Genomic DNA, 72,089 nt, shown 5'->3' with positions numbered 1-72,089 from the left:
GACCTGTTACTATCTGTAGCTGGTATAATACAGAAACTCTGGTGTGCCCAGCTGACTACTTTACCCAAGTTTAGCTGGATACCGGTTAGAGCTGAGTTGGCTCAGACAAGAATTTCACGAAAAAAATATTAGTCTGTCTCAAGCTCGTCAACAAACTCGAGACTTTTGGACTAGCAGACGTAGACTCTACCCCTCGATCACACCATCACACACCCCTCTAAGTAATACGGTCGTGTTCTTAATAACTCATTCTCTTAACAAAATGTATATTTTCTATACACAATTCGCGTTTATCTTGCCTATAAATATACTGATCAATAACTGCCTATTAATATCGATTATAAGCTTAAACTGATATGCAGGCAACACTTGTACCATAAATATATCGATACCTTTACATCGATATTTTAGTCTCACTAACAATTGTATCGATGAGAGCAGCTTTGCTAACTATATCCGGAATCGATACCGCCCGCCACACAACTCAAGGGAGATTAATCATCCAATTACCAAGTACAATACAACAAAGCAATATATTGACACGGGCGGTGTGGATGAGAATCGAAACCACAAAGACGTGACGATTACGGTGCAAAACAATGGCGACTCGGCGCCCCCTTTCTCAGCTCTTAATTGTCTTCGCCAGGGGGGCGAAAAGTGCGTTTTATCAAGTGCGTATCAAGGGCAGTGCACCCGTGTGTGCAGTGCACTCAAGGGAAGTAACGCATGTGTTTTTATCCATTGGCAAAGCCACAGGGGAAATAACCTAGTTTAATTCATGACACTAAAAAAATTCCGAAAAATATATTAATTCTTAAACTGCGCAAACACTTCATGAAATTTTTTTCGATAAGTATAATAATTCTTAAAATGCGCAAACACTCTAATTTGACGATGAAGTATTTACATGTTGTGGAGGAATGTTTTTTAAAAAGGTTGAAGTACCCATCACTTCAGTTGAAGTACCTCAGACGTTAATTGATTACAAATTTCTACGTTGCTAATTGACACACTCATGCATTACCTGATCAGTGAATCGGTTTTTCGAAAATAAAACAAAAATTGTTGAAAATGTTCAAGAAGTTTGAACTGTCTTTAGAACAACCAAGAAATTATTGTATTTCATTCGAACGAATAAGGGTACATTATCGCCAAGTATGAGAAGAGTAAACGATTGTATAGCGAACTGCCGTGGGACTATTATTGTCTGCCGTTTAAAGTAGGCTTACACCGTGTGTTGATGGGAACGGTATGTAGACAGCATGTGTTATGAAAACATGTTTTTTTTTTGTTTACAACTCATATCCATGATCACAGCTCATATGATATATAGAACCAACAATTTAAAATATTGAGCAACAAAAGAATTAAAAAAAAACAACAAAAATACCCCAAGAATTAACAACAAACTCAACAGATAAAGTATAGACCTTATTTCTTCGTCTTGGTTGTATGATATGGAAGTATAAATGAAAATTGTATTTAATTTAAATTATTAAATAATTAATTTATTATTTCGTTGAATACATGGGGATCGGACAAGCACCTCTATGTATATTACGTTTTTTTTTTATAAATAATACAATGATAGGCCTACGTTGTTGTAGGTTTTAAGGGGCGATACTTGCGTTTTAATTAATAAATATTTAATCAACTTCTTGACGCTTGGGGGTTATATTAGGTGCGTTCAAAGTTATATTTTATCAGTTGGTATATATAACTATATTTCTGCTATTTGTGCGTTTAATTTATTTTTGTTGTTTCGATTCTTGTAATCGCCTAGTTTAAGCGGTGGATAAAAATGCAGAGAAAGAAGACACTGATAAGAATTTTAGGCAAATAGGTCAAATCTATTCCACTTAAAGTAGATAAATATTAGCCGAATTAATTACTTGTATAAGAATGTAATAATAAATAAAGTGTGTTCGTTATGGCAAAATAATAAGAAGTAAAGGCAAAGGCAATACATTAATCTACTCATCTACCACAAATGCAAGTCTAATACACAACTTAATAAAACAAATATTACAAGTCTAAGACGTAGATATGAGGGTTCCATGGTGTAATGGTTAGCACTCTGGACTTTGAATCCAGCGATCCGAGTTCAAATCTCGGTGGAACCTGAAGTAAATTTTTAGCAAATTTTGTAAATGTATAAGTCCGACATTTAAGTAATGCTACTGACAGCTGACAGATCATGTTAGCTATCGTATTACTTCAGATCTTGAATGATTGTTTTGTTGCGTAGTGCAATGATTAGCACTCTTTAACCGGCCATTTACATTCACATCCTAGTGCAATCTAACGCATATTCGTGTTTACACTTCTAAAACAGCTCTTCGAAAGTGAAAAACAGAATTTTTATTTTTTAAGGAATCTTTACGCTTCAAACCAAAAATATCTGATCACGTGCTCTCAATCAGCAATCGAAAAGTACAAAGGTCAAGCTAATCACATGTCTCATTCACTCATTTAATCATCACTAATAATTAATTCATCGGGCGGGTTGGGTGATTTGTGGTAGTTCAACATCAAATCTCGCCGAATCTCGTCCATCGTCAAGATCTCGCGATACTAGTTAGTCGTTGATCAATACTTGCCCCGGTCACAGCGTGTGTGAGGGGAAAGCACTCAGGTGTAGCGTCATGGTAGCGCCATTAAATATTAATTTGAAATCCATACGGCAATATGGTCATATCAGTTACACTTTGAATATTTCAGCTGCTGTAATGTAATCTAATTTAAATGGTATACCGGACATTAGTATGTATTCAATAATAGTTCTAATATCAATTTGAGTCTAAATATTTAGTTACTTTGATGTCATCTATATTTTTTTAAATTTTAATGACACCGTAGGGACAATCAAACAGAAATTTACTAGAAAAGAAAAAATAAATATGTGTAGAAATATCGCCAGTCATTAACCCCCCCCCCCCCCCACCCCACCCCCACCCCCCCAACAGTCGTCTTCTGTGACCAATGCCATGTTTTTCCGACCATCCAAAGACAAAGACAATGTAAACTAGGTCGGATTAGTTACACCCAACCACATCACACCGAACCCCATTCCACATACAAAGAATACTAATTAATTTATATTTATTTCAAATATATTAATTAAGACACCTAAATGATTTTTCTGGTACAATGTGTCGTTGCATTATAACATTGATAGTGGAAATTCTGTAACAGCAGTGGGCATGACCATATATATATATATATATATATATATATATATATATATATATATATATATATATATATATATATATATATATATATATATATATATATACATATATATATATATATATATATATATATATATATATATATATATATATATATATATATATATATATATATATATATATATCTTGCCTTTATTATTACAACTACTGAAGTATTAGCGTTGCCGATTATTTTTATTTAAGACAAATTTGACCGAGCTTGAAAAAGGTTATCAGATTCACTACAAGACTTCTTCATTAAATAAACATTGAACATTTGAGACAATTAAAACCACATCAGCTTAGACAATATATAATGACAATTAGATTTTAAAAACCAATAATTAGCTTCGATTAGATTTAATCAGGTCCCAGCGAGCACACGGCCACGTAAGATCATTAGTCTATGGCCCAATTCCGTGTCGTGAGATATTGACGACACTAAGGGGATCAGCCGATCTGGCTAGGGCTCCCGATCGACGTGATCGAAACGTGAAACCCGCTAAGATGGGCCAAATAAGGCTCCTGACAAAGCCAAATAAAGAGCAACGTTTGGCCAAAGAGGATTATCATTTGGCCGCTCGAACTTGTTATAAGGGGATTGATTATCATTTTGGCAAACACAATTTGGCATCTGGTTACCGGCGGGCTCAGATTTGAGACAAGAAATCTGGCCAAATGGCAAACATGAGGGCTTTTAATGGGAGGGATGGGGTGTGGGAGGGAGGGATGGGGTGTGGGAGGGATGGGGGGGGGAGCTTTTATTTCTTAGAAGAAAATAGGATTGATAAAATTTTAATTCACGCAGATTTGCCACCTCTTATAAGATAAAATGAAAATATAATTGAATTTAGATGGTTTAAAAAATGTGGTGTGTGTTTCAGACACAAAGAAAATGTGTAGAGAACTAACTCTCATATACTCTGTTACACAAATCTGAAAGCAGTTGAACTGACTATATTGAAGATGTCTCTGTGTAGCTGATTTTTAAAAAAAAAAACGGTGTTATTTGGCTTGCGAGATTTTTATATAATAGTCTTACAAAGAGGTGGTTAACAGATTTTCATACTTTCAAAACATTTTAAAAACACAGTTAAAATATTTGTCTCAAGAATGTAAGTACATTTCTTTAAGTCCAAACTTGATTGCAAAATATTCATATATTTTCTTCATTAAAGTAAATATTCCTTAATTAATTATTTTTTTTTTGCATTATTACATCAATAACCTGCTGATATCTGTGTTGTATTTGTTTGTTATCAATGCTTTATACAATACGTTGTTTGAACTTCATTTTATAAACATGTTTGTGGTTATCCCAGTTTTTATTGTATAAAATGTGAGACTAATTTCACAGGTTTCGGTAGTTATCTTACACTTATAACACAACAGTATAGCAGTTTTGACTCACCATGCCTTATGCAAAGTAATATATATTTTCAGTCATTCATATTGTGTAACACTTTTTATCTACTTCTTTCTTGTAAATCACAATACAGTTTGGTAATTCTCATATTTTATAATTTTCTGACACAAATCATCCGAATAACCGCTTAGAAACTAGCCGTTTTGAAATGTAATCATTTTAAAGCTGTTTAGTTGCAATTAAAAGCAAATCAGTTGTGCCAGTGTACTAATCCAAACATTCATTATCATCAACATAATCATCGTCATCATCATCATCATCACATCATCACCATCGCAATCACCATTACCATTACCATCACCATAATCAGTATCATCATTAGCATCATCATCATCATCATCATCAGTGTCATCATCATCATAATCATCATCACAACCATCACCATCATCATCACCAACAACATCACCATCATCATCATCACCACCATCTCTCAAACCTCATTAGTACAAGAAGCATCTACAACTGAGCACCATTTCATCCTGTTTCTACCTATAACCTTTGCCTGTTGGAAAATTAGACCTCATGCCTTCAACTCTTTTTTCCATTGATCTGCTCCATGTTTGTTATGCCAAAAGTAAAAATAACTAAAGCCAAAATTACAACACTAATTTCCTCCAGCCCAACTCCACATACCTCAATATAACTTCTAACCATCCCCAGCAGTTTTGTTATATAATACATCAAAATTCTCATATGTTTCACGACGTAAAAGCGCTACGCTAAAACCCCTAAGAAAGCTCCCTATTCCGCCAATCTTCGTGTGTCTACACGTAATTGGTTGGGAGTTGGCCTACAGATATCTTGTATTTCTCTTCAAACATGTCACTGTGCGGACCTCAACAAGTGAATGGAAACCGTGTGAATAGTTCACTTAAAGTAATAAGTAACTCAATATTGACAAAGTAATATCGTGTTACTTTTCACAGCACCGACTAACCCCTGGTACGTCATGGTTTCTTACTTAGGCTGGGTAAATACAGTTTTAGAGTACTGCCCTACACCCCTACCCTTTTTTTCGGAGAGTGCGTCGGTGCAGAATTTACGCGAAGACAAATTTTGACTGCTGGACAAAAGGTCGCTTTAATGTCAAACCTTCGTCTGCCGAGTACGTCTGTTTAACGCCGTTTCGTCTCGTTTTTTTTTTTTTTTTTTTTTTTTTGCTTTTTTTTTTGTTATTTTAATATCATAAATTTTTTTTTAAAATTAGGTCTGGCTAATTTCTTTTCATTAATTAATCACAGATGCGTGTTTGATGAAGCATATGACTGGCTTTGGTAAATACGGCTGGATTTTTGTTTATTTTGTCACCTATGAAAAAATTATTAACTCTTCTTTATCTGCCAAACCGACATTCAGATATATTTTTACTGTAACGGTGCAACGGCGTGGTATGGAAGTAAAGCGCAGGGTTGTTAACCTCAAAGATTAGAGTTCAGATCCAGGAGAGCCACAGAGAGTCACGCAATCCATCTAGTTCTGGGAGATAACTAAATGAAGTTAGGAAAAGTAAAAACTGCTGGACATAGTGCTGACCACATTACCCCTCATATTTTAAGGTCACTAAGGTTGCTCGAGCTATCTGTCAGGGATCAGCTGTTAAATTATTCTGAAAAATGATGTGGATTATTTAGTAATTATTCGCTCAATGTTTCTAATACAATATTTCAATAGGAACTAAGTTGAACTGACTTTTTAATATCCCCAGCATAAGAATACAGCAACGTTTATTCATAATTATACAGCTGTTCAGGTTAGTGTAAGGGTAGGGGTCAGGGTTTAGTTCAGTATTAGAATATTAGAATTGGGATTAGGATAAGATGAAATCTAGAGTTTGTATCGGGGTTAGATATTAGACCAGGGCTAGGCTTATTCTAGGGACACTAGCGGGGAATAAATACAATAATTATATTATAATTATATTATAAAAAAGATTCCTCCTTAGACCTAGCGATCAAATGGGCAGATGAAGTAGGATCCATATATTTCTTGACCTCGGCATATGAAGGATAATGTGGTCAGCAGTAACCCCAGTCGTCTTTACTCTCCCTAAATTGAGTTAGGTACCCATCAGAGCTGGATGGACTCAGAAACGTTCTACAGTCACAAGACCGAACCAAGATCCGAACCCCAGACCATCGAGCTAGCAGCCAAACAATTATCTTTAACCATGTATTAAAAGTACCAAAATTATAGATAAGTACTGTAGTTAAATCGTATACACAATTAGCGGTGATTCAAAGAGTCGATGAAATGGGCTTATAAAGATGAAATAGGCTTATAAAGCCACATCAACGCCCCCGAGTGACTGGAGCGTACACATTCCGAAACGGAATGTCCGCTGCTAAATGTCACTGAACGATGACATAGCAGTTTATCCGAGTACATCCCCCCCTCCTCTTCACCCCTCTAATAAGAACAATGCTCACAATTATTCTTTAAGCCAAAACAAATCACATCGGGCAAATTAAAATTCCGTCACAAATTAACGCCGCAGCCTCGCAAGGGGAGTGAACTACAACGTCTTGTTGCCGTGGTATTTTTTTTTTCCGGGGGGGCAGGAATGTTCACTGTTTGTCATTCATTTTACATGCATACATTTCCTCGTTGCCTAGTTAATTGGCTCACAACAATTGTCTTTGCCTTCAATTTGTTCTCCCTGGGGTTGATTTCGCCGTGGCGCCGAGGGATATTCAGCGGTGTAATGTGAAGTGAATTAAAGGAGACGGTCCCCGAAAGGTCATTGCGATGTTATGCGGGATTTGATTGGCCGAGACGGGGTTCACATTTCGTGTTGTGGGAATGGATTGGTCCACGCGTGGTTCACATTTCGAGGTGAGAAACTTGTTGTCATAAACCACAGCTACACGTACTTAACCCCCCCCCCCCACTGTCGTCATCAACCCCCCCCCCCCCCCCACACACACCCCAAGACAGCTAGACCATAGTTAGATGACGCCTGTGGCGACACTTAGAATATTGGAATGTCATCACCACAAACACACCCCAACCCACCCTTTCCTACGTAAGAAAACGACAAACACTTTAAACATTTAACCTGTTGAGAATCTCAATCAACGAATTAATTTCATTGCCGTCTGGTCTATCGGCCGACACGCTGGATAGCCTTCCCTACACTTTTTTGAAACATCGAAACCTTCCCGATACTTTGCTAAAGTCCTTTTGAGATGTTCTGAAGATTTCACTGAGATCTTCCCGATACTTTACTAAAAATCTTCTAGAGAAGTCCTGAAGATCTCACTGAGATCTCCTAAAGACTTTCCAAAGAGACATTCCTTCGACTTTTAAGCGACATTTCTCAGATCATACTTTTCTGACACCTCCCATAGGTCTTACTGAGATCTTCTTATTAGAGCCCTCTCTATGATCTCTTTAAAACATTTTGGAGACCTTCCTGAAACATTTCGGAGACCTTCCTGAAACACCCTGAAGACCTTCCGGAAAAATTTAGGAGATCTTCATGAGAGCTTTGATGTGTATCGTCGAACTGATTGATTTTTTTTTTTCGCACAATGCCTTTGTGTTGGGGTTGGAATGGTCGAGTCGGTAAAGCTAATGGTTGCTAAACCGAAAGTCCCGAGTTCCAACCGCTGCGCAGAAGAGGCTCAATAGCTGAGGGACAGCCACTCTTCTAGGGGGGAGACAACTCCAAAATTAAACAACTGCTGCCTTGTAGTTTGTTCTTGGTTGGGCAAAGGCTATGAAAGCAAATCCAAAAAGAAAAAAAGAAAAAATCAGGCTGAATTTGGACTCAACTACCTATATGGCGCATAACAAGTTGACACGTAAAACATAACGTGTTTAAAGAAATCCCTTCTAATTTAACAATTGAGAACGAAGAAGAAGAAGTCTGACATACATATAAGAGAGTGTTGCTTTTGCACGATAAAATATATAAGATTCATAGGTGGCTCTAGTCTTTAGTCTGGGGGCGGGGATGCTAAAATTGAGTTGTTAAATACCAGTTTCCCCAAGCTGTTTGTGAAAACCAATCAGCAATTTCACAAATGTATAATCAAATTAATTAACTTTTTTAAAAACCCATCTAACACTTAAGTGGTAAATTATTTCAAGATTTGTTTGATTTAAAGTTTTTCGTAATTTACATTTTAAAAATCCATAGCTAAAATTATTTTAGTGATATTATGAAGATTTGTTTGATAAAATTCTGAAATAGATAAATATAAAATTAACGTTTTCTATTTACTGAATTATTTGGATAATTTCAGAAAAATGGAGAATGATACTTCGTACGTGTACATTATGCACATTCAACCCATTAATTCTAATACGATTCTACCTTTTAAATTGCTCATTTGTTGAGCTACAAACATGTATCCAGCATGCGCGATTTGCCAGTTTACCGATGGTAAAAAAATATTTTCCATTTAATTGTGAACTTTAAAAGGAAAACATTTCAAAATAGTTTTTATTTTAGCTGTAAGACAAAATAAGTGTAATATGTTATTATAACACTCTGTGTTGTTGTCCTACTCTGTATTATTGGACCCGAGAATAGGTTAAGTGGGTAACTAAGATGTGTGTTAAATGTGTAGTGGCCTGAAATAGATGACCTGTGTCATTTACTAAATGTCCTATGTCCTAAAATATGTTATTTGTCGTTAGAAACATGCCCTGTGTCCTAAGATAGATTTCCTTAGAAAGATGCATTTATCCCTAGATTCAGTGTCCTTAAATAGATTTCCTATGTCCTTAAAAAGATTCCCCAAGTCCTTAAAAAGAGGCCCTATGTCCTAAAAAGATGTCCAAAGTTCACAACTTACAAATAATTGTATTATTGCTTTCTATTCTTTGCTACAATAGTCAAATAAATTGTTCAAATGTGTTAAAGAACATATTTTATTTATACTAAAAAAAAACACTGTGTCAATAATCCCCCTTACTTATCTTTTGACCTCTATTTAACGAACATCCTTGACCCTTATAACACGTGACCAAATCGTGTTGTCTCATTAGTCCCTCGTCTCGTCGTGGGTCAGCCGGGGTCAGCCGGGGTCAACCGGGTACGTTCGTTTGTCTGGATGACATTGTCAGCGTCAGTAATGAAAGGTAAATGTCATCCAATGCCACCGCGTGTGTTTTATAATTAGCTGTTAGTAACTGGCTACCCTAGACCGCGGGGGAGAAGTTAGTATGGCTATGGCTGTGGCTGTGGCTGTGGCTGTTTCTGTGGCTGTGGCTGTGGATATGGCTATGGCTATGGCTATGGCTATGGCTATGGCTATGGCTATGGCTATGGCTATGGCTATGGCTATGGCTATGGCTATGGCTATGGCTATGGCTATGGCTATGGCTATGGCTATGGCTATGGCTATGGCTATGGCTATGGCTATGGCTATGGCTATGGCTATGGCTATGGCTATGGCTATGGCTATGGCTGGGCCTGGGGCTGTGGCCGGCTGAAGCTGGGACTAGGTGTAGTGATAGATATAAACATATTTTTTATACGCCCTTGAAGGAAAAAAAACTATGGTCAGAAGTTCCCAATCTATCACCAGGTTAAAATGTTCAAACCAAAGACATTGTTTTGGCGTACGAACCATAGTTGTACCACTTGCACGTATTGTTTCAGCGTACGAACCATTTGCTATACGAATTGCACGCATTGTTTCTGCGTACGAACGATTAGCTATACTAAATGCAAGCATTGTTTCGGCGTACGAACCATAAGTCACACCACACGTCTACAACATAGGATGAGTTAATATGTAAAGAGAATAAAATATTCTTTTTTGATTTAGAGAAAAAATATTTTGTCATGCATTTCATTGAATGGGCCTCGTTGCTGTTGTATTATATATACATTTCGTTAGTCATATTCATGTAACTAAAATAATTAATCAATCTTTATAGTTTTTTAGCAGCTTTGAGACGTTACATAAAAAAAATGAGTGTTTTCTATAATTAAAAAACAACAACATGTTAATGTTAAATTTTAGTTTTAAATTTGTGTTTTACAATGGAAGTGTAAAACCTGTATTTTACAGTGGAAGTGTAAAACTTGTATTTTACAATGGAAGTGTAGACTAACATTTTGAGTTAAAAAGAGAATGTGCCTGCTATTATTATATTGCTTCATGTCCTTTTGACACAGAAAATATTTTTTTGCCCGTTATGTTTTATTTTCCTGACGGTGTAGGCCTACACAGTTTTATCTTAATCGCTCAAATGTTTTGTAATTTATGCCATGAGTACTAGCCTCAAGTTTTTAAATTTAATTTCCTGAAATGTTTACTTTATTTTTAAAATTTCCTATACTTTTTAACATATTACAACACTGTATTTTTTTAAGGTTACCTCTATTATAATCATATATACATTTAATGTAATTTACTTTTTTTTTTCAAAAATTATTTTATCGCATAATGGTTTAACAAGACAAGTTGATTCACTGCTACGTTATAAATATAGCAATTATTTAGAATGTATGACAAATACGTAGGATAATTAAAAATTGGCGTAAATAGTACGATCACATTTAATACTTAAAACTAAGCAAACGTGTTATATTGGTAGATTAATACAAACCTCTATTATCAATTTCTTAATGGGCTTCTTTAGAAAAATTAACAAATTATATTAGAAAAAAATATTACAAAAAACATTAAAATATTGAAAAATCGACCTTATTGGCTAATTATTTTAAACAGATTAGATAAACGTATTCAACAGTAATAAAATATTTCTAAAACACGAACTAGTTGTTGTTGTTTTTTTTTTTTTAAATTAGGCTAACAGAACTAATTAGACCTATTTAAAAATAAGAAAGATAAGCACAGCCTTAGCAAGCAGGTGTATTTTAAATTTAAATATCCGACAATAAAACTAAAAACCAACAATAAAACTAAATATCCGACAATAAAACTAAATATCCGACAATAAAACTAAATATCCGACAATAAAACTAAATATCCGACTATAAATAAAAATATCCGACAATAAAACTGAATACCAACAACAAAACTAAATACCAACAACAAAACTAAATACCGACAACAAAACTAAATATCCGACAACAATACTAAAATATTTAAGAGAAAGGTATATTATTTGAGAAAAAAAATGAATAAGCAGTTTAAACAATCGCTAACATTTGAACAAACTATATAAATAAATCAAATAATTCTTTTAAAAATCAAAACTTACCATTGTCCTCGGGTGTGACACCTTCCTGTCCACTGAACGAAATTTTGAACTTAGTTTTACTGCTGTCATCGTACAGTAGACTCTCGATATCGTAACCGGTCCGTTTTCTGACCGTTAGGTCCATGTTGCGATATAGTCACAAGTCACAGTTGATTCGATTTCAAGGAAACCTTTTTTTAATTAGGCGTTGAATTCTGAGACACCAAACTGATCAACTAACTCCTAAGACCATTGTCAATTAATTTAAAGTTAAAACTTTTTGAAATAAGGTACCGAAATAAATATTAAAATCATAATAAATTTCTATTTAATTGATGAAAGTATTGTCCAAAACACATTTGAAAAATTTGTATTTTAAATAAATTCTTAAATAATTAAATAAACTAACACATTATAGTTTTACAGATGTATCTCCAAAAAATGTAGTCTATAAATCGCATCAAACACTAGTTGAAGTCCACAAAATAAAGTTTGTAAAAAAAAATTGTATTTCCTGTCAGCTCCTGATTCGAACTCTCGCCCGTAGAGAGAGTGATTCCTCCTTATGTAGTACCAGACCGCGGGGAACGAGGCCTAATTAGATTCATTATAATATTCTTTTTTTAAAGCGGCAACATCACTGCATCTTGGGCCGTTAAACTCACTGCCCCATCCTATTTCACCCCCCTGTAATCGTTCCCTCCCTCCTCTTTATTTTCGTTCAACGCATAAGACAAGAAAGGCTTAAGCGAGGAGGGTGTGGGAGGGAGGGGGGATCAGGATAATGACAATACTAAGCCCAAATGGAGATGGTCGGACCAAGGGGCCGCGATCGGTGGAGTGTTGACACTAGAGTTTACGCGAATAACGGTTTTTCTCTCTCGGCCCGTCTCGCATTGCACGTCTTTCTCACGAGAACTTCTAACGAGGGGGGCGGGGCCAAGGTCTTGAGATCAATGCTGCACGAGCGAAGGCCAATCAGCGGCTTCGCCTTCAAGGAATCCCCTGTCAATTGGCTCCGCCCACCGATTAACGAATAGTTCAAGGTGGCGTGCGAAATAATTCTTCGAGAAACGACACGATACCAGTCGTGTATGATGTCACGGGAGTATTTTTTTTTTGGGGTGGGGGGTGGGGGGGGGGGGGGGATTTTTTCGCACATTTTTTCGTAATCCAGTCAAAGCTGCGATTTCTCGTCCAAGCAAGCAGACGTAATTTGAACAAAAAAAAAAAAAAAAAAAAAACAACAAAAAAAACAAAACAACATTGCAATAAACTTCAAAGCGCGGGAATCGCAAAATAAATGAAAACAGTGGGAGATATGCGAGAAACCGCAGACATTTCAGATTTATAAACATGAAAAAAAAAAGAGATTTGGAGAAAGCTCTTTTTTATTTCCAACCGAATCGTCATAATTTTGTCAGTCTCTTTAAAGGTGATCAGGATAAGGATAATTCGTGAAATCCTTCAAACTAAGCAGGATCATTGCTTTGAGGGGATAGCGTGGTGGGGCGGGAAAGTGCATGATTGTTAACCACAATTTCTTGAGTTCAAACCCCAAGGCAGATGAGGCTTGTTAGCAGGGAACAGCAACCCATCTTAAGGGGGGGGGGGGGGGACGGACTCCGAAATCAAACAACTGCTGGCTTGTAGTTTGTTCTTGGTTGGACAAAAGCTATGGAAGCTAATCCAGAAAGAACAACAGTCTCCGGATAATATGGCGCTTAACACGTTACTCGTGATACTTAACTGTGTTGGAGAGAATTTTCTACAAAATTAATTTAAAAAAAAACAACCCATGTTTTTTTAGGATACAGCGAAATAACAGAAAATATAAAGTTGTGAATTCAAATCCCAATGAAGCGTCTGTCTGATAATTCTATTATTATGAAGAGGCAGACATTATATTCGAAGCTAGAAAGGGTTTATATGTAGTAATATTGATATGTCATAGAGTCTTTTGACATATATCGAGCAGAGTTTCTTCCAGGCATCTCTCCCAGGCACCGCCCCCCGCCCCCCAGCGAAAAAAGTCTACCGCCCCCCCCCCCCGAACGAAATGGAATTTATATAGAAAATATATACGTTTGACAGTGTCCGCCCCCACCCCCGGAAATTGTTGTCGCCCCCCCCCCCCCGACCACCCCCTCCCCCGAAAATTTCAAGTGCGCCCCCGGCGAAAAAAGTCTGGAAGAATCACTGATATCGAGGAGGCGGATTAAGCTTGAGCGGGGTCCCGAATAGTATATTTTATATAGATTTAGCCTATATATATTATATATATATATATATATATATATATATATATATATATATATATATATATATATATATATATATATATATATATATATATACATGCCGATATATGTAGATAAATTATAAAGTACATATATACGTACTAGAAAGTATTTTTAACATATGTAATTATATTCATCAAACGTCTTCCCTCTTGTGAAGTAATATCTATGAAAACATTTACGATGAAAAAGAATCTCTCGTTTGAACTTCCTGTTACAACCTCCTCAGCAAATCTCTCCACATCTACAGAAGAAACGAGGATTGAATAGGCAAAGGGCCACCTATGTATTCCCCACAGCTCGAGATAATGAAAACTATAAGGGGAGGCCACTCCAATAAAGATGCGACGGGGCAAGATTAAAGGGCGATTATCCGAGCGTTTAATCGATGCTTGAGCAATCGTCTGCTGCGATTGGATTTTCTCCATCAGTGCCAAATTGAGTGCCGGCGTTCTGCTGATGTTTGATGGCAAGTTCAATGAGATAATCTAAATAAATTTGAATAAAATATTGAATTTAAAACATAAGAATGTTTTATTTAGAAAAGGTAAGTTAGAGAAGATAAATTAGAAAAGATAAATTAAAAAGATAAATTTTAACATTTGCTGGTTTTCACGTATGTATTTTACATTAATTAATAGGGGCATAGCATAAATATCGATTGAGCTTTACCATAATTTATGGAAGGGCGAGGTCGAATGGTAGAGCGACGGTTAACCCGAACTTTTCGAGTTCAGATCGCTAGTTCGAGTCTGTAAGTTGTCATTGAGTCCACCCAGCTTTGATGGGTACCTGGCTACCGTTTGTGAAAGTAAAGTCGGACGAGCATAATGTTGACCATACTATCCCTTTAGTTGAGGTGACAGAACTAGATGAATTCTACTGTATCTGTCTCCTGCACAATATAACCCTATCCTGAATTTTTAATCCTAACTGTAACTCAATCAAATTGTTTCGCTTTACATAAATATATAACCATATATAACCGATAACCCAAATATGAACCAAACAGGAAAACAACCAAATAGTGGTTCAAACTCGGTTAATGGCTATGAACCACAAACGTTCGAGTCTACTGCCAACCAGGAATCACAGGAACAAAATAGTTCAGACCCCCCCCCCCCCCACGTAGGACCCACACTCCCCTCACGTAGGACCCACAATCCCTTCACGTAGGACCCACACTCCCCTGACCATGAGGGTAGGACCCACACTCCCCTCACGTAGGACCCACACTCCCCTGACCATGAGGGTAGGACCCACACTCCCCTCACGTAGGACCCACACTCCCCTCACGTAAGACCCACACTCCCCTGACGGTGAAGGTAGGACCCACACTCCCCTGACGGTGAAGGTAGGACCCACACTCCCCTGACGGTGAAGGTAGGACCCACACTCCCCTGCACCTATCATTCAAATTCCAGATGGGCGGATAACTCTTAATTCATTTTCCTCTTCAGTAGCTGACATGGGATGAATCCACCGCCTCTAAATTTTCGAGATTGCGCATGCGCCGTAGATAAACAAAGCATGCTCTGAACAAAGATGGCTGACCATCGGTCAAGAGCGCACGGGCGCTGTCCGTTTACCATCAGCGCTCAGATCCACGAGGCACCGCAGATATCAGACGAGATAGGCAGACAGCACGGAGCACGAGGAACCTCCAAGACACGCGCCACGGCATCAAACGATGTAAAAGGAACACTTTGGTCTTAATTGTGTGAGCCGAGCGGCAATATTTAAACGCGGACTCCCAAGAAACCGACGCTGGAGGAAGGTATCGCTCGGCTCAGGTTGGGGGGCTCGAGGGCTTTATGAAAACTATGAGTTGAAGTTTAAATGGAGGGGGAGAGTAATTGGACCCTCGACTTCCGTTGCTTATGAATAGTTGTTGTGTGTACGGAGCAAGGTTGGGTTACTAAGGGTTAATCTAATGATATTGATGGGACTGAAATGGAGTGAAGTATGGAAGACCATTTGGGTTATGAAATTTAAAAAGTGATTTCATGTAGTTAAAAAAGATAATCTTTGTAGTTTTATTATGAAGCATCGTTGTGGCTATATTTGTTGAAAAGCACATTAAATAAGCTGTCTCTTAGGAAATACGAAACATTGGATTGGGGTTTTCTGTTCTATTCCTTAAAACAAAATTTGTTAATTGGTAAGAGGTAAAACAATTCTATTTCACATAACGTGGCTTTATTGAAATCATAAGTGAGCATTGTTTTTATTTAATTAGTTTTTCGTGTAGTTTAAGTGGAATCTACCGTTCGAAATCACAGCCCTACCCCCCCCCCCCCCTCCTTTTATTTTTTACTTTCTCGTATAGAGAAAGTATAAGTATTGCACAAAAATCACATGACATTTTGACAGTTTTCATCGTTTTACACCTCAGTACTTCGTCATAAACAGAGTATAGGGGATTATTTTAATCGGGCAAAAATAAGAAATGCAGATTTATCCAAATTGCAGCGCAATCGAGTCCCAAAATCTGGGCTTTGCAATTCTGTCCGTATGTCTGTGTGTGTGCATGTGTGTCTGTGAATTCGTATGTCTCGTAAAACAGAAATATGAAATTTGAAGTTACCTCTGTGTATTCCGGAAGCTAGAATCAGCCAACATAGAAGGCAATGTGAGATGCCAATAATGTGCAGTCATTCTTTGATTTTATAATGAAAACCTGAAGCTTCAGGATACTTACCAACAAATTTCCCAGAAAAAGACGCAAACGGAAAACTGCGCAAACGGAAAACTGCGTAAACAGAAATATGTGCAAGTTAAAGATCTACTAAAACATTTTTTTTTTTGCAAATGTGTGATGAAAATACTCGTTACTGTTATATTTAAAACTATTACATTCGATGCTGTAGGATTTGAAAATGTTTAGTTGGAAATCATATTATAAAAATTGTTACATTTTATGAAATTTTCACAGTTGAACTTATATAGAAGCCTTTATATTTAAAATTTTACATTTCAAGTTGCTACAATTGAAACTGTTAGATTTGCAATTACTAAAGTTGAAATTGTTTATTTGTGACTGTTACAATGGAAATTGTTACATTGTAGACTTCTACATTGTGGAAGTATTATATTGATAACTGTTACATTGTGAATTGTTACATTGTGAACTGCTACATTGTGGACTGGTACAATGGAAACTGTTACATTGGAAACTGTTACATTGGAGACTGTTATATTTGAAACAGTTACACTTGAAACAGTTACATTGTGAACTGTTACATTGGAAACGGTTACATTGGAAACTGTTACATTTGAAACAGTTTCTACAGCCTGTATCCACTGACCATTAAACGTCCGTGCGAGAATCTAATACCCACCCCGCCCACTCAATTAACGGCTATTAAATGGGGAATTAATAAAGTACACAATTAACCCCTCGTGTTTGTCAAGCGGGCGACGGACACTGGCCAGACGAGCCTGCCACTCCCCCCCTCCCCACTGATGAATGCACGTGCCAGGTGCCCGGGTCTGTGGAGCCATAGAGGCTGACCAGATTGGCCTGCGTGTGTACTCACCCCCAATACATGTCGCCGCTGATAAATACTCATTTCCTCGACTAGCTGGGGCGCACCAAGCTTCAGGGGGTGGGGGTGGTGGGGGGGGGGGGGGTACCAAGTGGCGTGTGGGTAGGGTGTATTAGAACATTTGGAATAGTTTAAGTGGTGAAGACACAGTCAAGGCGATATGAACACAAGTTCAATGGAAACATCGATCTTGGACAGGAAGTTATTATTTAGCTATAACCATATCTAACGCATATATATATATATATATATATATATATATATATATATATATATATATATATATATATATATATATATATATATATATATATATATATATATATATATATATATGGTTTTTGAAGCAAGTTAGCTTATTCATTATTTGATGGACCATGATTATAATTCGGTGGGTTCCATCATCCGCATATCCACCAAATGTTGGGTACTCAATGAAGCTAAATTGACCCAAATTTACGTTTAAATCTAAATAATAACATACTACATCACACAGCAATATTCTAATACCGATTTTTAAAAGTCTAATTTTCCATTTCATAAAAAGAAATAATAATTCTGAAACTTGCTTTCAAAGACTATGTTGGTGTCTTCATCTGTTTTCATACCCGCCGAGCTCCCTAATCTTCGCGTTAAAACAGTCGCAGCCCTCACTTTCCCAGCTTTCGTTAACAACAAAATATTTAAAACCCAGCTTGAAAAATCCATGGGTTCCAATATTAAAGGGACACCACTGAAGAAAAGTCTTGAAATTTAAAAGAAACAAGCCCCAAAGAACCAGAGACTTTTGATCCAGACCTCCAATTAGTATCCCCACCCACCCGACTGGCAAGTTTCATGTGAATAAAAACATCCCAAAACACGACGGTACACGAAATTCAAATTAAAAAAAATAAAATTCCCAATCCGTCCACTTCTCTCCCTTTATGCTGAAAACGCAAAGACGTGACGTTTTTGTTTTAATTATAGCGTTGTCTCCCCTGGTGCATGTTAGGAAAGGGAGATAATTGGCCCTTGATTTTGTCACATCGCTACTCTGTGGCCTACAGTTCGCGACGTCGGTCCTCTCGTGGCTTTTGTCCAGCAAACACAGGCGGGACAGAGAAGGATGTTCGAGTTTTTTCCCCTCGTATTGGGGGGGGGGGGGGGGGGGGAAAGGAAAAAGTAGGGGGGGGGGAGCTAGCAGTAAAGAAACGTGGGACGACAAAAAAAAAGTCACTTGGCGTTTTGATTTGTGGCAGCGTTGTTCGATAATGATAAGTCAGACACATTTATTTGGTCACCCCCCCCCCCCCCTTTTTTTTTTGTAAAGATTTCCAGTTACACCCTCCACACAGATAAATGTGAAAAAAATATTAAAAAATAAAAATACCAACAGCGGGATGTTTGTCGCTTGATTATATTTTTACTAAATTACAGGTGTAATAATCGAAATATCCATAATTATCACCCTTTATTCAACCTTCCTTTATCTTCCAAACCTTAAAAAGTTTGAACACTTGAACTTATTCGTTAAAGCATGCTCCGTAATTTCCTAACAATCACGGTGATAGTTTTCCTAATTGCTTGCTTTTAAAGTGCCAAGACAATGAATTAATTGGAAGATTGTCTAATTATAATGACAGGGTGACGTATTGTGTTGATCACGTGACGCTCGTTGATAGTGACCCCCGGGACTCCCCCCCCCCCCCCTCATGGGTTTGGGAGTTGCCGAGAGTTGGGACAGTTAAGCTCAGGATGAGCTGAGAGAATGTCTTTGAGACGGCACAAAAGATAAACAGGCACACAATGATTGCGTGGAACAGATGGCAACGACTCCGCCCTAGTTCTCGGGTCGCTAGGAGCTGATGCTAGTTCGCAGTTTACCAAGCTGTGACAAGTTCGCAGTTAACCAAGCTGTGGCAGGTCGCAGTTTACCACGCTGTGGCGAGTTCGCAGTTTATCAAGCTGTAGCAAATTCTTATTTTACCAAATTGTGGCAAGTTCGCAGTTTCAAGCACAATCACAATGATATACTCCAGTTCAAGTAAAATAGCTAGAAAATATGAAATAAAGTTAGCGTAAATATAGAAAAGTAAAAAAATTATCAAATTAAAATGTTACAATTTTGTCGGACGTTATTGGAATGCATTATGTAAAATAGATTGCAATATTATTAGAGTTGATTTTTTAGTGTGAAAGTCTCAAGTTCGTTTTTTGGAACTGAATAGCGAGACGAGACACCGCTGCATCTCACAGTGACCAGTAATTTAACCCAGTTGTCAAATATACACATAAGCATACATGTGCTGCATTTGGCACGCAAGCGCACATACACTCAAGATGTAGACATGCTGAATGACATTTCATACACATACATTTTAAAATATAAAAATTAGATACCTAAAAAGGTATTTAAAAAAGTATTTATGTTTTGTAAGACTCTAGGTTATTTAGTGCGAATTGGTGGTAGTTATATGATATATATATATATATATATATATATATATATATATATATATATATATATATATATATATATATATACGTGTGTCAATATCTGTGAATTTCTATGTCATCTCTCTCTATGTGTCTCTCTGTGTATGATAGAGAATGTGTTTGTACGAGTGTCTTTCTTTCTGTGTGTGTGTGTTTGTGTGGGTCACTGGGTGTGTATCTTAGTCTATGTTAGTATGTGAGTGTGTGCCTGCATGGGTTACTTGGGCGGGGTGGGGGAGGGGGAATCGGTCGGATGGTCAGGTAATTCTAACAGAAACAACTTAATTTGACCGGAAATTGTTTTCATTGGCTAGCCCATTAGAGCCACCCCGAGAGAGCGATCAAGATGAATATTTCATTGGATGTTTCTCTCCTAATGGCGGGAATTAATGAGACAAATAAGACCAACACCGTAGTGCGCGTGGGCATGCGCAGAACGACTAAAACTTTGGAAAACGGATGTCCTTTAACCAGAGGAAAAAACATCATCTTAATTTAGCTATTACCAACTAAAATTCTTTGATATAATAAACTTTGAGAGATGAAATTAATTAAGTTACTGAACTGTATTAAAGAGTGTCACATATTTCACTAGGTTTTATCGTTTGTGTGTGTGTGTTGTGTGTGTGTGTGTGTAGAGTGCTACTTTGTTATTGTTTGTATTTGTTTTGCTCTGTCTTGAGTTCTGTTCTTCTCTCCCTGAAATATAAATTTTTACTCAGGTGATATATATATATATATATATATATATATATATATATATATATATATATATATATATATATATATATATATATATATATATATATATATGTATATTACTCAGGTGCTATATATATATATATATATATATATATATATATATATATATATATATATATATATATATATATATCCCTGAGAAAGCACGACAATGAAGCAAATGTCTTGTGATCAGTGCTTGCCCTGATCGCTTTTAAAATGTAGAATGGGGCATAACTGTTACAATAAAACATAATTTAAAACGTTGGTTTGTTATTAATAATGAAATAAATAATCATGTAAGCAATAATCAATGTAACTATTTTTTTTACATCATTGTCTAATAATTAAACACATTTTAAAGTTAAAATATAGAGTGATTGCCTTTTGCAAGATAAGTATTAAAACTGTATTTGCATATGCACCCCCCTCCCCCAATTCAAAATACAAAAAACAAATAGTAGGGGAAATAACCTAAAAATACCTTGTCAAAACACGTTAAAATAAAGATAAATTTAACTTTCAATAAATAAGATAAAAAAACATATTTTGAAACAGAATAAAATTTTAATAATCTAATTGTTGTATAACAATTATACAATATTTATGTTTAATTGAATTTAAAATTATATTTTTACAATATTTTTAAAACCACACAGTTAACTAAGTTACATAAATATTTTATACTAATAAGAAAGAAAATAATTCAATGATGTTACCGTACTGAACACAACCGGAGTGAATCATGCCTGTTCTGGTCATCTTGTCAAAGGAAAAAAAAAATGTTGTGTTTATGAAGGGCACAACTGAAGCTCCTCGATGCGGATTTAGTAATGCTGTTTGTCAAATATTAAAATTTCATGGTGTCAATAAATTTGAATCTTTTGACGTTTTCTCTCTGCTGATGAATTACGAGAAGGAATAAAGAAATTCACCAATTGGCCTACAATTCCTCAAGTTTTCTTCAATGGTGAATTTGTTGGAGGGTGTGACATTATGCTTGATATGCACAAAAATGGAGACCTCATTGAAGAGCTAAAAAAAAGTAGGAATTCGATCTGTACTTTTGGATTCTGATGATGACAGTAGCAATAAAAAGTCATGAAACACTGTTTCAAGATTTATTTTTTCATACCTGTATATATTTTTGGCAACAGATCAACATATGCCCTTAAAAAGTATAGCTTAAATAAAAGTGAGCTGTGTTCCACACAGATGCTATAAATATTTTTTTCTACTAAATTTTAAGAACACTGAAGTTACTAAAATAGATATTTAAAGTTATGGTATACTATTACTTGCATTCAAAAAGGATGCTTTAAAATACTGTTTCAACTGCTGTGTGACTATGATATACCTTCTATTTTCACACTAATTAGCAGTGGTGAATTCAGCTGCATTAGTGTGACTAATAGAGCACTGCAGAGTTACAAATATTTCTATTTAGATGTAACAGAAGAATTAATCATACTCTTTTTCTTATGATATTTGTGTTCCTCATACTTTAAATTTAGTTGCACTTTGTTAATTGTAATTTATTACCAGTTTGTGACGCTTGTTTCTGGAGAATAAATTATCAGCTGAAGTGAAAAAAAAAAAAAAAAAAAAAAAAAAAATCTTGTTCTAAACCTGCCTGTTCTGGTCATCTTGTCCAAAACCTGCCTGTTCTGGTCATCTTGTCCAAAACCTGCCTGTTACGGTCATCTTGTCCAAAACCTGACTGTTCTGGTCATCTTGTCCAAAACCTGACTGTTCTGGTCATCTTGTCCAAAACCTGCCTGTTCTGGTCCTCTTGTCCAAAACCTGCCTGTTCTGGTCATCTTGTCCAAAACCTGCCTGTTCTGGTCATCTTGTCCAAAACCTGCCTGTTCTGGTCATCTTGTCCAAAACCTGCCTGTTCTGGTCATCTTGTTCTAAACCTGCCTGTTCTGGTCATCTTGTCCAAAACCTGACTGTTCTGGTCATCTTGTCCAAAACCTGCCTGTTACGGTCATCTTGTCCAAAACCTGACTGTTCTGGTCATCTTGTTCTAAAACTGCCTGTTCTGGTCATCTTGTCCAAAACCTGACTGTTCTGGTCATCTTGTCCAAAACCTGCCTGTTACGGTCATCTTGTCCCCTGTTCTGGTCATCTTGTACCCTGTTCTGGTCATCTTGTCCAAAACCTGCCTGTTCTGGTCATCTTGTCCAAAACCTGCCTGTTCTGGTCATCTTGTCCCCTGTTCTGGTCATCTTGTACCCTGTTCTGGTCATCTTGTCCAAAACCTTCCTGTTACGGTCATCTTGTCCAAAACCTGCCTGTTCTGGTCATCTTGTTCTAAACCTGACTGTTCTGGTCATCTTGTTCTAAACCTACCTGTTCTGGTCATCTTGTCCAAAACCTGCCTGTTCTGGTCATCTTGTCCAAAACCTGCCTGTTACGGTCATCTTGTCCCCTGTTCTGGTCATCTTGTACCCTGTTCTGGTCATCTTGTCCAAAACCTGCCTGTTCTGGTCATCTTGTCCAAAACCTGCCTGTTCTGGTCATCTTGTCCCCTGTTCTGGTCATCATGTACCCTTTTCTGGTCATCTTGTCCAAAACCTGCCTGTTCTGGTCATCTTGTCCAAAACCTACCTGTTCTGGTCATCTTGTACCCTGTTCTGGTCATCTTGTCCAAAACCTGACTGTTCTGGTCATCTTGTCCAAAACCTGCCTGTTCTGGTCATCTTTTTCTAAACCTGCCTGTTCTGGTCATCTTGTCCAAAACCTGACTGTTCTGGTCATCTTGTCCAAAACCTGCCTGTTACGGTCATCTTGTCCAAAACCTGCCTGTTCTGGTCTTCTTGTCCAAAACCTGACTGTTCTGGTCATCTTGTCCAAAACCTGCCTGTTCTGGTCATCTTGTCCAAAACCTGCCTGTTCTGGTCATCTTGTCCAAAAATTGCCTGTTCTGGTCATCTTGTCCAAAAACCTTCCTGTTACGGTCATCTTGTCCAAAACCTGCCTGTTCTGGTCATCTTGTTCTAAACCTGCCTGTTCTGGTCATCTTGTCCAATACCTGACTGTTCTGGTCATCTTGTCCAAAACCTGCCTGTTCTGGTCATCTTGTCGCCTGTTCTGGTCATCTTGTCCCCAGTTCTGGTCATCTTGTTCTAAACCTGCCTGTTCTTGTCCTCTTGTCCAAAACCTGCCTGTTCTGGTCATATTGTCCCCTGTTCTTGTCCTCTTGTCCAAAACCTGCCTGTTCTGGTCATCTTGTCCAAAACCTGCCTGTTCATGTCCTCTTGTCCAAAACCTGCCTGTTCTGGTCATCTTGTCCAAAACCTGCCTGTTCTGGTCATCTTGTCCCCTGTTCTGGTCATCTTGTCCCCTGTTCTGGTCATCTTGTCCAAAACCTGCCTGTTCTGGTCATCTTGTCCAAAACCTGCCTGTTCTGGTCATCTTGTCCCCTGTTCTGGCCATCTTGTCCAAAACCTGCCTGTTCAGGTCATCTTGTCCAAAACCTGACTATTCTGGTCATCTTGTCCAAAACCTACCTGTTCTGGTCATCTTGTCCAAAACCTACCTGTTCTGGTCATCTTGTCCAAAACCTGCCTGTTCTGGTCATCTTGTCCAAAACCTGCCTGTTCTGGTCATCTCGTCCAAAACCTGCCTGTTCTGGTCATCTTGTCCAAAACCTGCCTGTTCTGGTCATCTTGTCCAAAACCTGCCTGTTCTGGTCATCTTGTCCAAAACCTGGCTGTTCTGGTCATCTTGTCCAAAACCTGCCTGTTCTGGTCATCTTGTCCAAAACCTGCCTGTTCTAGTCATCTTGTCCAAAACCTTCCTGTTCTAGTCATCTTGTCCAAAACCTGCCTGTTCTAGTCATCTTGTCCAAAACCTGCCTGTTCTGGTCATCTTGTCCCCTGTTCTGGTCATCTTGTCCCCTGTTCTGGTCATCTTGTCCAAAACCTGCCTGTTCTGGTCATCTTGTCCCCCTTTCTGGTCATCTTGTCCAAAACCTGACTGTTCTGGTCATCTTGTCCAAAACCTGGCTGTTCTGGTCATCTTGCCCAAAACCTGGCTGTTCTGGTCATCTTGTCCCCTGTTCTGGTAATCTTGTCCAAAACCTGCCTGTTCTGGTCATCTTGTCCAAAACCTGCCTGTTCTGGTCATCTTGTCCAAAACCTGCCTGTTCTGGTCATCTTGTCCAAAACCTGCCTGTTCTGGTCATCTTGTCCAAAACCTGCCTGTTCTGGTCATCTTGTCCAAAACCTGCCTGTTCTGGTCATCTTGTCCAAAACCTGCCTGTTCTGGTCATCTTGTCCAAAACCTGGCTGTTCTGGTCATCTTGTCCAAAACCTGCCTGTTCTGGTCATCTTGTCCAAAACCTGGCTGTTCTGGTCATCTTGTCCCCTGTTCTGGTAATCTTGTCCAAAACCTGCCTGTTCTGGTCATCTTGTCCAAAACCTGCCTGTTCTGGTCATCTTGTCCCCTGTTCTGGTCATCTTGTCCAAAACCTGCCTGTTCTGGTCATCTTGTCCCCTGTTCTGGTCATCTTGTCCAAAACCTGACTGTTCTGGTCATCTTGTCCAAAACCTGCCTGTTCTGGTCATCTTGTCCAAAACCTGGCTGTTCTGGTCATCTTGTCCCCTGTTCTGGTCATCTTGTCCAAAACCTGCCTGTTCTGGTCATCTTGTCCAAAACCTGCCTGTTCTGGTCATCTTGTCCAAAACCTGCCTGTTCTGGTCATCTTGTCCAAAACCTGGCTGTTCTGGTCATCTTGTCCCCTGTTCTGGTCATCTTGTCCAAAACCTGCCTGTTCTGGTCATCTTGTCCAAAACCTGGCTGTTGTGGTAATCTTGTCCCCTGTTCTGTTCATCTTGTCCAAAACCCGCCTGTTCTGGTCATCTTGTCCAAAACCCGCCTGTTCGTTTTTGTCATTCAGCATCTAAAGCATAATTCTTATGAGTACCTTACTAGGGATAAATAATAGCATACTCCTCTCCAGTTGTTGCTTTGAGAAAGGTCACATTTCTTTGATAGCTTCATTAGGTATCCCAGTGTCCAATGTGTTCCCTGAACTTCAGCAGGGGTGGTAGCAACATTTCTGCTGTTGCAGATGCGTCTGTTTTAAGTGCCTCTTGTGAGATTCTATCTGGTCCAGCTGATTTACCATTCCTAATCTTCTTGATGGCTTTAACCACATCAGTCCTATTGTGTGGACCTGTGTTTACTTGTTACGTTTGCCTGTCGTCCCTACTGGGACATAGGCCGCTGACAAGAGCTTTCCAGACGTCTCTGTCCAGGGCTAGTCTCTCCAACTGTCCCCATGTGTTTCCAATCTTCTTAGTGTCTTCTTACAGGTCACGTTTCCTTGTAGCAGGTCTAAATTCGTTCACCCAACTCAATCGGTACTTAGCTTTTGAATCGGCTACCGGAAATCGCTTAAAAGTTGAGAGAAAACTAACATTTGATTTAATACCTATATATGAAAATTCATCAGCATAATTGAAGCGCACAGACAAACAGGCACACACACAGACAGACAAACAGGCACACACACAGATAGACATAAGGCAAGTTAACAAAAACAGTTTCTCAGACTCAGGGAAATGTAAAATATCGCGATTTTCTGGTAAAATAAAAATTTCAATTTTGTACGAATACAGTACTTTATCTATACCCAGTATACAAGACAGTAAATAAATAAATCCAAGGTTCCTTGTATCTCAAATTTAATTTTAATTTTGTAGCAAGATAGCGCCCACTTGACGGCTGGTACTTATAAAACTCTTATCTTAATGCTCTTACGGTTCGGTTCCACTGTAGCCTATATCAACAGTGTTTCTTCCAGACTTTTTTCTCGGAGGGGGGGGGGGAGGCGGACACTGTTAAAAGTATATATTTTCTATATAAATTATATAAATTTCATTTCGTTCAGGGGGTGGGGGCGGGGGACTTTGCCCCCTCGAAGAGATGCCTTGAAGAAACTCTGTATATCAAACGCAAATTCACAACAATTTTCTATAAATTGAAAACAAAATACAAAGAAGACAGTTTCTTTTTTTTTTATTAATGCTATACTTTCATACATAATAAGATCGCTTAATGGACTAATGATCGGTCAACCAATCAACATAATGACATATGGTTACAGGAAATGTACATGAGGGGTAGAAACGTGATCAAATTCTGAAAGGTTTGGAATGTAGCATTAATGAAATAAAGGAAGACATATACTAGTACTCTGTTAAATCTATATGGTGACCGGAAAGATGCGCAACGGAAAACTGCGAACAAAAAAGTGCGCAAGGGCATTTTTGTTTTCTTAAATGGAGCATTTATACACAAAGAGTGACTACATGTACAGTGTAGCATAATTAATACTAATAGTTTCGCTGTCTCTCTATCTATCTATCTGTCTGACAAGAACGCTCTAGAGAAAACACAAGGAATTTAAAAACCTGCACAGTAATTCGAAAAACGAAATATGACGTCGACACATTTAGCGTAGAGTAGAACATAATCTCAAACCAGAGAGTGCACACAGTAATGTAATGACGTCATTGAAACATTGAAAAAAAGGAAATGTTGTCTAATCTAAATGGTTTGCGTGAAGAGTTTCTTGCATACAATTCTTCGGGTAGGGGCGAAGCCCCACCCCCGCGTAAGAACGTCTGAGGGGGGTGGGGGTGGGGTGGGGGGGTTGAGTAGGGGGGTGGTTTTAATTTAGACTTTTTCCTCCCCGGAGAGGGGTGGGGGGTACTTGAAATTTTCGGGGGCGGGGGTAGAATTTTCGGGGAGGGGCGGACACTGGAAAAAGTATATAATTATATTTCGTTGAATGGGACGGTAGACATGTTTTTTTTAGGGGGGGGGGGTTGTGGGTGGGGGGGTGGGGGGAGGGGGGGTGTGTGGGGGGGGGGGATGGGGGGTGAGTGGGGGGGGGGTGGTTTTAATTTAGACTTTTTCCTCCCCGGAGAGGGGTGGGGGGTACTTGAAATTTTCGGGGGCGGGGGTAGAATTTTCGGGGAGGGGGCGGACACTGGAAAAAGTATATAATTATATTTTGTTGAATGGGACGGTAGACATGCTTTTTTTTTTGGGGGGGGGTGGGTGGGGGGTGGGGGGGGGTGGTGGTGTGTGTGTGTGGGGGGGTGGGGGTGAGTGGGGGGGTGGTTTTAATTTAGACTTTTTCCTCCCCGGAGAGGGGTGAGGGTACTTGAAAATTTCGGGGGCGGGTGTAGAATTTTCGGGGAGGGGGCGGACACTGGAAAAAGTATATAATTATATTTCGTTGAATGGGACGGTAGACATGTTTTTTTGGGGGGGGGGGGTGGGGGTGGGGGGTGGGGGGGTGGTGTGTGTGTGGGGTGGTGTGTGTAGGGGTGGGGGTGGGGGGGGTGGTGTGTGGGGGGGGGTGGTGTGTGGGGGGGTGGGGGGTTGGGGTGGTGTGGGTGGGGGTGTGGGTGGGGGTGGGGGTGGTGTGTGTGTGGGGGGGGGTGGTTTTTGTTTAGAGAAAAGAGACAGCACTATCAACCTAGCGCCCGGTGTATCCTTCCTCAACGGGCCATTTTTCTCGTTAATACTAATAGTTTCGCTGTCTGTCTATCTATCTGACAAGAACGCTCTGTCTGACAAGAACGCTCTAGAGAAAACACAAGCAATTTAAAAACATGCACAGTAATTCGAAAAACGAAATATGACGTCGACACATTTAGCGTAGAGTAGAACATAATCTCAAACCAGAGAGTGCACACAGTAATGTAATGACGTCATTGATTCTCGCGTAAACATTGAAAATGGTTTGCGTGAAGAGTTTCTTGCATACAATTCTTCGGGTAGGGGCGAAGCCCCACCCCCCGCGTAAGAACGTCTGAGCCCCCCCCCCCCCCCTCCCCAACTCAAAAGAAATTTCCTCATCGATACTCTATAATAAAATTACCGCTTAATTAATGTGTCTAATCTAAAAAAGTGGTTTTCTTGCAATGGGACGGTAGACATGTTTTTTTTTTTTTTGGGGGGGGGGGGGGGGGTGGAGGGGTGGTGTGTGGGGGTGGGGGGGGTGGGGGACTTTTTCCTCCCCGGAGAGGGGTGGGGGGTACTTGAAATTTTCGGGGGCGGGGGTAGAATTTTCGGGGAGGGGGGCGGACACTGGAAAAAGTATATAATTATATTTCGTTGAATGGGACGGTAGACAAATTTTTTTCTGGGGGTGGGGGGTGGTGGAGGGGTGGGGGGGGTGGTGTGGGGGGGGGGTGGTGTGTGGGGTGGGGGTGTGTGTGGGGGGGGGGGGGTGGGGGGTGGTGTGTGGGGGGTGGGGGGGTGGTGTGTGGGGGGGGGGGTGGGTTGGTTTCAGTGTTTCTTTCAGACTTTTTCCTCCCCGGAGAGGGGTGGGGGTACTTGAAATTTTCGGGGGCGGGGGTAGAATTTTCTGGGAGGGGGCGGACACTGGAAAAAGTATATAATTATATTTCGTTGAATGGGACGGTAGACATGTTTTTTTTTGGGGGGGTGGGGGGTGGGGGCCGGTGTGTGGAGGGGGTGGTGTGTGGGGGTGAGGGGTGGGGGTGGGGGTGGTGTGTGGTGGGGGGTGGGGGGTGGTGTGTGGGGGTGGGGTGGGGGTGGTGTGTGGGGGGGTGGGTTGGTTTTAGTTTAGAGAAAAGAGACAGCACTATCAGCCTAGCGCCCGTTGTACCCTTCCTCAACGGGCCATTTTTCTCGTCTATAATAATAGTTTCGCTGTCTGTGTATGTATCTATCTATCTGACAAGAACGCTCTGTCTGACAAGAACGCTCTAGAGAAAACATAAGAAAAAATTCTATCTGACAAGAACGCTCTAGAGAAAAGACAAGCAATTTAAAAACATGCACAGTAATTCGAAAAACGAAGTATGACGTCGACACATTTAGCGCACAGAGTAGAAAATAATCTCACAGTAATATAATGACGTCATTGATTCTGGCGTAAATGGCGTAAATATTGAATAAAGAGGAAATGTTGTCTAATCTAAGTGGTTTGCGTGAAGAGTTTCTTGCATACAATTCTTCGGGTAGGGGCGAAGCCCCACCCCCCGCGTAAGAACGTCTGAGCCCCCCCCCCCTCCCCAACTCAAAAGAAATTTCTTCATCGATACTCTATAATAAAATTACCGCCTAATTAATGTGTCTAATCTAAAAAGTGATTTTCTTGCAATTTCTTTAATGCAATTCTTCGGGTAGTGGCTAAGCGCGACACCAGTGTTTCTTTCAGACTTTTTCCTCCCCGGAGAGGGGTGAGGGTACTTGAAATTTTCGGGGGCGGGGGTTAGAATTTTCGGGGAGGGGGCGGACACTGGAAAAAGTATATAATTATATTTCGTTGAATGGGACGGTAGACATGTTTTTTTAGGGGGGGGGGTGTTGGGGGGTGGGGGGTGGTTGGTGGGTGGGGGGGGGGGGGGGGTGGGGGGGGGTGGTGTGTGTGTGGGGGGGGGGGTGGTGTGTGTGGGGGGGGGGGTGGTGTGTGGGGGGGGTGGTGTGTGGGGGGGGGGGTGGGGTGGTTTTCGTTTAGACTTTTTCCTCCCGGAGAGGGGGTGGGGGTACTTGAAATTTTCGGTGGCGGGGGTAGAATTTTCGGAGAGGGGGCGGACACTGGAAAAAGTATATAATTATATTTCGTTGAATGGGACGGTAGACATGTTTTTTTGGGGGGTGGGGGTGGGTGGGTGGGGGTGGGTGGGTGGGGGGTGGTGGGGGTGGGGGTGGGTGGGGGGGTGGGGGTGGGTGGGGGTGGTTGGTGTGTGGGGGGTGGGGGTGGTGTGTGAGGGGGTGGGGGTGGGTGGTGTGTGGGGGGTGGAGGTGGGGGTTGGGGGTGGGGGGTGGGGGTGGGGGGTGGTGTGTGTGGGGGGGGGGGGTGGGGGTGGGGGTGTGTGTGGGGGGGGGGTGGGATGGTTTTAGTTTAGAGAAAAGAGACAGCACTATCAGCCTAGCGCCCGTTGTACCCTTCCTCAACGGGCCATTTATCTAGTCTATACTAATAGTTTTCGCTGTCTGTGTATCTGACAAGAACGCTCTGTCTGACAAGAACGCTCTAGAGAAAACACAAGCAAAAATAAAAACATGCACAGTAATTCGAAAAACGAAATATGACGTCGACACATTTAGCGTAGAGTAGAACATAATCTCAAACCAGAGAGTGCACACAGTAATATGACGTCATTGATTATCGCGTAAACATTGAAAAAAAGGAAATGTTGTCTAATCTAAATGGTTTGCGTGAAGAGTTTCTTGCATACAATTCTTCGGGTAGGGGGCGAAGCCCCACCCCCCGCGTAAGAACGTCTGAGCCCCCCCCCCCCCTCCCCAACTCAAAAGAAATTTCTTCATCGATACTCTATAATAAAATTACCGCCTAATTAATGTGTCTAATCTAAAAAGTGGTTTTTCTTGCAATGGGACGGTAGACATGTTTTTTTTGGGGGGGGGGGGGGGGGGGGGGGTGGAGGGGTGGGGGGGGGGGTGTGTGTGTGGGGGGGGGGTGGTGTGGGGGGGTGGGGGGGGTGGTGTGTGGGGGTGGGTTGGTTTTCAGTGTTTCTTTCAGACTTTTTCCTCCCCGGAGAGGGGTGGGGGGTACTTGAAATTTTCGGGGGCGGGGGTATAATTTTCTGGGAGGGGGCGGACACTGGAAAAATAGTATATAATTATATTTCGTTGAATGGGACGGTAGACATGATTTTTTTGGGAGTGGGGGGTGGGAGGTGGGGGGTGGCGGGGGGGTGGTGGGGGGGGGTGGGGGGGTGGTGTGGGGGGGGGGGGGGTGGGGGGGTGTGTGTGGGGGTGGGGGTGGGTGGTGTGTGGAGGTGTGTGTGTGGGGGTGGGGGGGTGGGGTGGGGTGTTTCCTCATCGATACTCTATAATAAAATTACCACCTAATTAATGTGTCTAATCTAAAAAGTGGTTTTCTCGCAATTTCTTTAATGCAATTCTTCGCGTAGTGGCTAAGCGCGACACCAGGGTTTCTTTCAGACTTTTTCCTCCCCGGAGAGGGGCAGGGGGTGGTACTTGAGGGTTTTCGGGGGCGGGGGGTAGAATTTTCGGGAAGGGGGCGGACACTGGAAAAAAGTATATAATTATATTTCGTTGAATGGGACGGTAGACATGTTTTTTTTGGGGGTGGGGGGTGGGTGGGTGGGGGTGGGTGGGGGGAGGTGTGGGGGGTGGTGGGGTGGGGGTGGGGTGGTGGTGGGTGTGTGGGGGGGTGGAGGTGTGTGTGGGGGTGGGGGGTGGGGTGGGGGTGGTGTGTGTGGGGTGGGGGGGGGTGGGGGTGTGTGGGGTGGGGGGTGGGATGGTTTTAGTTTAGAGAAAAGAGACAGCACTATCAGCCTAGCGCCCCGTTGTACCCTTCCTCAACGGGCCATTTATCTAGTAAAACATATTTCCACTAAATATGACAAATTTAAATCGTATTAACAGAATTGGTATGTCTTTGCGCATTTTTCTGTTCGCACATTTTCTAGTTGCGCATTTTTCTGTTTGCGCATTCCCCGTTGCGCATTTTTCTGGAGGTTACAGCCGATGGTGACTCCGATTTTGCGTCAGTGTCTGTATGTACATGATAACCACCTCTGATGTTTTACATAATGCTAATTTTGTATTTCGGATCGGTTTTCTTAGCTATGTTAGTCTAGCATCATATGCAACAGAATTTTTTAAGTATGCTTTGCGAATATATCAGTTTTTCAAGGATGCTTAGCTGCTGTATCAAAGTTTCAAATAATTTTTGCTAATGTGTAATAGTGTCCAAGCTTGCTATACTAATACATCTACGTTTCATAGCAAGCTTTGATAATACATCAGTTTCCAAACATGTTTTGCTAATACAAGTAGATTTATATTAAAACTTCCATCCCTGTTGTGCTAATTTATCAAACATCCAGAGGCGTAGCGAGGGAGGGGGGGTGCATATTTCCCCGGGCGCCGACCTTAGGTGTTGGAAAAACCAATTGAAAGTTTGAGGGGGGTGCAAATTGAAAATTGAAAGGTTGTTCCCGAGGGGGGCGCCAAATTGAAAGTTTGTCCCCGGGCGCCGGGAAGGGTCTCTACGCCTCTGCAAACATTTTAAACAGATTTGACAGCACTAGTTCTACAACAAAGGTCATCTGACCAGAGTGTAAGACAAAAGCTAGTATGATACAACTTACACAATACCAATTATTTGGGTAAAATATATAGGTTAAATGTCGTCCGAAATCAACTACGTGAAAGGTTAAGTTTTTGAAAAATAATCAACAGACATCTCTATTATAATAGAAACGTTAAAGTGAATTTGTTTTTGTTTAGATATGTAACATCATTTTTACAGTTTTTATCTATTTAACAAATGCATTAGTTATGCTAGTTAAATAGTTACACAAATAAATAGGTACACAAACAATTTGTTGTCGAGTCAAATTGTCAAGTTTAACAAATCAGAGGAACTAGTTCATGCATTGCATTTAAACGATACAGGCGTAATTAAGTATTTAGATTCTATTTTAGAATCAAACTACTAGCTAGGATATGTAGTTCTTGTTTAGATATTGAATGATTGAAATAATAAATGACATAATTAATTATCGATTGTTATTATACAGAACACATACGTAGAGTTCGAAATTGTCACTTTTTTTTACATAACATATATTCTCATATAATTAAATAACATAAAAAATGCAACATAAAAGTAACAAGAAAACATAGCAGGATAAATTATTTCCAGAATTATTGGATCCAGTTGAATTTCCACCGGAAATGGTTACTTTCACTTTCACTTCAATGCTCGCCCTTGCATTGTCCGTCGAAATAGACCGCAAATAGATTTCTTGACCGTCTTTGTACGTCTTGGAAGCGTCGAAAGGTTCCCACCAAGAGTCACTGACTCTCTGTTGGATCAGTAGGTCTGGGAACTCGACATTTGCTGCTATCTTATTGCCTGATTGTCTGGGAAGTTCATTAGCATAATTAATGATTTGTTGTACAAATTAATTTTAAATGTCTCGATGATGTCAGGAATGTACTTTACGAATGGAATTACAAATTATTTGAATTAAAAAATTCTTTTCGGAGTAAATCGTATTGATATTTTAAACGTTTTTAATCAGACACTGTTTTGTTATTATAAATCTGAATTTTATTCCAGAGAAGTAACAGACGATACGCTTGAGCCAAGTTGTCAAGTTACACACTTGATATATATGTCACATTTTGCTGCAAGTAATAGGCCTACACTTAATAGGGGAGGGAGTGGCCGAGACTGTTGACCAAAAGGCTTGTGTTCGAATCCGGTTGATGACAATAGAACGATACTGAGTCCACCCAGCTCTGAAGGGTACCAAACTCACGTTAGGGAAAGTAAAGACGGCTGGGCATATTTCGAGGTCACAGAAACAGGCGAACTCTACTTGCGAAAATGGACCGTCAGGTTCGAAAGGGGAACTTTTATTTTATCACACTTAATACATATGACTCATTTTACCCTAGGTAAGTACCAGACTTTTCACCCATAGGTACAAAAGTAACACACTTATTTATAAACTAACATTGATCTAGTTAACTAACAGCTTTACTTACTGACTAATATTGACCTGGTTGAGTAACGGATTTTCTTATTGAATCACATATACTTGTTCAATAACAGATTAACTTACTGACCCACATTGTTAATAAGAAACATCATTTGACTCCCCCCCCCCCTATCCTACGTCCCAGACAAACTGTGACTCACCTGGCCCCGGGGGGTGGCACCCTGTACTCCACCTTCAACTTATCCAAAATGGCCATGTCACTCCGGCCCACACCACGTGCGAACCTCGACCAATCACGTTTCATCTCCTGCTCCCTGACCCCCTTCTCCTTGCCCTCCCAGGGTGCCTTGTGCCAGGCCCGTTCTGCTATGGCCAGCAGACGTGGGAAGACCATGTACTCAAACTGGGCGGGGGTTCGTACGGTCTCAGACCACAGCTGACCCTGGAGGCCTGGAAACATTTCAGGAAACAAATTAAAAAATTTCAAGAAACAAATAAAAAAATTTCAGGAAACAAATAAAAACATTTCAGGAAACAAATAAAAAAATTTCAAGAAACAAATAAAAAAATTTCAGGAAACAAATAAAAACATTTCAGGAAACAAATAAAAAAATTTCAAGAAACAAATAAAAAAATTTCAGGAAACAAATAAAAAATTTCAGGAAACAAATTTTTAAAAAAATTCAGGAAACAAATTTTTAAAAAATCAGGAAACAAATAAAAAAATTTCAGGAAACAAATAATAAAATTTCAGGAAACAAATAAAAAAAATTCAAGAAACAAATTTAAAAAATTGAGGAAACAAATAAAAAATTTCAGGAAACAAATAAAAAATTTCAGGACACAAATAAAAAAATTTCAGGAAACAAATAAAAAAATGTCAGGAAACAAATAAAAAAATTGTTTATTATGTTGATTGCACTGAACTTTGACTATTTGTAACTGACACCATACACGTATTGATTAAAACTTTAACAACAGCTGGCAGAAAATTGTTAATATTAATTTGCATACACGGCGTAGTTATCAAGTAGAAAAATAAAGAAATTGGAAGCAGTGGCGTCGCTAGGTCGGGTGACACCAGGTTCGGTAACGCAGGGTGTGACCCCCTCCCCCCTACTTTCCTATCCACCGGAGAGTACATGTATGATAGAATAAAATAGTGTCACCCCTATCCAATTCACTAACGAATACATGTATGATAGAATAAAATATAGTCAGTTAAGTATCACCCTCATCCCGGTAGTGTCATCCTGTTTCTAATGATTAAAAAGCTATCATACCAACAGGACAATGCAATTATTTTCTCATTAAAACTAGACTTATGACGTTCCACCCCTTCAGCCTAATGTTTCAAGTGCCCCTCCCCCCCCCCCCCTCTCCGGATGAAACTTTGATGTCTGAATAAAACTTATATTCGTATAAGTAGGTCTTAAGTAATTAAAAAGCAAATTTTGCAAAAAAAAAAAAATTTAAAAAAATACATAAATAAATAAAATAAAATAAAACCGCAATAATTAAACAAATTACCTAGAATATTTTCGGGCTTTAGCAAAGGGGGACAACCAGATTTATCTTCACCACAAATATCACTTAGAGAGATTGGCTCCCCTGAACGCTGAATATCGGCGTTGAGGTAATAATCATCGGGCATAAAGGAGAAAGTCTTGTAGGCGTCAGTGTAGCGGGTGCCCCAGTAGAGGCCCCTCTCCTCGGGGCTGGGCTCCTGGGGGTGGTCCAGGTAGGTGTGGGTCACAGGTGAGAACACGACCTGGGGACACAAAGTATCAGAGAGTGAGAAAAATTCAAGGTGTTTTGATTAATTAATTAATTAGATTAATTAATTTATTGGCTTGATAATTAATTAACTGTATTAAAAGTTTAGGAAACAGACCTTGTATCCAGCGTTGGCTAAGTTGTAGGCCCGTGACCCCGCCCCCCACTCCCAGACGTTCTGCCAGGCCTGGGCTATGATTTCCTTATTGGGCAGGTCAGTTCTGTGACGAATCAAGGGAAACAACCGAAATAATTAAAATATAAAATACTTTCAGTGCAATGTTTCTTTCTGGAAATACCCCCCCCCCCCCCCCCCCGGAGAAAAAAGTCTGGAAGAAACACTGTTTCAGTGTATGTACTAGTTGTAAGTACCAGTGCTAAGTAAGCGGACGCAGGGATCATAGATTATGTGTCTTTGACATAGCTATTACACCAACGTCTCGCCTCTAGGTCTGCGTCAGTAGACTGTTGTTTGGTTAAAAAGCAGAAAAACAGAAAAGTCGATCCCAGTCGAGTTGTGTCATATTGTGACATATTGCTATACCAAGTTTTCTTGGCATATTGCTATACAATGTTTTCTTGGCATATTGCTATACCATGTTTGTGCGACATACTGCTATACCATGTTTTCTTGTGATGTCTTTTGTCCTGTTTATCTTAAACTTTAAACATAAGCAAGTTAAGTCATCTCTAGCCCGCTCCATGAACTGCCAGTCACCAAGAATCTGATGTAGAAGGGGGCCCCACCTGTTCCAGGGGACAGAGGCGTGGTCCATGAGCCCATCCTCCCACGCCCCCAGCGTCACATCCTTGGTGATCCCAGCCACGCGCCGAGTGAACTCCCACTTCAGGTTGACGTCTGCTCTCAACAGTGACGCGCATGCGCTGGAATTTAACCAAGCACCTAGCGGGAAACAAAAAAAAATGTTCAAAACATTGGGTTTTTTTTTATTCGTCTCAAAATACAATGTAACGTCATGAATAAATTCCCTTTGCACTACAGCAAAATTAGACATAAGAGTAGTGTCTTAGAACGGCATAGAGTACACAAATGAGATTATTGTGAACCACTAGAGTGTCATTACACACCATCTCTAGCACAACCACCCACAGCAAATCACAACACAATTTAGTTAGTCTATCACGAAACCGTGATATTTTTTTTAAGTTAAGGAAATTAATTTAGAGAAATTATTAACTCATTAATAAAACCTCTCTAAATAACATTTTTTGAATATTTTGGAACTAAGAATTTAGACAATATAGCGTGGTGTCATGCAGCATTACCACGTATAATCTCTTATATCATCTAACACAACTCAACTTAATAGTTTATGTCCAGTCCATAAAAGACCTAAACTTAATTAGACGAATTTCAATGCCCACTAATTGTTTCATTAAACAAAGAGTTAGTCGTGAGAGATTGCAGTGGCGCACCCCCAGCCCCCGCCTCGCGACTTCTCTGAGAGATTGGAATGAGCAATGAGTACCCTGTCACCAAAATTTGTGAGCACCAACAACGTCATGACGTCAAGATTACTCACCTTTCGCCACCTCGTCCCCGCCGAAATGAAAAACTTTTAACGGCTGAATGTCGATGTGAAGCTTCTTGACTTGCATGAACACCTCGTTGATAAAACTGGATCAAAGGTTAAAGGTGAAGGTTGTTTACTATTTGCGAATAACATTTTTAGATAGCTGATGTGTTCTTTAAAAGGACACAAAATAAGAAAATAAATAAAAACATTTGTACAACCCAATTTATCTTCATACGACTATGGTAAACCTAATATATGTACCATTAAAACTATTAGTTTGTTATTAGTATAATTAAATGGCGTTAATATTTTGTCATATAGGGCTACGCTGTAATTTCTCGCCGTGTTAGTTGAATTAATATTATTGTATTCAGTACTCTTTATAAAAAAAATAACGATAACCACCTTGTTATTAACGCACTTTTAAAAAAAAAAATGGCATAATTGGTAACTGTACATAGATTTACAATGAGAAATTCCAATTCCTCAATGAATATTGTTTTATAGAATTCGAGCTCTGTTAAAATGTTCTGAGGTCAGGAAGGGTTGACCTTTGACCCGACCACGTACTTGTAGGTGCTCTCAATGCACGGGTTGATGGCGTTGTCGGTGTAGGTCTGTACAGAGATGTAGTGGGAGGTATCGCTCTCATCCTGCAGGTCATAGAGTCTGGCATTGGCGATATCACCTGGGGGTTAAAGACAGGTGGGACTTCAGTTATGGCGTGTTAGCGTTAGTGTTAAGACAGGTAAGGGGAGAGGAACGTACGTGGACGCGTAATTCTGTTGCAGTTTAAATAAAACTAAAATAAAAAAAAATTTACCAAGCGCCTCAAGTTTCTGCTTCCGGTTCCGCATGGCGATGATGGCGGCATGGGCGTGTCCAGGCATGTCGAATTCTGGGATCACTTCAATATGGCGCTCTTTAGCGAATCGTAGGATTTCTCTGTACTGGTAGTTAAACAATTATACTACAATCACAAGTCAATTAAATGGTTTAAATTTTTTTAGCAATTTATGAGACAACAACGTAATATATTTACCTCAGTACAGAGATATTTACATCAGTAATGAAGGGATATTTACTTCAGGAATGAGATATTTACCTCAGTAATAAGATATTTACCTCAGTAATGAAGTGATATTTACTTCAGGAATGAGATATTTACCTAAGTAGTGAGATATTTACCTCAGTAATGAAGAGATATTTACCTCAGGAATGAAGAGATATTTACCTCAGAAATGAAGAGATATTAACCTCAGTAATGATACATTTACCTCAGTAATGAAGATAGATTTACCTCAGTAATGTAGAGATAGTTGCCTCAGTAATGTAGAGATATTTACCTCAGTAATGAAGAGATATTTACCTCTGTAATGATATATTTACCTCAGTAATGGAGATATATTTACCTCAGTAATGAGATATTTACCTCTGTAGTGTTGTAGTAACCACTACCGCTGTTGTCAGTGCCCGACCCTGACCCCAAGGTCGACATGACACAAGTTTTCTCCTCAAGGTCATGACATCTTCGAGATCCAATCTGATTGGACAAAGCGATTGGAAGGTTACACGGAAGGTTACATAACCTTGGACGGTCACCAACAGATCAGACAATACAAGTGTCGAGAACATTAAGTCATCCTTTAAGATGCACCCCCCCCCCTCCCCGGAGAAAAAAGTCTGGTAGAAACGCTGCATCCTAAGTAAAATAAAATAATTATGTTCCATGGTACAATGGGGTGACGTGGTCCAAGCGGTAGAGCGGTAGACTGCTAACTCAAAGTCCTTGAGTTCAAATCCGGGCTCAAGAGAGTAGATCGCTAGGTCTAAAGAGTGTTCATTATTTTTTTTAATCGTACATAGCACTTAAGTGATAAAGATGATTTTTTTTTTACTTTTAGCGTCCAATGCTTATAAAAAAAAAACAACTCTTATTTGGCTTTTTCAATTTCCAGAATTTCTAGCGTCGTAACATAGAACATTGCTAAGGCGTGTGTCAGTCATTTGGTCCCATATTTTGTACCTCGTGGTAGCTACACGATACTGACGTCATAGAAACAGGTAAACACTACTTCCTCTGTTTAGATGTATATCCAACACACACATTTACTAACACGTAACAAGTCTGGCAGCGTACCTGAGTGAGCTCGTCCAGTTCTGGAATCTCCAGACGCCAGCCCTCGTCATCGCTCAGATGGAAGTGGAGCTTGTTCATCTTGTAGATGGCCATGACCTCCAAAAGTTTCAGCACGCTTGATTTGGGCTGGTACATGAAAAACATTTTTTTTGTAAAGATTTTGGCTGGCACAAGGGAAACAATTTTTGTAAAGATTTTGACTATTTGCAACGTTAGACGTTTTTGTCTTTATGTTTTTGGCATACCACTTACAGACAAACTACACCCCCAAATATCCTGAATCCACCCAGGGCTGATGGGTACCTGACTCATGTTAGGGACACAAAGGCGGTGGTGTATAATGTCGACCACACTGTACCACTGCATGCCGAGTTCATTGAAGCTAATTAACACAATATTTTCTGTCTCATGTATCTTGGGCACGAACGGGAAAAGTTGATGATGATGATGAAACACCTCTTCTCACACAGTCTCATCACATACACATCCCCTTCAATGCCACTTCCCGTATGTTCCATTCCCCATAGATACCACTTCTCTTATATACTACCACTCTCCACACTTTAAAAAATGTAAGTGTAAACTTGTTTCAATCTGTCACTAAAGTTGACCGTGAAAAAAAAAAGTTTACCAAAAAATTTCGGCCCACGTCGACGTGCATCCCCCTGTAGGGGAACCTGGGCCAGTCCGTGATGTCACACAGTGGGATCGCCCCTGGAGTCGCTGACTTGTAGGCCAGTTGGAAGACGGTCATTGCTGCAAGGTGGAGTTAGGTCATGTTAGGGTTATAGCTGCAAGGTGGTTAGGTCATGTTAGGGTCATAGCAGCAAGGTGGAGTTAGGTCATGTTAGGGTCATAGCTGCAAGGTGGAGTTAGGTCATGTTAGGGTCATTGCTACAAGGTGGAGTTAGGTCATGTTAGGGTCATTGCTACAAGGTGGAGTTAGGTCATGTTAGGGTCATTGCTACAAGGTGGAGTTAGGTCATGTTAGGGTCATTGCTACAAGGTGGAGTTAGGTCATGTTAGGGTCATTGCTACAAGGTGGAGTTAGGTCATGTTAGGGTCATTGCTACAAGGTTGAGTTAGGTCATGTTAGGGTCATTGCTACAAGGTGGAGTTAGGTCATGTTAGGGTCATTGCTACAAGGTGGAGTTAGGTCATGTTAGGGTCATTGCTACAAGGTGGAGTTAGGTCATGTTAGGGTCATTGCTACAAGGTTGAGTTAGGTCATGTTAGGGTCATAGCTACAAGGTGGAGTTAGGTCATGTTAGGGTCATAGCTGCAAGGTGTAGTTAGGTCATGTTAGGGCTATAGCTGCAATGTGGAGTTAGGTCATGTTAGGGTTATAGCTGCAAGGTAGTTAGGTCATGTTAGGGTTATAGCTGCAAGGTGGAGTTAGGTCATGTTAGGGTTGTAGCTGCAAGGTGGAGTTAGGTCATGTTAGGGTTGTAGCTGCAAGGTAGTTAGGTCATGTTAGGGTTGTAGCTGCAAGGTAGTTAGGTCATGTTAGGGTGATAGCTGCAAGGTGGAGTTAGGTCATGTTAGGGTCATAGCTGCAAGGTGAAGTTAGGTCATGTTAGGGTCATAGCTGCAAGGTGGATTAGGTCATGTTAGGGTTATAGCTGCAAGGTGGATTAGGTCATGTTAGGGTCATAGCTGCAAGGTGGAGTTAGGTCATGTTAGGGTCATAGCTGCAAGGTTGAGTTATACAGGTAAAGTTAGGGTTTTAGTTGTACCAACTTTTGTTAGGTAATGCTAGGGTTAAGACTGCACAGGGAGGGGGGTGATTGCGGGGAGGGGGATTGAGGGACTATGCTACCATCTCCCTCCTGAGATCTGCCTATAAAAAATAGATGTGTAAGAGAATGCGTTTTGTTGTTAGTTCAAAGCCAGCAGATTCTAAATCTCTGATGTTGATAAATGTATATAGAATCGGGTTTTTATAAGATTTTTTCATTGTTTTAAAAACTTTTTAAGCAATGCATAGAGCAAAGTCAAGTGCTCTGTCAGGTGCTCAGTGTTGCTTTGGACATAACTCTGGACAAAACAGTGGGCAGAGCAGTGGGCAGAGCAGTAGACAGAGCAGTGGGCAGAGCAGTAGACAGAGCAGTGGGCAGAGCAGTGGTCAAACCACAAGCAGCCATGCACAGAGCCATGACTCAGCTTTAAAATCACCTGCATAAAAAGCGCCGTCTGCAGTCCTGGCGGTCGCTATGACGCCATCAGTGCCGACCTTGACATGGTAACCTTCAGTACTGTTCTCCCCGCCCGTGAAGTTGCCCAGCTTAAAGTGGATGTACCTGGTATCTGGTGTAGTGGCGGACAGTGTGAGGGTCACCGTGAAAAACTTCTCCATCAGACCTGTGTGTGGAGGGACAGTACGTGTCTTAATGATGCTCACACTCACATGTGGTGCAGTACCACACTAACTCACCGTCCCGTTTATTATTTCTATGTCAACATTTGTTTGTTTAAGTTGCATGTAAATCGTGAGGACCTCATTGGACCTATAGTCTGTGTGTAAATATCTTCTTCTCACACACACTCACACACGCACACACACTCACATATATATAGGCCTATATGTATATATATATATATATATATATATATATATATATATATATATATATATATATATATATATATATATATATATATATATATCTGCGTGTGTGTGTATAGTCTTTAGACAATGTATATTTTTCTCTACATACACACACACGCACTCATATATATATATATATATATATATATATATATATATATATATATATATATATATATATATATATATATATATACACTTGTATAATTCGCGTTGCAGTCTATTCACACAGCAAGTGCTGTCACACTAAAGTAAATAAACTATTTAAAAGATACATAGATCAATACATTAAATAAATTAAAACTAATTTGCTCTATTATGAAATTCTGTAGTAGGGACCAATGAAAGAAGAAACCCACCCTTAAAGACGGACGCCACTTCATTCAACTCTGGGGTGTCGTATACGACGGTGACCGGGGCGTCTAGCAGGTTGAAATACTTGGCACCAGACGCTACTGTCTCGCTTTTGTAGCTGACCACAGGTGGGAGGACCATCGCCGTTTCCTGGAAACTCACGCTTCGGTCAACATTCCGGTCATAACGGATACCTGACAACAGAAGAACAGTTTCAGACTTGATGGTACCTCGGTGTAGGTGAAGTGGAGTTTATCTGTTTGTTTTGTGATTCAAGACACAAAATAGATTGTGTGATTAATGTAAAGCTCATCCGTTTTTACTTACATTGATTTGATTCAATAGACAGTCACCAGTCATAAATAAAGTAGACCTTACGCAAAGTCACAAAAATGGACATTACGCAAAGTCACAAAAATAGACATTACGCAAAGTCACAAAAATAGACATTTAGCAAAGTCACAAACATTGATATAGGCCTACTTCAAAGTTTAACAACGATTCTATTAATTATTATTTAGTTATTTCATTAAACAGCGACCAAAGTGCGTAAAATGAACGTGTGCCGCACCAAATGTGACCCTATGAAGTGACGTCACTATGACATGTGACATATGAACCCATAACGACCTTTGCTACTCGTCTTTACCTGGGGTCCAAGGATCAAAGAGATCGTTCTCAAACCGCTTCCACTGTTCCATTTTGGTGAAGGGGGTCACGTAGTCCAGACCCTCCCCCACGGTGCTGACAATATCCCGGGCCGCCATCCCTGGGGCTGAGACGTACGTCCGAGGAAACATCTCGTAGCGCGAGACACACCAGTTGGAGATTCTAGGGAAGGTGAGAACAGGTGAGGTCAGTTCAAAGGTGAGTACAGTATTAGAACACGTGCAACGGTAGTAAATCTAGGAGTTTACAGGTGAGTACTGTATTACAGCACAGGCAAAAGTAATAAAACTAGGAGGTGATATCAGTTTAGGGGTGAATACTATATCACACCTCGCGTAAAGGTAATAAATATAGGAGGTGAGATCAGGATTTAGGTGAGAGCCCTATCATAGCCTGAGAAACGGTTGTAGATAAGTGTGAGGTTTAATGTGAGCAGGGTGTAGTGTGGTCCAATGGTAGCGACCATCAACACAATCGCTAATGGCCTGAGTTTTATAGCTGCTGGGTCCAGTTAAATGAACGCGTGTATTCTTTCTTGATGTTTCGTACAGGCTAAAATTGCGCGCGGTTATTTACTCAATACAGCTAAATTGCGTAGGAAAGGGGGAGGGGAAGTAGGGGCTGTAGAGGGAGGGGGCATACCCGCTCTGGGTACCAAAATGTGTTTTTACACTATAACAACGGCCACAGAAAAATGTTGCTAAAATGTCAACGTATAGAGGGTTTTCAAAGATATCCATGAGTAAAATGTAGATTTTTTGACGAGTAGGTTGTTGGTATTTTAAAACAGTGCGTGTCGAGTTCTTCTAGCTGTCTGCTTTATCTTCAACCCTACTCGTTTTAATTCAGTAAAGTTTTAGGATTATTATACGTTACATACTCTACGTTTCCTAATATAGATAGATACATGTGAGTGTATGAATGTAGGTACATGTTAGGGTATGAATGTAGATACACGTGAGGGTATGAATGAAAGCGTTACTTGAAGTTGAGTTCAATCTCCTGCCATCTGTCAAGTCCAGCAAAGTCCCGTGTTGGACCAACACTGTACAGGTAGCCAGCCACGTGACTGATAGACATCTTCACTGTGTGGTCGATGTAGTCTCGTCCGTCCAGCAGATCATCAGGCTCGATGGTCTACAATCAATCGATAAATCAATGAATCAATAAATCAATCAATCATTCAATCAATCAATCAATCAATCAATCAATCAATCAATCAATCAATCAATCAATCAATCAATCAATCAATCAATCAATCAATCAATCAATCAATCAATCAACCAATCAATCAATCAATCAATCAATCAACTAAGGTGATTTAGTGAATCTAACGACGTAGGCGGATCAAGAGGTGGCTATATAGTGCTAGAACGCCTCCACCCGCCCCCCCCCCCCCCGACACACCCACATTAAACAAATTTGGGAAAGTAAATTGGGAAAAGCATATAAAGTCTTTAATATAGTAACCAATTTTCCTAGATTTCATAAACATTAAGTTCATAACTTTATGTCTAGTTAAATAGTTTTGGGTATCTTTGGAAGAGATACGGAAGCTCAACCGCCTCCATTATATATAAATATATATATATATATATATATATATATATATATATATATATATATATATATATATATATATATATATATATATATATAGCTCCTTTTAATATTTCAACTGAATAAATCATTACAGAAAAGAAACGGGGTTTAATGATTCCTAGTAATTAACCGCTAATTAACTCTAGTAACCTTATTACCTAGCATTTCGTCCAAACATTACATAAACGAAATTCAATACTATTTCAAATTATTACTAAATGAAAGCAATCGAGCCCCCTCCCCCCTCTAGCTTATGCCCCTTACTAGACACTATCTAAAGACAAAACCGCCCCTAAGCCGTCTCCACCACCCATGTTGTTTATCTTCTGTCACGTGATCTTACATTGACGTTAGGGAAGTAGATTCTCCAGTTGCCCCCTGGGATACTGAGGTTACCGTTGTTGGTGAAGGTCAACTTGACCTGGTAGAATTCCTCACCGTATTTCTTGTAGTTATCGACTACCGTGAACTTGACCGTCAGGTTTTGGCTGATGTAGTCGATAACTGGTTGGTTGACAACAGCGGCAGGTTGATCTGAAATCAGGGGACGTAAAACCTTTAATCAGGCACATAAATGGTGGCCTCTGGGGAGTCACGTGATATATAGATACGAGCCGGCCCGCGGCATAACATACGCCGCTATCTAGTTGTTGTTTTTTCTACTTTTCAGTAATTCAAAATTTGTGAATTCTACGGTACCAACGCTGACACTGAAAATATTTCTTTAAAACACTGTAAGTAGCACGTTAAGGACCATAACCCTCCCTTCCTTCCTCCCCTTCCTCCTTCCCCCCCCCCCCCCCCCCCCCTATGTTTAAAATCGTTTCAAACTAAATTATCTGCCCCTAATAGTCGTCACTAAACCCGGCTCTGTTTGTTAACATTTAGAGTGAACACAGCTCACTAAGACCATGTAGGGGTGGGGGTGGTAGGGAGCGCGTTTACAGCTCGTTTTCTAGCGTCTCCCAGAAGAGAATTATATATATAGATATTCAATGTTTAGCATAAAAAAAACAATTGCTGGCACTAAATTTTTCGTTTGAAAAGGGGCATCCATATCTGCACTCCAATGAGTACTATTTGTAAAATACGTTTTAAAGTACGTTACATTTATCGTATTATTGTCTTTGAAAATTGTAATTCTTCAATAAATATCACAGCACTAAAACATACTTAGCATAAACCTAACCCTAGTCAGAATTTTGGTCGTACTCTTAACCTTAGCATGTATGGTTTATAACAATACCGTTTGACTAATATATAAAAATAGTAGAGATGACATTAAAAGTACCAAAGGCTATAGTTTTCAGACAATTACACTACAACCCCTCAATGGAGATTGTTTTTATTCTACTGTATACACCCAGAGTAAATAAAATCTCACTGAAGTAGAGAGTGACCGTCCTACTGAATCTTGAGCCATCTGATGACCTAGGTGAAGAAGAAAACAAAATCATGTATTAAAAAAAAATGAATGCAACTAACAAAACCATTATTGTTGGTTAACTACCAAGTTCAGAAACATCGATGTATTTAAATTGTGTCCGTTTATTCTTGTGGGGGTAAAAATAATATTCGTATCATATCTTGGTAATAAATTTTGTGTTAGCTATAAGCTAAAATAATTTATTTTTTTTTTTTTTTCTTGTGTATTAAAGTTGTCGACTGGGTTCTCAACATGGAACATGAACAAATTAGTTAAATAAAGTGTTTACTTTTTTTTTAAGTTTAATACATTCATTGTAATGAAGTGCTGCCATACTTACACAGTTCTGAGCCAGATTATCGGATTATCTTCAGACACCCGAACAACCGTGCCGCTGGCGTCTGCCCACGTCTGTCCAGCGTTGTGGCTGTACTGGACACTCAAGCCAGGAAACAGTGGAGTGGTCAGCAGCATGCCGTTTGATATTCTGGAACCAAGTAGCCAATTGTCATTTTTTTTAATTTAACGATTGGATGGATTAAATTACGGTAATTTTCAACACATTTTTGTTGGATTCTTCAATAGAAATAAAATAATACAAGTGTATAAGAACATAATATAATATTTAAAGATGTTAAATTAAGCCAGTTTGAACAATAAAAAAAAACAGCTACATCATCTCTACACCAATCCCACATCAGCAGCGTCAACTAAAGACACGTCTCCTTCCACTTTTGTCTTACCTCCCCCCGGGGGGTGGGAGCTTGTACATGACCCCATCAGCCTCCAGTTTCCTCAGGACACGGTGACCTACTCCCCGGACAAAAGACTGCCAGTCCTCGTCCAACTTCCGGTCCCGCTCCTCCCCCCTGGGCAAGTCTTCCCAGGGTGCCTTGTGCCACGCCCTCTCCGCCATTGCTAAAATACATTTTGACTTAGTATCAGAAGTGACTTTTTCCAAGTTAAGTAAATAAATCTACAAATTGCACGAGAAAAATTAATTAAATATATTTACCCAGGAGACGTGGAAACAATCGATCGTGTAAATCTTCTTCAGTCCTGGTCGTCTCGCTAAACAAGGCGGCTTCCATACCTGCGGACCAGGTTCGAAACCAGATTAAACACAACCTATATTTTGACTGAGTGGGTTGTTACATATTAACCAAAGTTCCTTAACGTGTTGAAAAAAGAGTTGTTGGTTGAAAATTTACCAGCTATATTGGCCTCAACCATCAAGGGAGGGCAGTCAGTATTTGCTGCTCCACAGAGTTCTTCTTCCTTGACCGGTTGCCCTGACCTCTGCATTAGAATGTTGTCATAGAAACGTACGGCGTTGTAGGAGAAAGCCTTTTTAATATCTGAAAACATATATATATATATATATATATATATATATATATATATATATATATATATATATATATATATATATATATATATATATATATATATAACTTGAGATAAATGTATATTACCATAGATTTAATACCCAGGTACCTAAAGAAATTTAAGATTTCGTTGGTTAAAATTAGCCATTTTTCTTTTTAAAAAAAACGCTTCAAATGAGTAAGGAATTTAGAAATAGCATCAAAATATTTTTTGTGTTGATTTCACTATTGAACAGTTTCCTACTTTAATAGGAACGGTATATATCAGGAGCAATTTTATTGTACACAAATGACCAACTTATTGCGGTATCATCACTCCCCCCCCTCGTCCACACCCACTGTCGTCTGCTCATACCTGTATACCGTGTGGCCCAGTAGTAGCCCCTTTCCTCTGGGTCGGGCTCGTAGGGGTGGTCAAAGTACAGGTGAGAGGCGTGGGCCATGACTACCTGGGGAACAGAAATCACGTGTCACACGTGTGCTCGATGCCAGCGTGTAGTGTGTAATATCTACACAGATCGCCAACACCAACGATGGACACAGTGTGTTGTGTTTTTAAAAGATGTGCCAAGCCTCCCTCGGCTAAGAATAAAACGTAATCAAATATGTCTAATGATGTAAGATGTTGACTAGACTCACCTTGTAACCCCTGTTGGCCAGGGTGTTGGTCCACCCCCACCCCCACCCCCAGACGTTGACTCACCTTGTACCCCCTATTGGCCAGTGTGTAGGTCCGAGCTATCGTCCCCCACTCCCAGACGTTGTCTCACCTTATACCCCCTGTTGGCCAGTGTGTAGGTCCGAGCTATCGTCCCCCACTCCCAGACCTTGTCTCACCTTGTACCCCCTGTTGGCCAGTGTGTAGGTCCGAGCTATCGTCCCCCACTCCCAGACCTTGTCTCACCTTGTACCCCCTGTTGGCCAGTGTGTAGGTCCGAGCTATCGTCCCCCACCCCAGACCTTGACTCACCTTATACCCCCTGTTGGCCAGTGTGTAGGTCCATCCACCCCTCACCCCCACCCCCAGAAGTTGACTCACCTTGTATCCCCTGTTGGCCAGGGTGTTGGTCCACCCCCACCCCCACCCCCAGACGTTGACTCACCTTGTACCCCCTGTTGGCCAGGGTGTAGGTCCACCCCCACCCCCCAGACGTTGACTCACTTTGTATCCCCTGTAGGCCAGGGTGTCAGTCCGACCCCACCCCCACCCCCAGACTCACCTTGTACCCCCTGTTGGCCAGGGTGTAGGTCCACCCCCCCCCCGGACGTTGACTCACCTTGTACCCCCTGTTGGCCAGGGTGTAGGTCCACCCCCACCCCCCAGACGTTGACTCACCTTGTATCCCCTGTTGGCCAGGGTGTCAGTCCGACCCCACCCCCACCCCCAGACTCACCTTGTACCCCCTGTTGGCCAGGGTGTAGGTCCGAGCTATGGTCCCCCACCCCCACAAGTTGTCTCACCTTGTACCCCCTGTTGGCCAGGGTGTAGGTCCACCCCCCCAGACGTTGACTCACCTTGTACCCCCTGTTGGCCAGGGTGTAGGTCCGAGCTATGGTCCCCCACCCCCACAAGTTGACTCACCTTGTATCCCCTGTTGGCCAGGGTGTAGGTCCACCCCCCCACACCCCCACCCCAAACGTTGACTCACCTTATACCCCCTGTTGGCCAGGGTGTAGGTTCGAGCTATCGTCCCCCACTCCCAGACGTTGTCCCAAGCGTAGGCGTAGACGTTAGAGACGTTGGCGCTTGACCTGGGGAGTCACGTCAAGTATAATAATTTATAAGGACAGGTAACTCATCGTAAGAAAAGGGCAATAATCTAATCATTATATTAGCAGGCATTAAAATAACAAATGATTTTGGTCTAACTTGATTAGGGTCTGTGAAAAGTTCAGTACTTCCTACAAATTTCAATCGCACACATGGACTTTCATCGAACATAATTAACTACCCTATATATAGGCTTTCATCTATTATAATTAGCTCCCCTGTAGTGCTAATTTATCTCGACTAATTTCCAACAAACTATAAATTTTAGTATCCCCTACATAATGTAAACTCATTGATCAAATAGACTTTTTTAAACATGATTAGCTCCCCTATAAAGCTAGGTGATCCCTACGAAATGTAACCAAACACATTTAAATGGACTGTTGTCCATTAACTCCCCTATAAGTTAGGTAGCCCCTACAAACTGTAGAACCTACACATTAAATGGGTTGTTGTCTAAAACTATTAGCTCCCATATCAAGCTAGGTAACCCCTACAGAATGTAGAACCTACACATTAAATGGGTTGTTGTCTAAAATGAGACCATCCTCCCACGCTCCAAGAGATAATTTCCTCGCCGCTGCTAGTTGAGAAACTCTCTGAAATGAAAAGGTAAGTAAATTGTACCGTACCCTTCTAAAACAGTCGTTCTTTGATGTGTTTATAAAGTGAGGATTATTTTGATGTTTATATAATGAGAGGTCTATTGTTATGTGTATGGATAACGTGTGCCTATACTGGTGTTATTTTTGTTTCGCCAGTGAGCGTACGGCCGAGAAGACACTTCGCCAACGCTCGTTGTTGGTTGGATTTTTTTCTTCACCCCAGCCACGTCAATCCAACCTTTCCCATCTCTCTCTCGACTGATTTTTTCCAGGACATTTTTGGATTTCCATTCTCTGTGTTGTCCACTGGTTTAATACAAGCTTTGTTGAGCTGTGTTTCATTTTGTTTGTATGTTTTGGTGTGTGACTATGTGTGTAGGGGGGGGGGAGGGTAGGGTGGTATTGGGAGTTTACCATATCCATCTTTTCTTCCTTTTAAATGTTTTTTAGCCTGCTGATTACCTATATATCTCTTATAAAATACAGAGGCGTATCTCCTGATTTGTGTTGTACTACAAATACTGGGCATTCTATTTCTTGGCAGTTAATTTATTGTCAGTGCTGTATATATGTATGCATATATCTGTGTGTCGGGTTGTGTATGTGTTGGTGGTTCCATGATTTAAGTGTTGAATATTTATTTTTTAATGTGAAGGTATACATAACTACATGGTAACCAGCCGTGGTTTACCTAGAATTTGAACACCTGTGGTCTAGCTGGACTAAGACTACCTGCAGTATCTAGACTACACCTGCAGTATTTAGACTACACCTGTATTTGATCCAGACCACACCTGTAGCTCACCTGGAAGAAATACCACTTGGGGGAGCCACCAGGCAGTTTCCCCTCAGACCTCAGCCTCTGGCAGGCTGTAGAGTTGAGCCACGCCCCCCGTCCCACCTCATCCCCGCCAAAATGGAACACCTCTAGGGGCTGTTTGCCCGCCGCATGCAGTCTAATTATCTAAAGAACAGGAAAATATAATGATAGTGTTGTATAACAGGAAATCATAAATCAGCTGTTGTATAACAGGAAACCAGTGCAGCTGTTGTATATCAGGAAGACGAAGCTGTTGTTGTATAACAAGAAAACAGTACAGCTGTTGTATAATGCTGAATTATGGAACTAAAATAAAATGATCCGAATCTGTTTATGACTTTGTTATGTTGACTTTGGCTTTGATAAGTAATATATGCAATATTTTTTCCAAACACATTGTCGTCATTTAACATTTTTAATTCATTGACATTTTCAACATTTGCTTGAGTTAGGAACCCATCAGAGCTGGGTGGACTCAGGGACGTTGTATGGGTTGACGTTCGTAGAACATTTCCAAGTCCTCCACCTCTAACTCACATTAGGGAACGTAAGCATAATGCTGACCTCACTATCCCTTCATATGCTGAGGGCACATAAACAAGCATACTCTACATCACTTGCCCCATAGACCGTCAGATTTAAAACAGAACTTAGATTCAACTTTACTTTATCATTTGAACGGCCTGGCTTAACATCACATATTCCTAAATGAATAAGTTGGAACATTTCTCTCGCTTAAGTAAACAGGTGCTACCATGTAATAGTCTGTCCTTAAACTCGTCTCACCAACTTGATAAACTCCGACATCTCTGCCCATAACAAGTTTTACACTGTCTTCACTTCCCACAACAAACTGACCACTCATCTCATTATGCCTTCACAACAAACTGACCACTCATCTCATTATGCCTTCACTTCCCACAACAAACTGACCACTCATCTCATTATACCTTCACTTCCCACAACAAACTGACCACTCATCTCATTATACCTTCACTTCCCACAACCAACTGACCACTCATCTCATTATACCTTCACTTCCCACAACCAACTGACCACTCATCTCATTATACCTTCACTTCCCACAACAAACTGACCACTCATCTCATTATACCTTCACTTCCAACAACAAATTGACCACTCATCTCATTATACCTTCACTTCCCACAACCAACTGACCACTCATCTCATTATACCTTCACTTCCCACAACAAACTGACCACTCATCTCATTATACCTTCACTTCCCACAACAAACGGACCACTCATCTCATAATACCTTCACTTCCCACAACAAACTGACCACTCATCTCATTATACCTTCACTTCCCACAACAAAATGACCACTCATCTCATTATGTCTTCACTTCCCACAACAAACTGACCACTCATCTCATTATACCTTCACTTCCCACAACAAACTGACCACTCATCTCATTATACCTTCACTTCCCACAACAAACGGACCACTCATCTCATGTCTTCACTTCCCACAACAAACTGACCACTCATCTCATTATACCTTCACTTCCCACAACAAACTGACCACTCATCTCATAATACCTTCACTTCCCACAACAAACTGACCACTCATCTCATTATACCTTCACTTCCCACAACAAACTGACCACTCATCTCATGTCTTCATTTCCCACAACCAACTGACCACTCGTCTCATAATGTCTTCACTTCCCACAACCAACTGACCACTCATCTCATTATACCTTCACTTCCCACAACCAACTGACCACTCATCTCATTATACCTTCACTTCCCACAACAAACTGACCACTCATCTCATTATACCTTCACTTCCCACAACAAACTGACCACTCATCTTATAACTGTCTTCACTTCCCACAACAAACTGACCACTCATCTCATTATACCTTCACTTCCCACAACAAACTGACCACTCATCTTATAACTGTCTTCACTTCCCACAACAAACTGACCACTCATCTCATTATACCTTCACTTCCCACAACAAACTGACCACTCATCTCATTATACCTTCACTTCCCACAACAAACTGACCACTCATCTCATTATACCTTCACTTCCCACAACAAACTGACCACTCATCTCATTATACCTTCACTTCCCACAACAAACTGACCACTCATCTCATTATACCTTCACTTCCCACAACAAACTGACCACTCATCTCATGTCTTCACTTCCCACAACAAACTGACCACTCATCTCATTATACCTTCACTTCCCACAACAAACTGACCACTGACCTCATCCATAATTATGCTGATAAATTTATACGTGGACTCCAGGCAAGGGTTGATGGCATTGTCCGTAAACTGTTGGGGGGAGGAGTAGACCGAGGGGTCCCCGTCCTCCGTCAGGACCGTATCATTGCCAGCCCCTGTTGCAGCCCTAAGCTAGAATGTTCGAGAAGAAACCGCTTTACAGACATTTACACCGCTATATGTTTTCATAACATGGTTATTTAATTAGTTTTGAATATTAATTAACATAAATTTAAACTTCTACAAAATAAAACAATACTATCTGATTAACCTTACCCAGGTAATCGTTGCAATAAAATCGTCTACAACAATACCTCAACCACCTACGGTTTAGTATAAAAATCACTGTTTAATAAGTATTGATTTCTGCTATATTCATCTAATGAGTATACAGCTAATTGGAAGAATAAAACTATACAAAACGGACAGTCAGATAAATGGTACTCCTCAACATGAAACAGTACACTGATATGTTGTTTTCTTCATGCAAGTAATGATGGAAAGTACACCAGTATCTACATACACATCTTGTACAATTGGTTTAGCCGTACCTTTATTGCCTTGATGTAATTCCCATACACAACTTGTACAATTTGTTTAGCCGTACCTTCATTGCCTTGATGGCTGCTCGTGCATGTCCTGGCATATCAAACTCCGGAATGACCTTGACGTGAAGGACGTTGGCCCTCTCCAGAATCTCGCGGTAGTCGGAGGAGTTGAGGTGGCCGCTCCCGTGGGGGGTGTCACGTGGGCCCGACCCCAGCTGGGGCAGCAGACACTGGGTCTCAGTGACGTCATGACACCTTCTCGAGCCAAGCTAAGCGGTTGATGGGAAAAAGATGGACATTTTGTTAGCTTCATGACACAAATGGACATTTTGTTAGCTTCATGTCATAAATGGACATTTTGTTTAGCTTCGTGACAAATGGACATTTTGTTAGCGTCACGACACAAAGTTCTGGCTCACGTTTCAAACAAATGATTTACCTGTACAAGTTCTGGAACAAATCTCAAACATTTATTTACCTGTACAAGTTCTAGCACAAGTCTATAACAAAACATTTGTTTACCTGTACAAGTTCTGGCCCACGTCTCAAACATATCATTTACCTGTACAAGTTCTGGCACAAGTCTAAAACAAAACATTTGTTTACCTGTACAAGTTCTGGCACAAATCTCAAACAAAACATTTGTTTACCTGTACAAGTTCTGGCAGATCTGGCACTTCGAGCCTCCAGCCCTCGTCGTCCGTCAGGTGTAGATGTAGCACGTTCAACTTCAGCTTGCCCATCCACTATTTTAAAACAATATATACACGATCTAATAAAATAACTGCTTTTTTCAATACAGCCAAAACGTAAAATTATTACCTCTTTTATTAAAACATCAATTTTATTCTTAATTAGTTCGTAGTTTAAAAGGAATTATTTTAAAAAAAAGCACAACCCATTATAGTACAGCTATATTGTGTTGTAAGTAGTGAAGTCCCCTTTCAAAAAAGTTGACTTGTTTCTGATGTACCCATCAGAGTTGGGTGGACTCAGGGACGGTCTACTGACTTGAACCCGGATTCGAACTCGATACTTACAGGTTAGCAGTCCAGCTCTCTACCGCTAGACCACTCCGTCCCCATATTTTGTTGACACTGGCTAAATCTTACCATACACATTACACTTATATTGTTTTTAAATCAAATAAAGATAAAACAAATGTTTGAGTTCCAAAAACGAAATTGAATTTAAAAAAGATATTTTAAAAATTGTATGAAACAGGGAGGTAATGAATGGGGCTGAACCTCCAGTATCCGGATTATCTGCCCCTTGTCATGGAAGTTTCTAGCGATGTCCAGCATCAGACCTCGGTACCCAAATCTTGGACTGTCCACTATATCGACCTCTGGAACTTGACCTTTCTCGTTCTGTAGGAAAAAATAAAAAGGAATAATCTGGAAAGTCTCGAGTGCAAGGGGTCTAGTGTGTATAAGATCTAGTGTGTTAATCTGGTGAGTTAGGGTTGTAGTGTTTTTTGGCTCTAGTGTGTTAGTGCGTTCTGTTTTACACATCTAGTGTGTTAGTCTAGTGTGTTAGAGTTGTAGTGTGTAAGAGCGTTTTAAATCTTGCTACTAAACGTAAACATGTTTATTTTAAAATGTTTTGTTTTTAAAAGGTATAGATAGGCTATACTATAGCAACACACACACACACACACACTAAAACAAGAAGCGACAATTGAATGGGTATTAATAGTAAAACGACAAACAAGGACATTTTATTTGACGTGTAATCGTACTCAGTACCGACAACTGATGAAATGTTCAACAAGTGTACCGATGTCAGGGTTGTTTCCCCTTATTGCAAAAAATATAAATAAATAAATAAATAAAACAATAAGCAGTAAAAAGAGCATTAAAAATGCAAGAGGGAAATAAAATCTGTAGGCCTATTTGACCTTAGTGGATGAATAAACATTTCTGTAGCCTAACAAATAAAATATCTTGTAAAGTATATAAAATGCGGGGATCTTTTATATTAATCGCTTCAATATTAATTATTAATGATATTTGAATTTTAAAAATTAACTATTCCCTCAGATGTACTACGTATTGTTTTTGTCTCGTTCTGTCAGCTTGTATGTTGGCTATGAAAGCTTTAATTATAAACCAATAGCTTTCCATTTAAGTGGTATCAGGCTGTTTTATCCCTACCTTTTTGTACCAGGCTATTTTATCCCTACCTTTTTGTACCAGGCTATTTTATCCCTACCTTTTTGTACCAGGCTATTTTATCCCTACCTTTTTGTACCAGGCTATTTTATCCCTACCTTTTTGTACCAGGCTATTTTATCCATACCTTTTTGTACCAGGCTATTTTAACCCTACTTTTTTGTACCAGGCTATTTTAACCCCAACATTGACACCAAATAAGCTCTATACTTAACCGTTATCTAAGCGCAACCTTTACAGGATAGTTTTAAAAAAAACACGTACAATTTTAAATTTTATTTACCAAAGCAAGAGAAGACAACCCACCATTAAAGCTATAAGGGAGACAATCCCGTAAAACACACCAGCGGCCGTCTGCCCAATGATGTGAATTGTGGCTGTTGAAGCGTTCACCGTGAGAGTGTAGGCCTCGGCGTTGAGGCTGATGTTGGCCATGCGGAGTCCGATGGTGTTGGGCGCCGGGCGGATGGCCCCTGGGGTTATGCGATGTTTAGGCAGACCGATATAAGCTGTGGATAGGTGTTATGAATGTGTTGTAATTACTTTAATTATATGATTTTTATTCAGAGAAATGTAAATTTTAACAAAAAGATCCATTGTAAGATGAAGTAGACCAGAGGCACAACGACCCTTCCAGGCGCCCGGGGACAAACTTTCAATTTGGCGCCCCCCTCGGGAGCAAATTTTTAATTTGCATCCCCCTCAAACTTTCGATTTGCACCCCCCTCTAACTATTTATAATGCAAAAGTGCAGCTAAATGACATTTCAATTTGTTTTTACAACCCATTTTGGCGTTCCCTAAGGTCGGAGCCCGGGGACATATGTACTCCCCTGCTCCCCCCCCCCCATCGCTACGTCTCTGAAGTAGAGTTAATCTGTTTTTCCATGACAACGAAATATAAAGAGCTAGTATTATCTGAACTTTGTCTTTTCGCCTTTATCTCAATCTCAATTCAGGTACTCATTATAGCTGAGTGAACTCAGCTGACTATTAAAGGAAAAATCACACAAAAACACAAAATCGTATTTGCATAGTAATGTGTTCATTGATAAATAAATTTAAATGATAGACTTCTGTGGTCAGTGGTGGCAGGACAAATGATCTCAGACAAAATATCCCAGACAAAATATCTCAGACAAAATATTTTACGGACAAAATATCTCACGTTCAAATGGTCCCAGGACAAATTATATCAAGGACAAATGATCTCACGGACAAAACATATCAGGACAAATGATACCAAGGACAATTGTAGATTGTACCACGTGATACTCACAGCCCAAGTAGGAAGCTTCACTGGCCAGCTGTCCAACATAGCCGATGTACCACGTGATGTCGATGGTCAGCTTGCTGGAGCTTTTCACCTGGAGGCTTACTGGCTTGGGTAGGATTCGAACCTCTGTATCGTCAGCGGCCAAAGGGATGTAATTTCTGTCGTATCGTTCCTGGAAAGACATGGAACACAAGCAGTTACTCAAAAGTTTGTAATTCGTCTCTTAGGGGTCGTCCATAAATGACGTCAAGCTCGCAGGGGGAGGGGGGTAATTTTGTAACGGTGTGTGTTGTGGGGAAGAGGGGGGGAGGGTGTTCAGATGGTGTGACGTCACACTTTTGCATTATAAAGAAAGCAATGTTATAAAAACGAATTTTAGCCGCTATATCGCATTTTAGATAGAAAACTGTTTAATAAAATGTAACAGGAATCGATTAAAATACTCTATGTTGACAGAGTTCAGACAAGATTTTGGAAAAATATCGTATTTTAAGAAAAATTTAACTGCAATTTTGAGGAGGGTTGTAGGATGAGGTGTGACGTCATTTTAGGGGGTAAGGCTTTTTGTGACGATGTGTGACGGAGGGGAAGGGGGGGAGGTAAAAATCTTCAAAAAAAGCGTGACGTCATTTATAGATGACCCTAAAGTGTTTGGATGCTGGACTAAAACTTGTGCTTTGATGAACAGTTAATTGAAACTATCTACACAAACAGCTGGTCAATGCATGAGAGATAGGCTGCTTACAGATGTGCGTCAATGTATCTTCATAAACAAATGGATTATTCTATCTAGACATATATATATATATATATATATATATATATATATATATATATATATATATATATATATATATATATATATATATATATATATATATATATATATAATGCATATTTGTATATATGTATATATATATACATATTTGTATATATATATATATATATATATATATATATATATATATATATATATATATATATATATATATATATGTTTGTACATGTGTGTATGTATATGTGTTTACGTGTTTACAGACCAATGCTATGCCACAACAATAGAAACATAAAACTCTAAACACTGCATCTATTATTTACACACACTAGCACAGACACGTAAAATTGTATTTTTAAACGTATAAGCACCTTCAGATTTTACTTCCGACTTAGAAACTGTGCTATTTATATCTTCTATTTTATGTGAAGAAGCATGTCAAGGACTTCAGGTAAACAAACACACCTTATAAAAACGTATTAAGTTCTCCTATTCGGCTACACGTTCACGGGAACGATTGCAAGGAAAGCTAAGAGACTAGCAGTTTAAAATGTAAGACTATGTACTCTATGTGCATGTTCCAACTTGGACCAATGTTAGATTGGAATAGCGCATTCTCGACTAGGTTTCCCATACAAGTTATCTTACATTACAATAAATATTTGAATTGAAGTTCGTATTAATCTATAATAATAGTTTCGCTGTCTCTCTATCTATCTATCTATCTATCTATCTATCTATCTGTCTGACAAGAACGCTCTAGAGAAAAGACAAGCAATTTAAAAACATGCATAGTAATTCGAAAAACGAAGTATGACGTCGACACATTTAGCGCACAGAGTAGAAAATAATCTCACAGTAATATAATGACGTCATTGATTCTGGCGTAAATATTGAATAAAGAGGAAATGTTGTCTAATCTAAGTGGTTTGCGTGAAGAGTTTCTTGCATACAATTCTTCGGGTAGGGGCGAAGCCCCACCCCCCGCGTAAGAACGTCTGAGCCCCTCCCCCTCCCCAACTCAAAAGAAATTTCCTCATCGATACTCTATAATAAAATTACCGCCTAATTAATGTGTCTAATCTAAAAAGTGGTTTTCTTGCAATGGGACGGTAGACATGTTTTTTTTTGGGGGGGGGGGGGGGGTGTGGGGGGTGTGTGTGGGGGGGGGGGGGTGGTGTGTGGGGGTGGGGGGGGGGGGGTGGTGTGTGGGGGGGTGGGTTGGTTTCAGTGTTTCTTTCAGACTTTTTCCTCCCCGGAGAGGGGTGGGGGTACTTGAAATTTTCGGGGGCGGGGGTAGAATTTTCTGGGAGGGGGCGGACACTGGAAAAAGTATATAATTATATTTCGTTGAATGGGACGGTAGACATGTTTTTTTTGGGGGTGGGGGGTGGTGGAGGGGTGGGGTGGGGGGTGGTGTGTGTGTGGGGGGGGGGGTGGTGTGGGGGGGGTGGGGGGTGGTGTGTGGGGGGTGGGTTGGTTTCAGTGTTTCTTTCAGACTTTTTCCTCCCCGGAGAGGGGTGGGGGTACTTGAAATTTTCGGGGGCGGGGGGTAGAATTTTCTGGGAGGGGGCGGACACTGGAAAAAGTATATAATTATATTTCGTTGAATGGGACGGTAGACATGTTTTTTTTTTGGGGGGGGGTGGGGGTGGGGGGCGGTGTGTGGTGGGGGGTGGGGGGTGGAGTGTGGGGGTGAGGGGTTGGGGTGGGGTTGGTGTGTGGTGGGGGGTGGGGGTGGTTTGTGGGGGTGGGGGTGTGGGGGTGGGGGTGGTGGGGGTGGGGGTGGTGTGTGGGGGGGGTGGGTTGGTTTTAGTTTAGAGAAAAGAGACAGCACTATCAGCCTAGCGCCCGTTGTACCCTTCCTCAACGGGCCATTTATCTAGTATTTAATAATACTCTTATTTTAAAATACAATGAGAAATATATCAAGATTGTGTTTTGTTTTTATTTTAGAAGGTTTTTAAGCATAAAATTTAGAAGTTGAAAATATGACCAAAAAAATGTAAATTCACAAACATCCTTTCCAAAATGACGCGGTTGTCGTACTTAGTCTACCCACACTAGCTACGCCCCTGACGTAATGCATAAGTCGCCATAAGTGATGTATACATCAGTTACACCAGAAACCAATCGACATGGATCTTCTGTGGAAGTAAGCACACTGTGCTTAAGTGTGTCCAAAGTTCTAAAAGGCTTGTGGTTTTTGAAGTTCTCTCAGGGGAAGAAAAGATAAGCTGACACAGACCATGACTATCTTGATATGTCATAGGTCGCTGCTTCATCTGTCATGTAACAACTTTATCTGGCATGTAACAGCTGTATCTGTAATGTAACAGCTGTATCTGTCATGTAGGCTACTTAGGAGAGGTAGAGTAGGGTCAAGGAATGTTAAAAGTGTATCGAGTTTTGTCGAGTGGGGTCAGAGACCTTATACGTATATATATATATATATATATATATATATATATATATATATATATATATATATATATATATATATATATATATATATATATATATATATATATATATGTGTGTGTATATAATATATACGTGAAAGGGTTAAACTGGTTTACTTACCTGTGACGTGAAAGGGTTAAAGTAATCATAATTAAATCGCTTCCACTGTGCAGGCGTGGTTTTGTCAGCCACGTATGACAGATCTCGGGTGCTTTCAATAATCGCAGGTTCGAATCCCTGCTGCGCCAGGTACCAGTTGGGCATGTTGTCGGTTCTAGAAACCGACCAGAACTGAACCTGCAGATGAACAGAAAAATAAATGAGATATAATGAAAATAGTAATTAGTATTCCCACTAGCTTGGTCCCAACACATTAACTTTATTTCATCTGTTCTCACAATTACACAACTATCGAAGCATTCTACAAGGAGTCATTCATTTTTTACTTCCACAAACATTTCGGATTTTTTACCCCCTCCCCCCCCCCCCTCAGGCCAAACGCGTACACAAAGTCGCCGTAAATGGATGACCCCCAACCGTAACTTGATCTACCTTAAAGAAAAATTTTCTTTTTGATTTGGGCGGCATAGGAGAGAATGCAGGACTCGGCTCCAGGATGAAAAAGGTCCCTTGCACGTGAGTGACCTTGACCCCTTGACCCACCAGCAGGGCGCTCCTGTTGCCCCCCGCCCCCAGCAGGTCGGGCTCGATCATGTAGATACAGTCGAAGTAAATCTTCCAGGGACCGTAACTCAGGCTCAGGTTGGTCGCGTCGTTCTGCAGAGTTAGCTCCACATTGTATCGCTCTACTTCCTCCGTGTTGGTCACCACTGTCCACGAGACCTTCAGGACACGTGCCATGAGGTTAAGGTCATCCTGGGTTCGAAGTTGAGCAGCTGGTGACGTAATTAAAAATTACACATGGCATCAGCAGTGAATACAAAAATTAGATTAGGTTTATGTGCAAGGGGGCAAGTAATATTTACTCAATTAACTAGTTAGGAAAGTGGTTTCTTTAACGCGTTCAGAGCGGAGCCCCCCCCCCCCCCCCCCGAAGAAAGTCTATCGCCCCCCCCCCCCCCCTACGAAAATATCAAGTGCCCCCCCCCCCTGGAGAAAACAAGTCTGTAAGAAACACTGAACAAGTTTTAGTGAGTAGTCAGATGAAGTAGAGTTCATCTGTCTCAGTGACCACAGAATATGAAGGGATAGTGTGGTGAGTTCTATGGCCAGTCGTCTTTACTTTCCCGCGAGTTAGCAAACAATCGGAGTTTGGTATACACAGTGACGTCATTTTGACTAGAATCCGGGATATGAACTTGAGAAGTTAGGGTTGAGATCGCGCGCTCTACCATGCAACCATGCTGCAGATACGCTCATGTAATTACCTACAACATTCGTCTAGACTTTAAAATAACAAAGTAAGATACAGAGACACTACAGGGACTTCTAGAGTAGAGATGTTCATTAATTACAGTTCGAAGTAGTAGTCTAATCAAGAAAATAATTCAAGACATTTTTTAGAATAATTAAATTTATAGTTACATCCAATGGCGTAGCGAGGTCGGGTGTCACCCGGTGCGGCACTTAATGGTGTCACCCCCCCCCCCAGAGGCGTAGAGACCCTTCCCGGGGACAAACTTTCAAATTTTCGATTTGCACCCCCCCCCCCTCAAACTTTCGTTCGATTTGCACCCCCCATCAAACTTTCGATTTGCACCCCCCCCCCCCTCAAATTTTTCTCTATATATTTTGCTATTTTTTGCCTTGGTGTCACCCCCCTAAATGGTGTCACCCGGTGCGGTACGCACCCCCCCGCCCCCCCCCCCCCCTCGCTACGCCCCTGGTTACATCTCAAACAAACAGCAATTTCAAAATGTAAAGTTACAAACAGAAAAGTTATAAAGAACAAAGTCACAAATATTAACGCTACTAATAAATTAGAAAAATTGCAAAATGCCAATAGCAAAGTTAAAATAATGTAGAGTTACAAATAGAATCTAAAAGCAGTGGCGTAGCGAGGTCAGGTGTCACCCGGTGCGGCACTTAATGGTGTCACCCCCCAGAGGCGACCCTTCCCGGCGCCACTCAAACTTTCGATTTGCAGCCCCCCCCCCCCCCCCCCCTCCACCTTTGTCGGGATTTGTCAAATTTGCTCTTAAAGCACTATTTAACACTCGAATTAATCACTTAATTAAATGAAATTATCATTTTTTCTCTATATATTTTGCTATTTTTTGCCTTGGTGTCAACCCCCTAAATGGTGTCACCCGGTGCGATCCGCACCCCCCCCCCCCCTCGCTACGCCACTGTCTACAAGTAATAACCCTATCTTTTACTTCACAACAGCAAATATTTAAGATGAAAGTCAACATGTCTTTCCCAGAAACGGATTTACAAAATCAAATATTTTTGTCATATGTAAATCAGAATCCGTGTTTATTTTAGGAAACGACCTTGACATCGGGTTTCACGTTTATTTTTTATTTTTGGCGAAGATTGAATTAGCTTAAGAGATTTCTATTGGCTTGAATTTGGTTAAACTCTACATCACATGGGTTAAAAGAAAATAAGCTTTCTAGGTCTCTGCTTTTAGCAAATAATGTAAAGATTTCGTCAGACATTTAATCTAAGAGGGATGCTTAAAAACAAAAACGTATCAAATGTATGGATTGCTTGAATTAAAATTGATTAGTACTTTGATAACATAGGTTAGAAAAAAAGGTATGGGGGTGGTCTAAATAAAGCAGAGAGCGACTGAAATAATGGCAGATATTTGGGGATGGGGTACGGTGTATAGGATGTAAATTATATTTGATGAACCTAATGTGTGAAACTGAATACTTGAAGAGGTACTCCAAGGATACAAGCATAAACAAACACAAAATATCCAACAGTTGCAGCTGCAATATCGGGAGTTTTAAGGTAACAGACACATATTGAGAAATATGAAACACCAATTATAAATATATCTTTACCACTTGTGACTAGTGCTACCACCCCCACCCCAGCCACCAGATACCCCCACCCCAGCCTAGCCCCTATCCCTGCACCCCACGCATCAAGTGCCCCCCATCCATCAAACCCTAGATATTGCGTCAGTCCTGGGTAACGCGACTCCGCGTCACGAAAGGTAAATCAATAAACTTTTTTTTCCCTTGGCAAATATCCTGGTTCTGATACATCAACAGACTTCTTTCAAATCGCGGGGTTTTTTTTTTTGGGGCGATTTGCGAAACTTTGGCTCAAGGTAGTTAAGGTCGAGGCTATAATTTAAAAAAACATGACGGGGTATTTTAAAAGACATTTCACAACCGGTATGGACTGGTTTAATTCTATAATTAGAATATTGGCTGTCAGTTGAGTGCCGTGGCACCAGGCTACACCAAAGGCTACACCTAAAGCTACAGGCTACACCAAAGGCTACATCGAAGTCCACATCAAATACCACTTTATACCGTTGCTGTATGCGATTGCTAGTCATAAACTGCACATGTCCTTAACCCAACAGTGTACATGTACTCACAATTCCGGCCAACCCCCCCCCCCCCAACTTCGACTCCACACCCACTATTTCATTGGCTTCTGTACACCAAACCACCAGACACCTTTATAACCAGTGGCGTAGCGAGATCGGGTGTCACCCGCTGCGGCACTTAATGGTGTCATCCCCCCCTTCCAGAGGCGTAGCGACTCTTCCCGGGGACAAACTTTCAATTTTCGATTTGCACCCCCCCCCCTCTCCCTCAAACTTTCGATTTGCACCCCACCCCCCTCAAAGTTTTCTCTATATAAATTACTATTTTTTTGCCTTGGTATCATCCCCCCTAAATGGTGTCACCCGGTGCGGTCCGCCCCCCCCCCTCGCTACGCCTCTGTTTATAACCACCTATTTTTTAATTAATTTTTCTGTCTATAAACGGTAATGGGTAACTTCAAGAACAAAACGCCTTTTCTGAAAAGACAACATGACATTGTAATAGATATGCTTTGTAATTTAACTCGTTTTCTATAAGTCATTAGTTAGATGAACACTTTCTTTCAGGTGATTCTACCCCCCCCCCCTCCACTTCCAGCTTCGCCACGTCCCCCCGAACGAAATAGTATTTATACAGAAACTATATACTTTTACAAGTGTCAGCCCGTCCCATGGAAAAATTGAGCCCTCACGGACACTCCAAAATTTTCAAGCGCCCCCCCCCCCCTCCTCCCACCCGACAAAAAAAAAAGTTAAAAGAAAGAAACTGGACGGTGACCTTGACTTTGTGATTGTATGTGTGTGAGTGTTGGGGGGGGAGGTGGATCATCTCATTGCCCCCTCAATTAAGCTTTCAACCGTATGAATTCTCACTCAAACCTTAATGACTTAATAAACTAGAATAATCATCATCGTCATCATTATCACTACCCGTCATCCCTTGCTGGGGTATGGGCCGCCAATCAAAGACCCCCAGAGTCCTCTGTCTTGTGACATAGTACCAATAATCAAGTATTGTGTTTATTCAGGAGATATTTTTCTAGTAGCTGTTGGTCAGACAGAAAAAAACACCATAAGTATAAGTGAAATGTTGAAATACGTAGAGAGCGTAGTAAAAAGTCACGAATGGAAGCGTAAGGTTTCTAATATTCCTTCATATTTGTAGATACACAAAGGCCTGTCTTACCTGACCTGTTTATTACCTGTTGATTTAGTTACTTAACACCAGGTTAAGTTGATCTTGCCTGTAGACTCTACAGAACACGTGACTGGCCATAAATTATTACATCCGTAAACAGTGTGTGGGATAGTGGGGGTTGTGTATGTAAGCGTGGGGTTTTAGAATGAGGGGGAGGGGAGGGAGAGAAAGATTGCAAGTTTAATTTAAAAGAGAATTTTTCTGCCCAAAAATTATTTACTTTCGGCGCTATGCATAATCCAAGGCGTTTCTATTACCCTCAGAGGCGTATCTAGACACTTATCGGGGCGTAAATAGACACTTATATTAACGAGAGAGACGTATATAGACACTTATATTAACCAGACAGGCGTATCTAGACTATTATATTGGCAACAGAGGCGTAACTAGACTATTATATTGACAACAGAGGCGTGTCTAGACTATTATATTGGTAACAGAGGCGTTTCAAGACTATTATATTGGCAACAGAGGCGTATCTAGACGATTATATTGACAACAGAGGCGTATCTAGACAATTATGTTGTTAACAGAGGCGTATCTAGACACTTATATATTTGCAACAGAGGCGTATCTAAACTCTTAAATTGTTTAGATAAACATATTAAGACACCCATCTCACCATCATGGACGTATCGTGATTTGGCTTCCCCTCTAAAGTTTTTAATCATAAAACTATTTCGCCATCTTCCTACGTGACAAGTTCCGATAATTTTAGAGCACCTTGTACCTGATAAACTTCTCTCTTTCAGTTGTCTTCCTACAGCGACGTGTTAAAAACCCCGACTAGATAACATTTTATTAGTGTGTGGGGATATTGCGGAAGTATTGTATGTGTTATTTTTATGCTCATAAATAATGATAACAGTTTCTATAAATAAATTGAACAATAAATTATAAAAAAAACAGTGTTTATAAGATAAGCAATTCTTTGCAAACTCCAAAGTTGTAAGAAAAAACGTCGTCTAGACAACGGTGATAGAAATTTGATAAAGAAACGAATAGAAGCATTGTGGTCTTGAAAATATTTTGATTTTGTGTATTCTGGCTGTTCGAATCCAACTAATTGTATTGTAGATCAGTTAACACTTAACGTACCATGTAAGCAAGGGCGACCGCGTCATATTTTAATGTTTCACTTATAATTTAATTTTTCCGTGGGGTGGGATGTCCTTGACCTAACTGTAGGGTGCCCCATAAATCTCAGGACTGGTCACAACAGTTGAACGTTGGACTGGTAACCGAACATCTTAGGGTTCTAATCCATACAAAACATGTGGGACGGAATGGGCGCGGACATGCAAAAGACATTTGCCCAAAAGACATTTGCCCAAAAGACATTTGCCCAAAAGACATTTGCCCAAAAGACATTTGCCCAAAAGACATTTGCCCAAAACACATTTGCCCAAAAGACATTTGCCCAAAACACATTTGCACAAAAGACATTTGCCCAAAACAAAATACTTACAATGATTTTTATCTTTAATATATTTTATCAAGCATGCGGCTTTCAAGAAATGGTCAATTTGAACAAATTCCTTAACCCTTTCAGGACCAAGGGACACCAGTGTCCCAAATTTTCAAATAATCACCAAATGAAATTGGAATAACATAGAGTTGTTGAATTTGCTTTAAAACATTTATTACATGATAGACTTAGTATAAATAAAGTTGATTTCAGTATATATGAGATAGTTTTGTTGTCATAATTATGGGAACTTTGCATTTTTGGACCATTCGCAAAGCTACAGTTTACATTTTTATATAAAAAATACTAACTGTAACAGAAAGAAATTACTGGCGGTTTTTCAAAGATTTACTATTTAGGTATTATATTTACATTTGTTTTTCCTAATAGCTTTGCTTGTTTTTTTTAAAAAGTAATTTTTTTTGCTTGGGACATATATGTCCCTACGGTCCGGAAGGGAGCTAACTTTTTTTACAACGTTGCTAAGCATGAGTTTTGGCATTAGAATACAAATAGTTGCAAAGCTTTTATTTACTATAATTGAACAAAATGCTGTGCAAATACTGTTTATTTACAATAAAGACGATGAAAACAACTTGCTTCTTTATGAAAAAGATGTGAATTTTCATGTAGAAATATGCCGACAAAGTAAGTGTACAAGCTATAATCAAACGACTTGTTCAAGTCCCAGAGCAGATTGTCACTACTACGATAAGGCCTACACCTTATTCTAGTCATTCTGTTTTGCATACATTGCATACATCGTCAATGTCACATGCTATAGTGACTAATATTCCCTCAAACCTGCGTGGTCCGCGCAGTATTTGTGATCATGCCGCGCTGTCATTTCGTAAAATACATGTTACCTTGTATGAGATTTTTAGAACACCGCACACAAAATATATACGATGTACACTAGAGTTTTCCCCTCAAAGGGAGCGTTAATAGTTACAATTACCCCTCCGACACCCCCCACCCGATATTACCACCTTCGAGCAATTACCCCTCGTCCAGTTATGGATAAGTTAGGACTAGGCTTAGGTTAGGGTTAGGGCTAGTTTTAGAGTTAAATGTTGATTTAGATGTGGAGTTAGGGGTTTTGTTAGGGTTAGCTATAGGCTTGGAGTTTGAGGTTAAGATCAGGGGTCTTCAGCATCGGTGGGGGGGGGGGGGGGGGGAGGGGAATTGGACGGGGTGGTAATGTCCTAGACCCGAAGCTGATACATATCATTATCATCAATAGAACTAGACTTGCCCAAAACATGAACAAACAAACGTTTTTGTGATAATTGAAACAGGAGAATGGAGCAAGATATTATTTTCAACTATAGGCTTCTGAAAACACAGTTTCCAATAAAAGTTATTGACTATGGTTATAGGAAATTGACAATAGATGTTGTTTGAAATGAAGATCCTAATGATTTTAGGCAATTAAATCCACGTTTCATACATTGATAATTTGTTTTCAAGATAATGATGTGGATTCAAAAAGCCATTGATACCTATATTTGACAAGAATTCAACGCTGGCTACAATGCAAAACCAAGTTTGAATATAGGCAAATGATAGCGAGAGCTCAGATTTAGGGATTACATCAAAGAGATATCACCTCAAGACCTGTTCATAGAGGCAAGAATTTCACTTCAACCCCACCAGACGTTGATAAATCATAGGAAGAAAAACGCAGGAGTTATGCACAATGTGTAACAGAAAAGATTGAGAACAGAGCGGACAATATGTATTATATCTGCCATGTTCGTGTATTTTATATAACATCACATAACTGCTTCCATAAGCTCCACTCATAGATGACTATACACTCATAAAGGACATAAATGTGTTCTCAATACTGATATTTTCAATTTCTAATGTACCAGAACAACTAACACATGTTAGATCACTTTTAGAATAAACCTACTGACATAACTCACAACGTAACCTATTTTCGATAATTTTCCTTTGAGGACCGTAGGGACACATATGTCCCATGCTGTATCTCAAGAACTATTGAAGATAGCGGAAAACCGTTAACATTTTTGAAATCTACGTGTCATTTTACTACTAAATGTGTGCACAGATATTTGGAATTATGCCTGTAATCCTTGTGATCCTGAAAGGGTTAAGCTACCTTCAGGGAAGCGTCTTTAAGGCATTAGTCCTCGACACATTCAGAAAATAAACGAACTGTGCTATTAATCGTTTATCTAGATTAGCATGGTTAAAAGATCGAGGATTGACCAGGAGAAATTTTTTTGCTGTGTCGTCTGTCAGATTGTGTCTACAGCCTATTAACTTAGTATTATTTTGGCTTCATTGAATTTGTATCGGCTAATTTAATTAGGTGTTTAAAATTTCCTAAATTAAAGGTTCTATAATGAGTTAAAGATTATTCTAAGTGCTCATGAATATAGGTATTCAAAGTTTGATAGTATACAATTACGTTACGGCGTGGTCGCACGGTAGAGTGCTTGGCTGTTAACCAGCAGGTCTATGAGTCCACCCAGCTCTAATGGGTACCTGACTCGTGTTAGTAAAATTTAATGCGGCGGTTCATGGTGCTGACCACGCTATCCCTTTATATGCCGAGGTCAAAGCCAGATGTGAACTCCATTTTGGATGAAGTAATTACTCAGAATAAAATTGTCAGGTGATTTTGAAAAGCATTTGATTCATTTTAATAACTCGTTAAAATGATTGCTTGAGAATTATGCATAATAATTCTTTTAAACGAATTAAGTTTTTGGATTTAATCGAAATTTTATTGCATTTGTATTAATTTGTCAGCCTTTTCTGTGAATGATAAGAGCATGCAGATGATCGCATTACGGAACTGATTACTGATGTCGTTAAACGCTTACATAAACTAGATTGTTTTGATCAAGAACCGTGCAATATCAATAAACGTACAACATCGATAGCATTCTATTTAAGATAAATGCAATTGATTGGTTAAATTAAATTAGTCCGCCCCCCCCCCCCCCCCCCCCCCCCCGGAGAAAAAAGTCTGGAAGAAACATTGACAACAATAAAAAAAAAACATCAATACAAAACAAAATATAAAATAAATTAAAAAGAAATTATTTAAAACTCTGTAGTGAAGAAAATAATCGAAACCTAACCTGTTAAGGCACAAAAAACCAGAATTATTCCTATTCGGTGCATTTTCCGATTCCGGCTTCACCACGCCAACGTCACCAGATTAACTAAAGCCACAGAGGTCCGCTCCACTGAAACTTTTGTTTATTATGTCAATACATCCGGCTATAGGGTTAGACTTTCAAGTTTCATTTACTCACATCACCGATTTTAAATCACACGTCCTCTAAATGATGATCATCAACTCTAATCACAGACTTTAAAATCACGTCCCCTAATTAATGTTCAACTCAAATCACAGATTTTGAATCACGTTCTTTAAATATTATAGAAGTAGTTTAAAATCAACTTATATGACTCCATAAATAGATAATCGGCCCTAAAATATACAAGTAACTGTTCAGCCACTTCAATAACAGAATTTAAAACGCACGTCAACTAAATATTATACGGCTAATAATTCATCCACAGAAAGCAACAAAAATAGTGGTCCAAAAACTTCATATGAAATACACGAAATCCTTTTAAAATTTTTATCTTTTATTCTGTTAGCTTTAAACATTTTCAGGTAAGAAAAAAAAACGTGTCCTATTCTCTTTATCTTTAACACAAATTTTATGCAAAATGTTAACGACTTAGGTATTGTATCAAGGATGTAATAGTTTTGTTTATAACTTGTCCAGAAATAGCTGACAAGGACAAAGCCAACTTTACAATTCCACTATCTTCAATTGTTGAATTAAATAAAGAATTGTTTAAAATAATAATCTTTTGAATACAACGAAAAGAATGTTTTCAATTAAACATGCGTGTCACTTTTGAAATAGTTTGACCGGCCTTCAACATTGTAAGGTCACCAACAGAATGACATTATGGGGGAAGGATTTTTACCTGTTCGCTGCTCAAGTAGCGGCGGACAACTCAGGACAAGGGAAATAATTTGTTGGTTTTTTTTGTTTTTTTTAAAAGATTGTGTACCATAGTACAAGGAGGATTTGTTTATGGCAAGTGGTGATATGATAGGTTTGTTTATGCGTGGTGATACAGGAGGTGTGTCAGTGGTGATATAGGATGGTTTGTTTTTAAGTAGTGTCGCATGTGTTTAACTGGTGATACACAGGATTTTGCTTATACTTGGTGACAAATTAGGATTTGTTTATAATTTGCTATACAATGCTTATTGGATGTAAATGATAATACATAAGGATTTGTTTATATGCGGTGATACGGTGCTTTGTTATTATAAGTGGTGACAAGGGGCTTCTTTTTATAGATATGAATACATAGGCTTCGTTAATAATTGGTAATAAAAGAGTTTTGCTTAAACGTGGTGATATAGATCTATCGGCTTTGTTTGTATTATCTCACTAACTGGGTTAGTGTATAAAAATAGTGTCACATTGGCGTTTGTTTACTATTTCTAGTAAACAGGGATTGGAGAAGTTATACGTCTGGTAAAAACTGGAATGGAGTAGTTAAACATCTGGTAAAACATGTACTGGAGAAATTATACATCTGGTAAAACATGGACTGGATTAGTTATACATCTGGTAAAACAGGGACTAAAGCAGTTATACATCTGGTAAAACATGGATTGGAGCAATTATACATCTGGTAAAACATGGACTGGAGCAGTTATACATCTGGTAAAACATGGACTGGAGCAGTTATATATCTGGTAAAACATGGACTGGAGAAATTATACATCTGGTAAAACATGGACTGGATTGGTTATACATTTTTCTTTATAATTCAAGATAACACAAGAGTCTTTTGTGAGACAAGGCACTGTCTGTAATATTTACAATGTGGTGAATTATATGGGGAGGGGGTTGTTTACAACTAGTGCGTACTTAGGGATGTTGCTTGCAGCAATGTACCAACGGTGACACAACATGACTGCTATTACCATGACTGTGACTTATCTTACTATGACTGTGACTTATCTTACTATGACTGTGACTTATCTTACTATGACTGTGACTTACAACCACGTACTTTTGTTTATCATTGGAACTAGGTCAGCTTATCTAAAGATTTAGACGACCTCTCCAATGTTTGAAAAAACTTTTATTATCTGCATCTTAAGGGATGTGTCCTATATGTCTTCATTTTTTTTTATTTTGTCATTTAGTACAACTGTGTGAAATGTTTGACGTTTAAATAAATAAAAGAAAAACAGTAACGTTTCCAAACATCAGATAAGATGACAATTGACATGTGTAAAAATAAATGTAGGTTACATCAATAAACACACTA

At 39.9% G+C, this 72,089-nt stretch overlaps 1 protein-coding gene and 1 non-coding gene across 3 annotated transcripts; one reads left to right on the top strand and one right to left on the bottom strand.

Annotated features, from left to right (window-relative positions):
• Positions 1 to 2,051: 2,051 nt before the first annotated feature.
• Positions 2,052 to 2,123, top strand: Trnaq-uug (transfer RNA glutamine (anticodon UUG)). The gene has a single exon. It is a non-coding gene; the product is annotated as a tRNA-Gln (tRNA).
• A 30,980-nt stretch (positions 2,124 to 33,103) lies between these two features.
• LOC131941590 (uncharacterized) lies at positions 33,104 to 70,740 on the bottom strand. Of its 2 annotated transcripts, XM_059300907.1 has the most exons (35): positions 69,854 to 70,740; positions 61,143 to 61,486; positions 60,711 to 60,887; positions 57,356 to 57,524; positions 56,384 to 56,586; positions 55,151 to 55,273; positions 54,554 to 54,649; positions 53,963 to 54,172; positions 53,338 to 53,487; positions 51,078 to 51,236; positions 50,181 to 50,266; positions 49,603 to 49,648; positions 48,734 to 48,790; positions 48,252 to 48,345; positions 47,720 to 47,866; positions 47,524 to 47,601; positions 47,252 to 47,426; positions 46,849 to 46,995; positions 46,467 to 46,513; positions 45,426 to 45,616; positions 44,463 to 44,617; positions 43,461 to 43,642; positions 42,817 to 43,005; positions 42,025 to 42,210; positions 40,481 to 40,605; positions 39,850 to 39,975; positions 39,142 to 39,252; positions 38,533 to 38,659; positions 38,280 to 38,397; positions 37,716 to 37,810; positions 36,919 to 37,075; positions 36,290 to 36,392; positions 35,926 to 36,166; positions 34,596 to 34,845; positions 33,104 to 33,811 (listed from the first exon to the last, which is right to left on the bottom strand). In XM_059300907.1, the coding sequence occupies exons 1-35, from the start codon at positions 69,894 to 69,896 to the stop codon at positions 33,526 to 33,528; spliced, it is 5,193 nt and encodes a 1,730-aa protein (XP_059156890.1). In that variant the 5' UTR covers positions 69,897 to 70,740; the 3' UTR covers positions 33,104 to 33,525. The 2 variants fall into 2 exon arrangements, with proteins under 2 accessions (XP_059156890.1, XP_059156889.1); XM_059300906.1 differs by lacking the exon at positions 48,734 to 48,790 and having other exon boundaries at positions 49,546 to 49,648.
• Between the last annotated feature and the right edge of the window lie 1,349 nt (positions 70,741 to 72,089).

Source organism: Physella acuta, unplaced genomic scaffold (genome assembly GCF_028476545.2).
Source record: "Physella acuta isolate Inbredline_101_S28 unplaced genomic scaffold, ASM2847654v3 ptg000366l, whole genome shotgun sequence".
Taxonomy (NCBI): domain Eukaryota; kingdom Metazoa; phylum Mollusca; class Gastropoda; family Physidae; genus Physella; species Physella acuta.
This window is presented reverse-complemented; position numbering and strand designations above follow the sequence as displayed.

Bases quoted from the DNA above. Each gene is read 5' to 3' on its own strand.
- LOC131941590 (XM_059300906.1), bottom strand. From the start codon at position 69,896: ATGCACCGAATAGGAATAATTCTGGTTTTTTGTGCCTTAACAG. The intron at 43,006-43,460 runs GTAAAGACGAGT...TTCTGTTGTCAG, and splicing joins CTTTGATCCTTGGACCCCAG to GTATCCGTTATGACCGGAAT. The intron at 36,393-36,918 runs GTGGGGCCCCCT...GATTCGTCACAG, and splicing joins GCCTCTGTCCCCTGGAACAG to AACTGACCTGCCCAATAAGG.